Below are 72,089 nucleotides of genomic sequence, written 5' to 3' on the forward strand. Positions count from 1 at the left end.
AGTATTCATCATACAGGGATCGAGAACACCTAGTATTGGCAAGAAGGCTAAGGCCGAAGCCCCCGACAAGGAAGTTGCCACATGCACTGACAGCCAGGAGGTTGTGGCTGTCGAGAAGGCTAGGAAAGGTGATGGGCCGTATTGCAAGATTCATCGGACCAAGGGCCACGATCTCCAAGAATGTCAACAAGTTGAGCAGCTCGTCAAGAAGCAGAGGGATGAATATGAGAAGCGTGATAAGGAAAAAGGTCGGAATGGCGCTGGTGGGAAGGGCCAAGGTTGTGAAGCAAATCATCCCGGCAAGGCTCTTCGGAACCAAGGAAACCCCGCCAGGGGTCGAGAGAAGGAAGGTTGTGATGATGAGAGTGGTGGAGGGGATGAAGAGGAAACCAGCGAGCGGGAATTCCAAAAAGCCACTGACGCCATGTGCATTGACGGAGGTACATCTCTGCACTCCTCTCACCGCTAACTAAAATGGTGGGCACGTGAGGTTAATGACGTGGACCCAGCGGCAGAGTCTCAGAAGCCGCTCAAGTGGTCATGCACTCCCATCGTCTTTGACAAAGAGGACCATCCTGACCGCACCATCGCGGTACGATGCTTGCCGTTGTTGGTTTCACCAACCATCCGCAACCTCAAAGTCACAAACATGTTGGTTGACGGTGGGGCTAGGTTGAATCTGATTTCCCCAAAGGTTATTAGCAAACTTCAGATAGCAGAGGAAGAACTCAAAGTCACGGGCATGTTTCAAGGAATCAACCCCGGGAGGAGTCATCCTAAGGGAAAGATCACATTGCCAGTGATATTCGGAGGAGAGTTGAACTATCGGACTGAGAATGTTATGTTTGATATGGTCGACCTTCCCCTGTCATACAATGGAATCCTTGGACGCCCAGCTCTGGCAAAATTCATGATGGCATCCCACTGTTCCTACAACACTTTGAAGATGCCAGGGCCTGTGCAAATTATTTCCATTCCGCCAGATGAGAAGGACGCAATCATTTGCGTGGATAAGATGTACCGGGACACACTCGTGGCAGAGGTCGTGGAAGCCACAGTTCCCGCCAAGGAAATCAAAGGAAAGAAGAAAGCTAGCAGGGACACCAGCGAGGAATCCGGGAAGCGTACCTCTTTGGAGTGCGTTGCGCCTGTTGATGACTTGCCGGAGAGTTCCAATAGCAAGAGATCCAAGGTTGCTACACCTCATGTGAAAAAGGTCCCGGTAGGGCTGGCTAGCTGATGGTACCTTTACTATCAGTGCCACACTTGAAGACAAATAGGAAAGTGCGCTCGTTGCCTTCCTATGGACAAATATCGATGTGTTTGCTTGGCAACCATCTAATATCCACGGTGTTCCCAAGGAGCTAATTGAGCACCACCTTGCTGTCAGCCCACATGCCCGACCCGTCAAGCAGAAGGTCTGAAAGCAAGCTTTGGAGCAGCAGCAATCCATTGCAGAAGAGATCAAGAAACTTGAGGCAGTTGGTTTGGTCAGAGGAGTACTACATCCAACATGGTTAGAAAACCCAGTGGTCGTACGCAAGGCTAACAGAAAGTGGAGGCTTTGCATAGATTCACAGATCTTAACAAGGCCTGCCCGAAGGACCCATTTCCCTTGCCGCGCATCGACCAGATTGTGGATTCCACTTCAGGACGCGATTTTCTCTCTTTTTTAGATGCATACTCTGGATATCATCAGAATTTTATGTCCAAGGAAGACGAATAGAAGACCTCATTCATCACCCCATGTGGCACATATTGGTTCATGCGCATGCCTTTCGGGTTGAAGAGTGTCGGGTCCACTTTTGCAAGAGCAGTCCAGATTGGTTTTAAATCACAATTGCAAAGGAACATTCAAGCTTATATGGATGATATTGTGGTCAAGACCAAGGACAGATCAACCCTCATCCAGGATTTGGAAGAGACATTTGCTAATATGCACAAGATCAAGTTGAAGCTAAACCCAGAGAAGTGTGTGTTTGGCGTTCCCTCCGGCAAGCTACTTGGGTTCTTTGTATCCCATCGTGGGATAGAGGCCAACCCCGATAAGATCAGCGCTATTGAGCAGATTCAGGCACCCAAGACAATTAAGGATGTAAGGCATTTGACAGGGTGCATTGCCGCGCTTAGCAGATTCATCTCTAAGTCTGCCGGGCACACCTTACCATTCTTCAAGATCTTGAAGAAGGCAGGACCCATGAAGTGGACCCTAGAAGTAGATACAGCATTGCAAGATTTAAAGGCCTACTTGTCCTCTGTGCTCACTTTGGTTGCTCCCAAACCACAAGAGTCGTTGTTGTTATATCTGGCAGCAACTAATCAAGTGGTTAGTGCAGCACTAGTTGCGCAGCCAGAAGTGGAGGAAGCAGCAGCCTCAGCAAGTGTCCCTTCTGGAGGGAGAGTGAGAACAGCCCTGCAAGGAAAGATATAGATCAGGACAAAAAAGAGCACAGCAGCAGGTGTCGGTGTCAAAACCGGTAGATCTCGGGTAGGGGGTCCCGAACTGTGCGTCTAAGGATCGATGGTAACAGGAGACAAGGGACACGATGTTTACCCAGGTTCAGGCCCTCTTGATGGAGGTAACACCCTACGTCCTGCTTGATTGACTTTGATGAGTATAGGGGTTACAAGACTTGATCTACCACGAGATCATAATGGCTAAACCCTAGATGTCTAGCCTATATGATTATGGATGTCCTCTTTTCTACGGACTAAACCCTCAAGTCTATATAGACACCGAAGGGGACTAGTGTTTGTACAGAGTCGGTTTACAAAGAAAGGAATCTTCATATCTGCACGCTAAGGTTGCCTTCCACGCCAAGGAGAGTCCCATCCGGACATGGGGAAAGTCTTTCGTCTTGTATCTTCACGGCCCATCTGTCCGGCCCACGTCACGTAGCCCGGACGCCCGAGGACCCAATAATCCTGGACTCCCTCAGTAGCCCCTGAACCAGTCTTCAATGTCGATGTGTCCGGCGCGCAGATTGTCTTCGGCATTGCAAGGCGGGTTCCTCCTCCGAACACCTCAAAGCGGTTGATCGTCAGTACTATATCCGGCTTTGTACAATGGTCATACCTTTGAATTACAAGGGCAGAATATAGATAAATTCTGTCTTCTGAAGATTTCAATGGTGAGACGTTACGTCCGGCCATTCTATTATTTCAAACCGTTTTTCGGCCTCCCATTTCGTGTTTCGAGACGAAACCACCGATGACATGTCTTGTCAAAGCAGAGATCGTGCCCCCTTATTACGGGATTCTCATCAATACGGGTATGGGAAACCCAACCGTGCCGTTTCGCATGACCCCTTGGAAATAGGCGAGCTTTAAGGCTCGTGGGGGACGCATGGTATTCACTGCCTTTATAAGGAGATAAGATTCCTCCTTTTTTACCCCACGCCTTCCCCTTCCTCAATCCATCCACCCTCAAGCTCCAGCGCTCAAGATTCGATCCACTCCGTTCCCAGAAAGTATTCCAGCCATGTTCGGATCCGGAGCGCAGGGCAAGTGGATGGTCTCCTCTGTCACGAAGAAAAACATCAAGGAACTTCGGGAAGCAGGGTATCTGGCCAAAGAGATCGCTCACCGGCTCCCGGCCGAAAAATAGGTCATCCCCACTCCAAAGCCTAATGAGAGGGTAGTTTTCATCCCTCATTTCCTCCATGGACTGGGGTTTCCCCTTCATCCTTTCGTCTGCGGCCTCATGTTCTATTGCGGGTTAGATTTTCATGATCTAGCCCCGAATTCTTTCCTCAACATTTCGGCGTTCATCATCGTATGTGAGGCATTCCTCCGTGTTTCCTCCCACTTCGGCATATGGCTCAGGGTCTTCAATGTGAAGCCGAAAGTGGTGAACGGCCAGCACGCAGATTGTGGTGGCGCTATGGTGAGCAAACTACCCAATTTTACTTGGCCCAAGGGCACCTTCATGGAGACCATGAAGGAATGGCGGCAGGGGTGGTTCTATGTCACAGAGCCCTGTGACTCCACATGGGCTGCTCCTATGGAGTTCAAGTCCGGACCCCCAATGCGGCTGACATCCTGGCTCAACAAGCGCCTGGACTGGGCATTGTCTAACGAGGTAACGATGCTGGAGAAGCGCATCAAGAGCATGGTAGATAAAAATACCAGCCTTGCTAGCATGATTCAAGTGATGCTCTTCCGCCGAATAGTCCCCTGTCAGGCGCGTCAAGAGACCATGTGGAAGTTCGACCCGGCCGGTCCCCGGACCCTGCAGCAGTTCTTCGGCACAAAGCATGAAGACATGTGGAAGCTGCTCTTCAAGAACCAAAAGTCATGGCCGGAGACAACCGAAGACCTCGGCTACGACAGCACCCACGTTGCGACCCCCGTAAGTTCCTTGATAACATTACTTTGTGGGCCCAAGGAGCACACTAAACTCTCCATTTTCTTTTGCAGGGTTGGACAAAGAAAATGGAATGGATTCACTGTCTGGCTCCGCTGCCCAAAGACAAAGCTATTCCTCTGTTGACGAGGATGCTAATCCTGGCGCTGTACCAGGCGCCAGAAAAGAAGGCCAAGGAGAAGGGCAAGGAGGCCAAGAGTGACCTCCGCCGTAAAGGCGCCTCGGACGTAGTGTCCAAAGACACAAAAACTCTCTCCTCTCCTGACGAAGAGGAAGAGGAGCAGGAAGAGAGCGATCCCTCACCCAAGGGGGAGAAGAAGAAGAAGAAGAAGAAGAAGAAGAAGAAGAAGACGAAGAAGAAGAAGAAGAAGAGGGCAGTGATGACCCACCAGTATATGGGATCTATTGTAGTCCTTTCGATAAGTAAGACTGTCGAACCCAACAAGGAGCAGAAGGAAATGATAAGCGGTTTTCAGCAAGGTATTCTCTGCAAGTACTGAAATAAGTGGTAACAGATAGTTTTGTGATAAGACAAATTGTAACGAGCAACAAGTAACAAAAGTAAATAAAGTGAAGCAAGGTGGCCCAATCCTTTTTGTAGCAAAGGACAAGCCGGAACAAACTCTTATATAAGGAAAAGCGCTCCTGAGGACACATGGGAATATCGTCAAGCTAGTTTTCATCACGTTCATATGATTCGCGTTTGATACTTTGATAATTTGATATGTGGGTGGACCAGTGCTTGGGTGTTGTTCTTACTTGAACAAGCATCCCACTTATGATTAACCTCTATTGCAAGCATCCGCAACTACAACAAAAGTAGTAAGGTAAACCTAACCATAGCATGAAACATGTGGATCCAAATCAGCCTCTTACGAAGCAACACATAAACTAGGGTTTAAGCTTCTGTCACTCTAGCAACCCATCATCTACTTATTACTTCCCAATGCCTTCCTCTGGGCCCAAATAATGGTGAAGTTTTATGTAGTCGACGTTCACATAACACCACTAGAGGCTAGACAACATACATCTTATCAAAATATCAGACGAATACCAAATTCACATGACTACTAATAGCAAGACTTCTCCCTTGTCCTCAGGAACAAACATAATTACTCATAAAGCATATTCATGTTCATAATCAGAGGGGTAATAATATGCATATAGGATCTGAACATATGATCTTCCACCAAATAAACCAACTAGCATCAACTACAAGGAGTAATCAACACTACTAGCAACCTACTAGCACTAATCCCGGACTTTGAGACAAGAATTGGATATAAGAGATGAACTAGGGTTTGGAGATGAGATGGTGCTGGCGAAGATGTTGATGGAGATTGCCCTCTCCCGATGAGAGGAGCACTGGTGATGACGATGATGATGATTTCCCCCTCCCGGAGGGAAGTATCCCCGGCAAAACAGCTCTGCCGGAGCTCTAGATTGGTTCCGCCAAGGTTCCGCCTCGGGGCGGCGGGGTCTCGTCCCGAGAAGTTCCTTCTGATTGTTTTCTCATCGAAATACTTCATATAGGAGAAGATGGACGTCGGAGAGCCACCAGGGGGGCCACTAGGTAGGGGGGCGCGCCCTAGGGGGGCGCCCCCACCCTCGTGAGCAGGGTGTGGCCCCCCTGGCCTTCATCTTTGGCGAGGATTTTTCTTTATTTATTTTAAGATGTCCCATGGAGTTTCAGGACTTTTGGAGTTGCGCAGAATAGGTCTATAATATTTGCTCCTTTTCCAGCCCAGAATTCCAGCTGTCGGCATTCTCCCTCCTTATGTAAACCTTGTAAAATAAGAGAGAATAGCCATAAGTATTGTGACATAAAGTGAAATAACAGCCCATAATGCAATAAATATCTATATAAAATCATGATGCAAAATGGACGTATCAACTCCCCCAAGCTTAGACCTCGCTTGTCCTCAAGGGAAAAGCCGATAACAATAAATATGTCCTCATGTTTAGAGGTAGAGGCGTCGATAAAAATAAAATACAGACATGAAGGCATCATGATTATTCTCATAACAGCAACATATATAGATTTTGTCATATGATTACTTATGTTCAAGTGATGATCTATTCACAATGCAAAAGTATAAATCATAAACCTTATTGGGCACCGACAAACTATAATCTTAGTCATTGAAGCAATTGCAATTTATCATAACATCGGAAAGAGTCTATGTCAGAGCTAAAAAGCAAGTCCACATACTCAACTATCATTTAGTCCTCCATAATTGCTAACACTCACGCAATACTTGTGGTTACGGAGTTTTAATCGGACACAGAGAAAGATAGGGGCTTATAGTTTTGCCCCACAACCTTTTACCTCAAGGGTAATGTCAACAATAATGGTTCATGCTCCCCTACATCCAATTAGATATATATATCATGTTCTTTCCAACATGCTGAGCTTGCCAAAGGATAAAATGAAAAAGGAAAGGTGAAGATCACCATGACTCTTGCATAAGGTAGAAGATAATAATAAAAGATTGGCCCTTCGCAGAGGGAAGCAGAGGTTGCCATGCGCTTTTATGATTGGATGCACAAAATCTCAATGCGAAAGAACGTCCCTTTATATTGCCCCTTGTGATATGAACCTTTATTATGCAGTCTGTCGCTTTTATTACTTCCACATCACAAGATCGTATAAAGCTTATTTCTCCCACACCAATCAATCATACATATTTAGAGCAATTTTTATTGCTTTGCACCGATGACAACTTACTTGAAGGATCTTACTCAATCCATAGGTAGATATGGTGGATTCTCATGGCAAAACTGGTTTAAGGGTATTTGGAAGCACAAGTAGTATTTCTACTTGGTGCTGAGAATTTGGCTAGCGTGAGGGGGAAAGGCAAGCTCAACAAGTTAGGGGATCCATGACAACATACTTTATCTCAGATATAAGAAAGACATAACTCATTACGTTGTCTTCCTTGTCCAACATCAACTCTTTAGCATGTCATATTTTAATGAGTGCTCCCAATCATAAAAGATGTCAATGATAATATATCTATATGTGAAAACCTCTCTTTCCTTATTACTTCCTATTAATTGCAACAATGACCAAAGCTATGTCTGCCAACTCCCAACAACTTTTAATCATCATACTCTTTCTATGTGAAGTCATTACTCTCAATAAGATCAATATGAACTTTTTGTTTCTTTTTATTCTTTTTCTATTTTCTTTTATTCACCCAAGATCACGGCAAAATAATCAAGCCTTTGACTCAACACTAATCTTTATTATATATATAGCTCACGGACTCGATTACAAAGAGAGATCATAAAGCAAAACTCAAAACTAGATCATGCCATAAACTTTATTCCACTAGATCAAGATACTACTAATAGGATCGAACTAAGAAAAACGATAAAGATAGGAGTTGTGATGGTGATACAATACCGGGGCACCTCCCCCAAGCTTGGCAGCTGCCAAGGGGAGTGCCCATACCCATGTGATTATGTCTCCTTCTTTGTTGTCGGTGTAATATTCTTGGCGATGATTCCCCTCAGGATGCGGTTCTCCTCCTCAAGCTTATTGACTTGCTGTTTGAGGTCCATTATTTCCCTACGAAGCTTTCCTGTGACAGCTAAAGCTCCTTGCACCCAAGGGTGTTGCATAGCTGCGGGAGAACAAGTGACACTCCTCTTCATATTTTCATAAGAAAGAAATCTAACATTAGAAGGGATAACCGAGTTTGGAATAGCTGAGCTCTGTGGTTCCCCCATCGTGAACCCAGCTCAGAGGCGAGAGGTGACTTCTTGATCCTCCAAGGCATCTACTCTCATCAAGTCAGCCTCCATCCCTTCCTCCGTTGCTGGCCCAAAGTGGTCAGCATCGCTGTTTGCCCTTGGTTCCGGTGCCGGATTAGATAACCGGCTCTCCCCGGTTGACTCTTGAGAAGACATCTTGCTCTAATCTGCAGCAGCAACAGCTCAAAAACAAAAACAGAGGAAATTTGCGTGATACGGGAGTCAAAACCTTTGGGGGAATATATAATGAATTTTTACCGACCAAAATAAGTATCGTGCAAGAAAACGGAGTCCGGAAGGCACACGAGGTGCTCACGAGGTAGGGGGCGCGCCCAGGGGGGTAGGGCGCGCCCACCACCCTCGTGGGGCCCTCGTGTCATTCCCGGACTGCTACTTATTTTTCTATTTTTCTAAATATTCCAAAACAGAGAAATATTGCCTTAAAAAAATTAGGAGTCAGTTTACTTACCGTACCACATACCTATTCCTTTTCGGAGTCTGAAACGTTCCGGAAAGTGTCCCTTATGTATTCCTCTGGGGTTACGGTTTCAATAATATTGGTTTCAACATTTATGGGATTACCTGAGATATAATGTTTAATTCTTTGACCGTTTACCACCTTCGGATTTGTGCCCTCGAAGTTGTTGATTTTTATGGTGCCGGAACGATAGACCTCTTCGATAACATAGGGGCCTTCCCATTTAGAGAGAAGATTTCCTGCAAAAAATATTAAACGAGAGTTCTATAACAATACATAATCACCTACATTAAACTCACGCTTTTGTATCCTTTTTTCATGCCATCTTTTAACTTTTTCTTTAAACAACTTGGCATTTTCATAAGCTTGGGTTCTCCATTCATCAAGTGAGCTAATATCAAATAACCTCTTCTCACCAGCAAGTTTAAAATCATAGTTGAGCTCTTTAATAGCCCAATATGCCTTATGTTCAAGTTCGAGAGGTAAGTGACATGCTTTTCCATAAACCATTTTATACAGAGATATACCCATAGGATTTTTATATGCAGTTCTATAAGCCCATAATGCATCATCAAGTTTCTTAGACCAATTCTTTCTAGACCTATTAACAGTCTTTTGCAAAATTAATTTGAGCTCTCTATTGCTCAACTCTACCTGACCACTAGACTGTGGGTGATAAGGAGATGCAATTCTATGATCAACATCATATTTAGCAAGCATTTTACAGAAGGCACCATGAATAAAGTGTGAACCACCATCAGTCATTAAATATCTAGGGACTCCAAACCTCGGAAAAATAACTTCTTTAAGCATTTTAATAGAAGTGTTATGATCAACACTACTAGTTGGAATAGCTTCTACCCACTTAGTAACGTAATCAACAACAACTAAAATATGTGTACATCCATTAGAGGCAGGAAAAGGTCCCATATAATCAAAGCCCCAAACATCAAACGGTTCAATAACAAGTGAATAATTCATAGGCATTTCTTGACGTCTACTAATATTATCAATTCTTTGACATTCATCACAAGACAAGACAAACTTACGGGCATCTTTGAAGAGAGTAGGCCAATAAAAACCAGATTGCAATACCTTATGTGCAGTTCTGTCTCCAGCGTGGTGTCCTCCATAAGTCTCGGAATGACACTTGCGTAGGATCTGTTCCTGTTCATGCTCAGGTACACAACGTCTAATAACACCATATACTCCTTCTTTATAAAGATGTGGGTCATCCCAAAAGTAATGTCTCAAGTCATAGAAAAACTTTTTCTTTTGCTGGTATGTGAAGCTAGGTGGTATAAACTTAGAAACAATATAATTAGCATAATCAGCATACCATGGAGTACTACGAGAAGTACTTATAACATTTAATTGTTCATCAGGAAAGTCATCATTAATAGGTAGTGGGTCATCAAGAACATTCTCTAACCTAGACAAGTTGTCTGCAACGGGGTTCTCAACCCCCTTTCTATCAACAATATGCAAATCAAATTCTTGTAGCAAGAGAACCCATCTAATAAGTCTAGGTTTAGCATCTTTATTTTCCATAAGGTATTTAATAGCAGCATGATCAGTGTGAATAGTTACTTTAGAATCAACAATATAAGGTCTGAACTTATCACAAGCAAATACAACTGCTAAAAGCTCTTTTTCAGTAGTAGCATAATTTCTTTGAGCGTTGTCTAGAGTCTTACTAGCATAATGAATAACATTTAATTTCTTATCAACTCTCTGCCCTAGAACAGCACCTACAGCATAATCACTAGCATCACACATAATTTCAAAGGGTAAATTCCAATCAGGTGGCTAAACAACAGGTGCAGAGACTAATGCTTTCTTAAGTATTTCAAATGCTTCTACACAATCATCATCAAAGACAAATGGTATATCTTTTTGCAATAAATTAGTCAGAGGCCGAGAAAATTTTGAGAAGTCCTTAATGAACCTCCTATAAAATCCAGCATGACCAAGGAAACTTCTTATACCTTTGATGTCCTTGGGACATGGCATCTTTTCAATAGCATCAACCTTGGCTTTATCAACTTCAATACCTCTTTCAGAAACTTTGTGCCCCAAGACAATACCTTCATTAACCATAAAGTGGCACTTTTCCCAATTCAAGACAAGATTAGTTTCTTCACATCTCTGCAAAACTCGATCAAGATTGCTCAAGCAATCATCAAAAGAGGAACCATAGACGGAAAAATCGTCCATGAAAACCTCACAAATCTTTTCACAAAAGTCAGAGAATATAGCCATCATGCATCTTTGAAAGGTAGCAGGTGCATTACATAAACCAAAAGGCATATGTCTATAAGCAAAAGTACCAAAAGGGCATGTAAAAGTAGTATTTGATTGATCTCTAGCCGACACTGGTATTTGAGAGAAACCAGAATAACCATCTAGAAAGCAATAGTGTGTATGTTTACATAATCTTTCTAGCATTTGATCAATAAAAGGTAAGGGGTAATGATCTTTCTTAGTAGCTTCATTTAATTTGCGGAAATCAATTACCATCCTATAACCTGTGATAATTCTTAGTGGAATCAATTCATCTTTATCATTAGGAACAACAGTAATACCTCCCTTCTTAGGGACACAATGGACAGGACTTACCCACTGACTATCAGCAATGGGATAAATTATACCTGCCTCCAGAAGCTTGAGTATTTCTTTTCTTACCACTTCTTTCATTTTAGGATTCAGACGTCGTTGAGGATCACGAACTGGTTTGGCATCTGCTTCCAAATTTATTTTATGTTGACATAGAGTGGGACTAATGCCCTTAAGATCATCAAGAGTATATCCAATAGCAGCACGATGCTTCTTCAGAGTTTTCAATAATCTTTCTTCTTCATGCTCTGAAAGGTTAGCACTAATAATAACAGGATATATCTTCTTTTCATCAAGATAAGCATATTTAAGATTATCAGGCAAAGGTTTAAGCTCAAACACAGGATCACCCTTGGGTGGAGGAGGATCCCCTAAAATTTCAACAGGCAAGTTATGTTGCAGAATAGGTTCCTGTTTAAATAATACTTCATCTATTTCCCTTCTTTCATTCATGAACATATCATTTTCATGGTCTAATAAATAGTGTTCTAAAGGATCACTAGGAGGTGCGACAATAGAAGCAAGACCAATAATTTCATCCTTACTAGGTAATTCTTCCTCACGATGTTGTTTACTAAATTTAGAAAAATTAAACTCATGAACCATATCATCCAAGCCAATAGTAACAACATTCTTTTCGCAATCTATCCTAGCATTAACAGTGTTCAAGAAGGGTCTACCAAATATAATGGGACAAAAGCTATCTTGCGGAGAAGTAAGAACAAGAAAATCAGCAGGATATTTAGTTTTCCCACACAAGACCTCAATATCTCTAACAATTCCAATTGGTGAAATAGTATCTCTATTGGCAAGTTTAATTGTGACATCAATTTCTTCTAACTCAACAGGTGCAATGTCATGCATAATTTCTTTGTATAAGTCAATAGGTATTGCACTAGCACTAGCACCCATATCACATAAGCCATGATAAAAATGATCTCCTATTTTAACAGAAATAACAGGCACACCTACCACATGTCTATGTTTATCTTTAGCACAAGGTTTAGCAATTCTAGCAGTTTCACCTTCGAAGTGAATAACATGCCCATCAATATTATCAGACAAGAGATCTTTAACAATAGCAATATTAGGTTCTACTTTAACTTGCTCAGGGGGTGTGCAAGTTCTATTATTGCTTTTACGAACAACAGTTGAAGCTTTAGCATGATCCTTTACTCTAACAGGGAAAGGTGGTTTCTCAACATAAGAAGTAGGAACAATAGGATCATTATAAGTGACAGTCTTTTCTTCAACTTCAATAGGTGCAGCTACTTTTACTTCTATGGGAGGATGATATTTAAACCACTTCTCCTTAGGGAGATCAACATAAGTAGCAAAAGATTCACAGAAAGAAGCTACCATCTCAGAGTCAAGTCCATATTTAGTGCTAAACTTACGGAAAATATCGGTATCCATAAAAGATTTAACACAATCAAACTTAGGTGTCATACCTGACTCCTTACCTTCGTTGAGGTCCCAATATTCAGAGTTGCGTTTAATTCTATCCAATAAATTCCATCTGAATTCAATAGTCTTCATCATAAAAGAGCCAGCACAAGAAGTATCGAGCATGGTGCGATTGTTTTCATAAAGCCGAGCATAAAAATTTTGAATAATCATTTCTCTTGAGAGCTCATGATTGGGGCATGAATATAACATTGATTTAAGCCTCCCCAAGCTTGAGCGATGCTTTCTCCTTCGCGAGGCCAGAAATTATATATATAATTGCGATCACGATGAACAAGATGCATAGGGTAATACTTTTGATGAAATTCCAATTTCAATCTTTTATAGTCCCATGATCTCATATCATCACATAGCCTATACCATATCAATGTGTCTCCCTTCAAAGATAAAGGGAAGACCTTCTTCTTAGCAACATCATCGGGTATACCTGCAAGCTTAAATAATCCACAAACTTCATCCACATATATTAAGTGCTCATCAGGATGCTTTGTTCCATCTCCTATAAAAGGGTTAGCTAGCAGTCTTTCCATTATACCCGAACGAAATTCAAAAGGAGTTTCATTTTCAATAGGTTCAGTAGGTTGAGGAGCAACTCTTTGCTCTACTGGACGGGGTGAAGATACCCCGAACAAGCCCCTCAGAGAATTACTTTCCATAGTAACAAGTGACAGTAAATTTCAGCACACTATATAAATTTTTCCTTACCAAATTCCACCTACCAAAGGCGCTACACTCCCCGGCAACGGCGCCAGAAAAGAGTCTTGATGACCCACAAGTATAGGGGATCTATCGTAGTCCTTTCTATAAGTAAGAGTGTCGAACCCAACGAGGAGCAGAAGGAAATGATAAGCGGTTTTCAGCAAGGTATTCTCTGCAAGTACTGAAATAAGTGGTAACAGATAGTTTTGTGATAAGAAAAATTGTACCGAGCAACAAGTAACAAAAGTAAATAAACTGCAGCAAGGTGGCCCAATCCTTTTTGTAGCAAAGGACAAGCCGGAACAAACTCTTATATAAGGAAAAGCGCTCCCGAGGACACATGGGAATATCGTCAAGCTAGTTTTCATCACGTTCATATGATTCGCGTTCGATACTTTGATAATTTGATATGTGGGTGGACCGGCGCTTGGGTGCTGTTCTTACTTGAATAAGCATCCCACTTATGATTAACCTCTATTGCAAGCATCCGCAACTACAACAAAAGTAGTAAGGTAAACCTAACCATAGCATGAAACATGTGGATCCAAATCAGCCCCTTACGAAGCAACGCATAAACTAGGGTTTAAGCTTCTGTCACTCTAGCAACCATCATCTACTTATTACTTCCCAATGCCTTCCTCTAGGCCCAAATAATGGTGAAGTGTTATGTAGTCGACATTCACATAACACCACTAGAGGCTAGACAACATACATCTTATCAAAATATCAAACGAATACCAAATTCACATGACTACTAATAGCAAGATTTCTCCCTTGTCCTCAGGAACAAACGTAATTACTCACAAAGCATATTCATGTTCATAATCAGAGGGGTAATAATATGCATTTAGGATCTGAACATATGATCTTCCACCAAATAAACCAACTAGCATCAACTACAAGGAGTAATCAACACTACTAGCAACCTACTAGCACCAATCCCGGACTTTGAGACAAGAATTGGATACAAGAGATGAACTAGGGTTTGGAGATGAGATGGTGCTGGTGAAGATGTTGATGGAGATTGCCCTCTCCCGATGAGAGGAGCGCTGGTGATGACGATGGTGATGATTTCCCCCTCCCGGAGGGAAGTATCCCCGGCAGAACAGCTCGGCCGAAGCTCTAGATTGGTTCCACCAAGGTTCCACCTCGTGGCGGTGGAGTCTCGTCCCGAAAAGTTCCTTCTGATTTTTTTCTCATGGAAAGACTTCATATAGGAGAAGATGGACGTCGGAGAGCCACCAGGGGCCCACGAGGTAGGGGGCGCGCCCTAGGGGGGCGCGCCCCCCACCCTCGTGAGCAGGGTGTGGGCCCCCTGGCCTTCATCTTTGGCGAGGATTTTTCTTTATTTATTTTAAGATGTCCCGTGGAGTTTCAGGACTTTTGGAGTTGCGCAGAATAGGTCTCTAATATTTGCTCCTTTTCCAGCCCAGAATTCCAACTGCCGGCATTCTCCCTCCTTATGTAAACCTTGTAAAATAAGAGAGAATAGCCATAAGTATTGTGACATAAAGTGAAATAACAGCCCATAATGCAATAAATATCGATATAAAAGCATGATGCAAAATGGAAGTATCAGGTACCTTCCGCCGATAGAGGCGGAAGTGTCCAAGAAAGGGAGGACCTCCCTTACGGATGACTCCGAGTCGGACGCCGATGAGTGGCGCTCTTGGCCGGATCGTAAGTACTCAAAGGTATATATATATATATGTATGTATGTATGTATGTATATATATATATGTATATATATAGGAAAAACACTATTCTAATCCCAGGATTAGAATAACTATTTGGATCACAGCCGTCTATATAAGGGCAGAACAAGTGCTTCCCGAACTCCCGAAAAAACAAAAAACAAAATGGCCCACCACAGCCATCTTCCACCTTCCGTTCCCCAACCCCACCTGCGTTCCCGCACATCTCGCCGCACCTACGCGCCTCTAACCCGGACCACCAGCGTGCCACCGCCACAGCTTCCTGGCCGCTGCACGCCATCCCCACTCTTGAGAGGCCCCCGCCGGCCGGGATCTCTGCGCGCCGTCGATCGGGATCTCCGCGCGCCGCCGACTGGGATCTCCGCCGCGCCGACGACGAGACGTGGATCTCCGCGTGCTGCCGCAGACCACCACAACCAATGTGTCGTCCCTAACCTCCCGTTTCTTCCCATCTCTCTTCACCACCACCTTCATGCACTGCCGCCTACGCATCACCGCCGCCGTGGCCCGCACACACCAACCCCGGCGCTGAGGCAAAATGGGCTGCACCCCCACCTCCACGAACCACCCTCGCCGCTGGCGCCTTGTGGCCCGCAGCTGTCGCGACCCACCCACCACGCCGCTCAAGCTCCCACATCTGGTCCTCTCGATGCCCACCTTCTAGCTGCGTCTCCAGATCCCCACCTCAGAGTTGGAGTTGACTTTCTCCCCACGGCCAATCTGAACTTCATCATGTGCTGGCTTCTTCCTCCAGATCCGAGCCTTTCTTCCTCCATGCTGTAGAGTGTTTCAGAATTCTAAGGTCCATGCCGAGGTCAGGAGGTGCTCTCGTCAACCTTCCTGGAGTCCGGCGCTCTTTGTGATTTTGGTCGCTGTCATTTATGTCAATATTGAGAGAGAGAGAGGAGAGTAGAGTTTTTATTGTACGCTTTACTGTCCTCGGTGCTGATGCTACATGCTCTATGAAAAAAGCTCGCTTCCACTAGTATGCTGATGCTACATGCTCTGTGAAAAAGCTAGCTTCCACTAGTAGGTTGCTGTTGTTGGACTGGAGCAAAAGGGAATTAACAATTAGTAATATATAATAATTTGTGTTTGGTTGCACTGTCGCTACTGCTTGCGGCTTTGGCAAACAAAAGTTAAAATTTTGTTGAAATGTGTGCATCTTTTGCATTATACGGAATGAGAGATTGAGAAATAATGTGTATGTTGCTGTTGTGTTGTGTTTGCTCATTTTAAAACATCAGTGTAGCCATTCCTTTGTTTAATGAAAAATATGAATGTGTATTTGCTGACTCAAACATAAAAATTCACAAAAGTTCAATATAAAAGCCACTAGAAGTTCAAACAATAAAACTCCAACAAGAATCATAAATTGAAAGATGCTTATCAAAACAAAGAGGTTCAAAACAAGAGCACTTTGATTTTTGTTGCAACACATATTTTTCATGTTTCTAAAAAATCCAAGAAAGGTTAAATTAAATAACATAACATTTCAAAAAGTTTATAAAATATGAAGTTTCCCCAATTCTAAAAAAAATCACATTGAAGTTCATGTATAAAAAAGTTGAAGTTCGAAAATAGTAAAAAGGTGCGTTTCTAAAAAAGATATAAGAATAAATTTAAATATTTTCTACGAATAAAACCAAGTAGTCCAAATTACAAAAATAGAGAAGTTCACTATTTATAAAAAAACTCACATTTTCTTGGTACTAAAAGAAATAAAATCAAGAACTTCAAATTTTCACATTTATAAAATACACACACAAAAGTTCAAATGAAAAGGTTAGAGCGGTTGGATGTTTACAAGAACTCAGATTTTTTTCCCGCTACTAAAGTGAAACACAAGTGTATTCTCTGCATTTGCTATCTCACTAGCCGGCTAAAATTAATACAAGTGATGAGTAAAAAGACAACACTTTGTGTGCCTGTGCAGAACTATATGTTTGTCCCTTGCTGGCTGTGGGTACCGGAGCATGGGGCTTCCTTTGCGTTGTTGCTTCTCCTGAATATATGGTATGCAAGTTTATTTCTTTTCCTCCGCCTTGCAGGCCTTTTTCCTCTGAACTACTCCCTTTCCTCTCACATGTTTTTCCATCTTAACTATGTGAACCCAGAGCTTCCGTTATGATCTCACCAGGAAACAAAAAGAAAACTGGTAATAGAGAGAATAGTGTCCCGGTTTTGATAGGATAATGACGTGTGGTGGTGAGAGGATACAAAAAATACATACATATTACTATTAAAAAACAAGCATGTGGTGAAAATTCTTGTTTGCTTGTGTTCAAATTTTGCAATTGCTATGGTGTCCACCATTCTATATAGAAAAAGTAGGAAATACAAATAGTTTAATTTAAAAACTTCAGTAGTTCGCAAAAAATGCATTTCCCCAATACTGAAAGAATAAAACCAAGTAGTTCAAATTTTAAAAATGGAGTAGTTCAATCTTCATTAAAAAACTCATATTTTCCCTGTTACTAAATAATAAAACCAAGAAATCAAATTTTTAAAAACGGGGCAGTTCAATATTTATTACAAAAACTTGAAATGTTTCCCGTTACTAATGAATGAACCATGAAGTTCAGTTCGAAATAACGAAGAAGTTTTACGATATTACAAAACTAGGATTTTTCCCGTTACAAATGAATAACACCAAGAAGTCCAAATTGAAAAAACCAAGAAGTTCAATTTTAAAAAATACAATAGTTCAATGTATATGAAAAACTCATATTTTCCTCCATACTAAATAATAAACCAAGAAGTTCAATTTCAAAAAATGGAGCAGTTCAAAATTTATCACAAAAGTTTAAATTTTTCTTGTTGCTAACGAATAAACCAAGAAGTTCAGTTTGAAATAACGAAGAAGTTGAATAATGTTTATTAACAAACTAAGATTTTTTTTCCCAATAAAAATCGAATACAATTCTTTACTCAAAATATAAAAAGGAAAAGTTCAAATTAAAATAACAGAGAAGTTCAGAGTTTATTAAAACATAGGATTTACGTGTTTAAAAAATAAAAAACACAACACCATTTCTTGCACTTTTAAAAACAACTCATAAATGAAAAAAATGGTTGCTAGAAGTCCAAGTGCTCGGCGAGGAAAAGTTCAAAAAATTCTTGTGAGAGAGGTTCAGCGAGTATTTAGATGTCCAAAATACATAAAAAAATGTTGTTTTTGTGTTTTAAAATAATTCTTTCAAACCAGAGAGAGGTTCAAAGTGATAACAACCGGAAGTTCACGTGCTACATGGTGTGTATTTCATATAAGAAAAATACAATAAAGTGAAACAGAGTGAAGTTCAAACAGACATGCCCCAGAAGTTCAACTAGTTCCGCTAGTAGAAAACAGAGCTTTAAAACCGGTTTGTAAGGGCCTTTAGTGCCGGTTCTGCAACCGGCACTAAAGGGTGGAGACTAAAGACCCCCCCCCCCCCTTTAGTACCGGTTCGGCACGAACCGCTACTAAAGGCCCACCACGTGGCGTGAGCTCGCGTCATGGTATGGGGGACCTTTAGTACCAGTTGGTGTTTTTTCTTTATTTTTTGAAAAAAAATTGATTTTTTTTCAATTTTTGATTTTTTGAATTATTTCATGATTTAGTCTCTAATCACCCCTCTTAACTGCTCAAAGTGTGGATCACTCATTCCAAATCGTCTAACTTCCCGACCGGTCACCCATCCTCTCACTCCCCCAGCCTGAGCACGCTTAACTTCGGAGTTCTATTCCCCCTACTTTCCAAGTCTACACTTGTTGTTTTCCTGACAAATGTAAGCTGTCAATCCTATTAACCCTCAGCAGTTTAGCTTGAGCATTAGGTCACACGTTTCACCATTTGAGTTTGAAACTATTATTCTAAAAAACAGTAATTATTTAGTAACACTAATATTTCTTGAATAAGTTTGACCATAGTTTGACCACAGTTTGACCATAGTTGGACCAGATTTGACCAAAATTCAAAAAATTGAAATAATTATTTAGTAACACTAATATTCTTGACTAATTATGTAGTAACATTAATACTTCTTGAATAAGTAGTTTGACCATAGTTTGACCAGATTTAACCAAAATTAAAAAAACTGAAATTTGGGCATATCTTTTTTCCTTTTGGAATTTGAGGATTCTAAAAAATTGCAAACAGGCTGTAGGCTGTCAAAATCGGATGTGGATTTTTGTGCTGAATTTTTTGATATATTATACGTTTTTTTCTGACATCGTATGCAAAACAAGTCCAAATTTAAGTTTTCAAATTTTCCTAACTAGTAGATGTAGTAATATAACTACCTCTCGAAGGATTTTTTTTTGAAGTTTTTATCATTTTCTTTTGATTTTTTCAAAACTGAAATGGCGATACACGGGGGGTAGAGTTTCAAAATTGCCTTATAGTCCCGGTTTGTGTCTCCAACCGGGACTATAGGTCAGACCCCTTTAGTCCCGGTTCATGGCACGAACCGGTACTAAAGGTTAGCCCTTTAGTACCGGTTGGTGCCACGAACCGGTACTAAAGGTGATCGTTGGGCCCCGGCCTGACGCCAGCCTTCCACCACCCCTTTAGTACCGGTTCATGGCACGAACCGGTACTAAAGGTTCAACACGAACCGGCATTAATGCATAGCCATTCGAACCGGCATTAATGGTACCATTAGTACCGGATCAAAATCAAACCAGGGCTAATGTGTCTCACATTAGGTCCTTTGTCTACTAGTGTTCATGCAGTGCAAAAAGCAACACGTCAAAAAATAGCACATCAAAAACAGAGTGAAGTTCAAACAAACATGCCCAGAAGTTCAACTACTTCACACAGTGCATTTTCGTTCGCGATGAACGCATAAATCATGATATCGCCATTTTCTAATTTACCTCAAAACAACAGGAATATCATTTGTGTAAGTTCAAGTCCTCGGTCGGAGAAAATTAAAAAAATTATTGTGAGAACGTTTGTACAAAAGGAATATTATTTGTGTAACACTAACGAATGAATGAGAAAATTACAAACAAAATACGTCATAGAAGTTCAACGTGAAAACAGCAGGAAGTTCAACTACTACGCTGAATGAATTTTAGATGAAAAACTTTTAAAATCGTCGCGAGTATGAAAAGATGATCAACACGGGAAACTTGCGTGTTTACAGCAGCTTTCCATCGGTATATCACCTGCTCAATTCCGGTGAATGGATGGAGAGCTACTTGTAGTGGATGGAGATATACGAGAAAAAAAACATGTGAAAAACAAAGTGAAGTTCAAGCACGCACGCTAAGAAGTTCAAGTTCTTCACGTGGTGCATATTTGAAGAATCTGTTTCGCGATAAAGGTAGAATGCATGATCTCGCCGTTTTCAAAATTACTTGAAAACGGCCAGGATTCATAGAAAACCATCAACATGAAAAGGTTTCGAATTTTCCGTAGCTTTTCAGCGTTATATTATATGCTCCATTCCGATAAAGTTTGTAGAAATTACGGCAAAAATAAGTTTCTAGCCATTTTCAAAACTGACATAATACCATAATGAATTAGGAGAAACAATATATACAAAAAAGTTTCGCATTTCTTCAAGCTTTCCAATGCCATATCATTTGCTGCATTGGGACGTACGATTAAAAAATTAGCTCGAAAATACGAACTCGGTGGAACTTGTATCGTTTTCTAAATTACTTTTAAACCGTTCAAAATTAAAAAAAAGTTTAACACGAAAAAGTAGCGCATTTTCATAAGCTCTCCAACGCCATATTATTTGCCTCAATTGGATTAGCCGTTTAGAAATGGCATCGAAAATACAAACTCGGGTGTTTCGTTTGCGAAATTCTATGATTTTCCGAATTACTCTTTAACCGTAGGGAATTAGAAAAAACTTCCAACATGTGGAAGGAGCGGTTTTGCAGCAGCTTTCCAACGCCATATTATTTGCCTCATTCCGATAAATGATTTAAAAATGCGATCGAAAATACGATTCACGTTTTTTGTATGAAGAAAAACGGTTTTCAAAACTGCTCTTAAACCGCTTACATTTTGCCAAAAAATTTAACTTGGGTCATGATATTGATGTCCATAGCTTTCCAACGGTATATCGTAAGCCCATTTGGACACCTTTTAGCTGAAGTTCAACCTAGTACTCGGGGATGGTCAGGCGCGTTACTCGGGAAGTTCATGTTGTGATCAGAATATTATTCTGGTCCCGTGATCAGAATAGTGTTTATATATATACTAGTAAGTGTGCACGTGCAACGCATGTCTATTTGAACTAATAAGTGTGCATGTGCAATATGCGTCTATCTGGATTAACACACTATACTAAACTTAATACAAGACAATTTATTCATAAATTTGAATTTTCCTATAAAATACACAATCTCTTATTCCCTACTCGTACAAACAATTTGAAATATTGTTTCTCCTTAATCAACATGTCTCCTGTATTAAAAGACCATCAAGTGTTCCCAATGTATAAAACTCAAAATTATTTAGAAGATTCATCATGATTCTCCATATGCACACATTTATGCAAGTATAATCACACATGAAAATGTCACTTAGGACAAGCTAAGGAACCGTTTCAGTGCCAACAAACTCCAGTCAAGAATTATTATTACAATTGAGTGTCAACCACAATAGTGGGAAGAGACCTCTATGGTTTGTTGAAAAGAGGAAGCCATTGTCAGATAGAGAAGTGTAGAGATGTCTTGACTACATAGAATCAGTTGTGAAACAAGACAAAAAATGCTAGTTGGACCATCCGATAATTCTACTATTGCACACAAGTATCGTAATGTCTGGGGGCAAGAAAAGTGACTTACTTTATTATGAAAATAGAACATGTAAACCAAATAAAAATTACAGTGATAAATTGCATAATTACACTTGTTATTCACTTGACAAAAGCATTAATACGACAACTTGGAACAGTTACTTGAGTAGTGCACATTTCTTTAAGGGCTCAACATTCTAAAATTTTGACAATATAACAGATATCCTCTCAGTTTGTAGTAATAATGATACGAAGATAAATAATTTGAAAATGGTCTTCAACATGCATAGGCTACCACTTGTAAGAATAACAGTGGCAAAAAAGGCCAACAAATGCCGGTTTAGAAAGAAAAAAACTGCAGACATGCTTCCAATTTTAGCAACTCTAGTGGATAAAGCATACCTTACCTCTCAAGTTAGGAAATAGTCAAATGAAAAAAATGTATTTCTTATAAGTAGTAGAGATGAAGTCATAAGGATCATGATTCAAGATATTCGAAGAAACATGGTTGGTCTCTCTGTATGATGCGAACTCGTCACCTTTACCAAAGTGGTAGTGCGTAGTATGTAATGTAGAGTGCAATAATGAAATAAAATAAATGGTATGAGAATTTACCATGACCGCAAAATATCCTACATTCGTCATCATCATAATCAACATGCATTTTTTGCTTCTCTTGTATGTGGTCCAAGTATTCTATCAGGAAAACATGTTAACTCAACTGTAGATAAGGACGGTATGAAAATGCTCATGTAAAATTACAATTGCCATGTATCTGCTGGACAAACAAATACACTTATGCAAACTTCAGGGTTTTTTTAGTAAAACTTATGCAAACTTTATTTTTTTTTCACCAAAACTTATGCAAACTTCTGGGTTTTTTCACGTAATTTCATGACTGCAAGTAAGGTCTTGGTTCAGCGAATTTGTCTGTGAGTTCACTATGCAGTCGTGAGTTGGCCATGTAATAACCGGTAGTCAGTACTTAAAAAAAACAGGGATGTCTATTGCAGGTATGTGAAAATCAGTGAAAAAATAAAGAAAGAGAGAAGGCATTGGTTGCCTGAAACCCAACTATGCGTGCTCCAGCGCGCCTCTGTTTCTCATTGCCTCATCTCTAGTTCATGTACTTCTAGATGTGTCACCACCGGCGAGGTAGCGATAACAGTAAAAAATCAACACTCGGTGCTTACCTGATTAGTGCGTGCGTGTGGTGCGTTCGCGTGAAGGCGAGCGTCTCCATCGTTCAGGCCTGCGAGCGGTCGCGGCGACCATGTCCTCTCACCAGCTGGGCGGCGTTGTCGACGTAGGTGAATCAGTAGTCCAGTTTGAGGCGGCGCCCTCCATGCACCGAGTCGCCCCCCCCCCCCCACTTGATTTTTTTGGCCCGCTTATACTGGTCCAGGATACTCAGTGTTGCCCCCACTTGAAGGGCGTCGGCAGTGGCTGGTTGTCAGCGTGGGTATTGTGGACGGAGCTGAAGTCGACGCGGATGCCGGTGGTTCCCGGAGAGCATGTCAGGACGTGGACGAAGTTGTTGCAGTCAGTAGAAAAGTGACCTGGCCTCTAGACAGAAGACGAAAGCGGCGACGACACGTGTGTGTGTGTGTGTGTGTGTGTGTTCGGAGGAAGCCGCAGGTCCTCCTCGCGTGTCTCCCACTGTGGCTCGCGTGGGTGGTGGGCTGGTGACGGCAGGCGACTCGTGATCACGATTCCCGAGATGATAGGATGCGCTCGCGATTAGTTTCCTAATAATTAGATGCGTTCATGATTAGTTATCTAATAGGATGCGTCCATGATTAGTTTCCTAATAATTAGATGCGTCCATGATTAATTTCTTAATAGGATGTGCAAGATTATTTTCCTAATAATAGGATGCGTCCGTGATTAGTTTCCTAATAATAAGATGCATTTGTGATTAGTTTTCTAATAATTAGATGCGCCTGTGATTAGTTTCTTAATAGGAGTGTCTGTGATTATAATTTCCTAATTGATCAGACGTGGACTTCCATATTTTCCTCCGCGGTGGAGTACGGCCAGTCAATGTAAATTGTTAAGTGCACACAGAGAACAAATTAGGTTAAGGCTAACCGTTAGATTGAGTTTAGTGGGACTAATCATGCGGTGGTAATGTATCCGTGTATGTTTTGTGAGGTGCACTTAGAGAAGATAATGTTTGCTCTTTTATAAGTAGTATATATATATATATATACATAAACACTATTCTGATCACGGGATCAGAATAATATTCTGATCACAACCTGACCTGCCCCACTAGTAGTACGTTGAACTTCCCAAATGGGGCTTGCGATATACCATTGGAAAGCTATGGACACCAATATCATGACCCAACATAAATTTTTGGCAAAATATAAGCGGTTTAAGAGCAGTTTTGAAAATCGTTTTTTCTTCACACAAAAAACGTGAATCGTATTTTCGATCGCATTTCTAAACCGTTTATTGGAATGAGGCATATAACATGGCGTTGGAAAGCTGCTGCAAAACCGCTCCTTCCACATGTTGAAAGTTTTCTCTAATTCCTTATGGTTAAAGAGTAATTTGAAAAAACGTAAAATTTCGTAAACCGAACAGCTGAGTTCGTTTTTTCGATGTCATTTCTAAACGGCTAATCCAATGGAGGCATATGATATGGCATTGGAAAGCTTATGAAAATGCGCTACTTTTTTATCTTGACAGTTTTTTTCTAATTTTGAATGGTTTAAGAGTAATTTAGAAAATGGTCCAAGTCCTACCGAGTTCGTATTTTCGAGCTAATTTTTTAACCGTGCGTCCAAATGTAGCAAATGATATGGCGTTGGAAAGCTTGAACAAATGCGAAACTTTTTGGTATGTATTGTTTCTCCCAATTCTTTACGGTTTTAAGTCAGTTTTGAAAATGGCGAATAACGTATTTTCGCCGTAATTTCTACAAACTTTATCGGAATGGGGCAAATAATATACCGCTGAAAAGCTACGGAAAATGCGAAACTTTTCTATGTTGATGGTTTTCTCTGATTCCTAGCCATTTTCAAGTAATTTCGAAAATGGCGGGATCATGCGTTCTGCCTTTATCGCGAAACAGATTCTTCAAAAATGCACCGCGTGAAGAACCTGAACTTCTCGGCACGTGTACCTGAACTTCACTCTGTTTTTCACGTGATTTTTTTGCTCGTAGGTCTCCATCCACTGCTCGTAACTCTCCATCCATTCACCGGAATTGAGCAGGTGATATACCGATGGAAAGCTGCTGTAAGCACGCAAGTTTCCCGTGTTGATCGTTTTTTCATACTCACGACGATTTTAAAAGTTTTTCATCTAAAATTCATTCAGCGTAGTAGTTGAACTTCCTGCTGTTTTCATGTTGAACTTTTGTGACGTATTTTTGTTTGTAATTTTCTCATCCATTCGTTAGTGTTACACAAATGATATTTCTTTTGTATAAACCTATCTCACATTAATATTTTTAACTTTCTCCGACCGAGGACTTGAACATACACAAATGATATTCCTACCCTTTTGAAGTAAATTAGAAAATGATCATATCATGATTTCTACCTTCATCGTGAATGGAAATGCACTGCGTGAAGTAGTTGAACTTCTCGGACATGTCTATTTGAACTTCACACTGTTTTTGACATGTTGTTTTTTGTTCGTAACTCCCAAACCACTTTCCGGAATTGAGCAAATGATATACTGACGGAAAGCTGTTGAAAACACGCAACTTTCCCATATTAATTAGTTTTGATGCTCGCGATGGTTCAAAAAATATTTTTGAATGTGGTAAAATGTGTTTCTAATGGTATACGTCGAACTTTCAAACCATTTATCAGAATGTACCATATAACATACCGTTGGAAAGCTTATGAATAGGAGCAACTTTTTCATCTAGACAATCGTTACAAAATTCATTTGTTTTTTAGACCAGTCTTAACAAAGGCAAAAACAACATTGTTTTTTGCTTGTTTTTAACATGTAATTAAAGGTCATACGTCTCGTACTAGAGATCTTGAACTGCACCTTGAGGAGGACATGAACCTCTTGCAACAAACCTTTTAGGCTTTTAGTTTTTTATTCATTTTATTCTCATCTGAAATGCCTTCCGTGTAGTAGTTGAACTTCCCACTGTTTTCACTTTGAACTTCTACCACGTATTTTTTGTTCGTAATTTGTCTGCATTTCATCGGGAGTTTCACAAATGATACATCGTGCCGATTACCTCTCTCAGAAAAAGGTCTGAACTTTCTCGTGCCGAGCACCTCAACTTCTTGCAACTAATTTTTATACTTTAATTTTTTATTCCAATTCTCATATGAAAACACACACCATGTAGTACGTGAACTTCTGGCACTTATGAATTTGAACTTCTTTCTGTTTTGCTTTAGTAACAAAAAAATATGAGTTTTTTATAGACATCGAACCGCTCTAACTTTTTTATTTGAACTAATTCGTGTGTTTTTTAGAAATGTGAAAATTGGAGTTTTTTTAGAAACATCAAACTTGTTCGTCCTTTAGTAAGTGGAAAATTTTGATTCGTTCAAATAAATATCAAACTGCTCTACTTTTTCCAATTGAACTTGTTGGTTTTATTCATTACTAACGAGAAACTTGAGTTTTTTATATACGTTAAATCGATCCGTTTTTTAATATTGAACTTCTTGGTTGTAATCTTTAGTATTGGTGGAAATCTGAGATTTTTATAAGCATGAAACAACTTCAATTTTTAATTAGGACTGCTCCGCTTCATTAGTTTAGTTTGAACTCTCTTCTTTTTAAAACAAGACATTTCTATTTAAACATTTTTAGTTGTTCCTTTTATTTTATTTTGAACTTCTTCATTTTATTCTTTAGTAACAAGATTTTCTTTATTTTTTTATAAACTTTGAATTTCTCTGTTATTTTAATTTGAACTTCTAAGTTTTCTTATTGGAAAAAATGTTTTTTAAATAAGCATCCAACATCTTTTAAAAATTGAACTTCATACTTTTATTAACTTTAATTTGAACGTCACGATTTTATTTCTTTGTTAACAAGGAAATCTAAGTTTTTAATAAATGTCGAGGTACTCTATTTTTTGTATTTTGGACTTCTTGGATTATTTCTTTTAGTAACGGAAAAATTCTAGTTTTCTAATATATATTGAATCAGTCTCTTATTTAAATTTGAACTTCTAGTCTTTTTTATTTACAAACAGTGAAGATCCTTTTTTATAAATTTTAATTTGCTCTATTTTTTCTTTGAACTTCTCACTTTTCGTTATTTAGTAATGAAAAAAATCTACGATGTTTTAAACGTCGAACTACACCATTAATTTAATGTGAACTTCTCAACATTTTTATTTTGAATTTCTGTGTATTTAATTTATAGATGTGGAAAATAAAACCGATGTGTTTGTCGCTATAAGGAATTTCACGAGTTTATTTTTAAGTTTAACACTTCAGTTTTTATTTCTTTTTCAAGCATATCCAGGTCTTTTCATATAAGTTTGTGTGTGAAATTCCTTAGTTTTTTTGTTTTAAGAGTGAGGTTCTATATTTTTATATCGCGAGAAAAGAGGTGGGAGGCGAGTACTAGAAAATTTTGGATTTATTTTAACAATTTTGAGCTTCCATATTTGAACAATTTAAACTTCTCAGGATTTTTACTACAAAAATATTTGGGTTTGTCTCTTTTTGTTTCTTTATTGTTTTTGTTTTTCTGAACACAATTTTTTTTGAGACACACGCCACACTAACTGCAGATAAGTTCAACATCCATGGCCCTCGGTCAACTGCATTTTTTTGTGCTCCCCTGAGTGCACAAAACAATCATCAACTACCATATACATGAACTTCAATGGTTGACAAACATGAACTTGTTACTTGTTTGTCGTTGTAAATATCAACGACGGAAGTGTGAGCTTTTTATTTCTTCTTTTTCTTTTTTGATCCTCCTGAACTTCCATTTTTATAGATGTTTTTCACTCGGTTTCTCAATGCACTCCTACAACCAGTTGGAGCATCTCAATAATACAGTTTAAACTAACATACTTGAACTTCTCGGACTCAACATTTTGACATTCACAAAAACAAATAAAAAATTACACAGTTGTACAAGCACAACACAATTTTCTCATTCACTAAATTTCATAACAAGCCATCACCTGTCCCAACACCGATCTCCATGGCAGTAACACCGTCCAATTCAGACAACGTGAAGCTCTTGTGCAACACAAAGTCAGGTTAGCAGCATGGCTGCCTTCCAAACCTGTAAACCAACAACAGCAAACAGTGGACCACAAATGAAAGAAGGACAATACACATTAGGAAACCCGACACTGAATGCTCTCTAGCAAGAATCCCGACGCTTCGGAGCGAAGAGGTGACGCCGTGTTGCACGGTGAGCACATGATCCTCGTCCCCTCTCCCTGCAAACCACGGAACATCAATCAAATTCATAACACACCAACAACGGAAAGACAGCCACAAAACAAATGCCTTACTGTGTCTCTTCATTCTCCTATCGAGAACGAGATCATCGTCATCCACGGCAACAGCATCTGACGAGCCACCTTCTCAATAAAACCAAGAGTCAAGTCCTGAAAGCGAACATTAGAAATTACACTATTCTAATCCTACGCGGAGGCAATGGTAGAAAAATAGTCTGCCACATTTAAATAGTGGACAAACAACATTAATGCAACGACATCACGATCATACCAATGGAACTAAACAAACCCTGAGACAAGACATTGCTGAATTTGGGCGAGATTCAACACACCAAACCAATACTGTTAACTAGCACGGTGAACCCATCAGACTGTAAAATTCAGCGTAGACGAATTTGTACACCAACTATTATATTTAGCATTTAGCAACTATTAGATGTTGCCTCCTGATTATAACTTCCTGAAAATGTGTACATCAACCAATGACCAAGCAGTAAAACACCGAATAGCATGAATGGTTCTTATTCTGAACATATGTCATACTCGCAACTGTTAGTTGATTTTCAACATATTTGTCTGCCAAACATGAAACATGAGAAATCACACTGTTGTAATTCTACATAGAGGCAATGATAGAAGAATAGTTTGCCACACTTACACAATGGACCAAAAGCATTAATACAACGACATCATGCCAACGGCGAATAATTCACGCTAAGCAAACCCTAAGACAGAACATCACTGAATTTGAGCAAGCTTCTACACACCAAACCAGTATTGTTAACTTGCACAGTGAACCCATTGGATTGTAAAATATGGAGCAGAATTCATGGCAACCAAGATGCGAATCATCATTGGATCAATCGTAGTCTCTAAAAGCGAAACAACCATCTCAATCTCCTACGGGTTTCGACACCAGAGCAGCAGACGGGGCCAAATGTGAGACGAATAATTTACAGGATGCGAGAGCGCAAACACCTCCCAATCTCGCAACGAACGACACATGAATCACGCTAGGAGGAGACACAGGGAGAGGGGGAGGCTGGGAAGTGACGTACTCTTTGCAGTCGTTCATGTCGAAGGAAACCATCACGTCCGTCCACCGCCACACGCGTGCGGCATGAGTAGCGACTGCCTACAACATCAACGAAACATGGAGCCATGTCAGGATCGAGGCGGGGGAGGGAAGAAGGTCACGGTGGAGGGTGGAAGAAGTTCACGGTGGCAGGTGGAGGAAGGTCGCACGGTGGGAGGATCCCGGTGGTTGTCACGCGGCAGCAGGATCCCGACGACGGGAGGTGGGGCGATGCGGTTGCAGTGGCGCGATCCCCATCGTGGGACGGTGCCTGCGGCTCGATCCCCATCGTGGGACGGTGCCTGTGGCGCGATCCCCATCATGGGCAGTGGCGACGGTGCGATCCAGGGCGAGGGACGGTTCCGACGCTGGTTGGTAGCGGTGGGAGGCCCACCGGAGCAAGGGGTGGCGGGGGAAGGAAGTCAGGTGGCATGCGGGAGGTTGGGTCAGCGGCGCCTCGGGGCAGGGGAAGCGGGAGGGCGGCAGCGCCTGGATGCAGGTGAAGCGGGGGGGGCGGCGGTGCCGTGTGGCAGGGTAAGCGGGGGGCGGCGGCGCCGGGAGGCAGGGGAAGCGGGGGGCGGTAGTGAGATCGGGGGAGGTTGGGCATCGGGTGGAAGTGGTGGAAGAGTGGGTGTGTCTTTTTTTCTCCTGCACAGGTTCGGAGAGTTCGGGAACAAGTGCATCGGGCCCTATATAGGGTTGATCATGATCCAAATAACTATTCTGATCCTGGGATCAGAATAGTGCTACTCTATGTATATAGTTACATGCCTGAACTTCCCTCTGTAGGAACCCGACCTTCGGGCTATCTTCTCAACCATGTCTCTCCATGGGAATTTTTCTGATTAGTCGTGTTCTATATGATGTTAGTGTAATCTAGAAACATTTTTAGCAACTAAATACATGTTTTAAATAGGAATCTCGCTCGTTGGTGGATTTTGCGCTCGGGTCGTGATGAACTCACGTTTTTTACAATTTTACTGCCTGAGTTGTTTGACCAGAATTTCCCCGTGTGCTAGGTTGAACTTCCGCCAACATTTCCCAAATGGGGCTTGCTATATACTGTTGGAAGCTATGGACACCAGTATCATGACCCAATTTCAATTTTTGGCAAAATGTAAGCGGTTTAAGAGTAGTTTTGAAAACCGTTTTTTCTTCATACAAAAAACGTGAATCGTATTTTCGTTCGCATTTTTAAACCGTCTATCGGAATGAGACAAATAATATGGCGTTGGAAAGCTGCTGCAAAACCGCTCCATTCACACGTTGAAAGTTTTCTCTAATTCCCTACGGTTATAAAGTAATTAGGAAATCATAGAATTTTGCAAATGGAACACCCGAGTTCGTATTTTCGATGCCATTTCTAAACGGCTAATCCAATTGAGGCAAATAATATGGCGTTGGAAAGCTTATAAAAATGCGCTACTTTTTCATGTTAAAAGTGTTTTCTAATTTTGAACAGTTTAAAAGTAATTTAAACGATACAAGTTCCACCGAGTTCGTATTTTCGAGCTAATTTTTTAACCGTACGTCCAAATGCAGCAAATGATATGGTGTTGAAAGCTTGAAGAAATGCGAAACTTTTTTGTATATATTGTTTCTCCTAATTCATTACGGTTTTATGTCAGTTTTGAAAATGGCTAAAAACGTATTTTTGCCGTAATTTCTACAAACTTTATCGGAATGGGGCAAATAATATACCACCGAAAAGCTATGGAAAATTTGGAACTTTTTCATGTTGATGATTTTCTCTGAATCCTCGCCGTTTTCAAGTAATTTCGAAAACAGTGAGATCATGCGTTCTGCACTTATCGCGAAACAGATTCTTCAAAAATGCACCACGTGAAGAACTTGAACTTCCTAGCGTGTGTGCTTGAACATCACTCTGTTTTTCACGGGATTTTTTTGCTCTCAGCTCACCATCCACTCACCGGAACACTCACCGGAATTGAGCAGGTGATATACCAATGGAAAACTGCTGTAAACATGCAACTTTCGTGTGTTTATCATTTTTTCATACTCGCAACGATTTTAAAAGTTTTTCATCTAAAATGCATTCAGCGTGGTAGTTGAACTTCCTGCTGTTTTCATGTTGAACTTCTGTGACGTATTTTTGTTTGTAATTTTCTCATCCATTCGTCAGTGTTACACAAATAATATTTTTTTTGTACAAACGTCTCTCACAATAAATTTTTTAACTTTATCCGACCGAGGACCTGAACTTACACAAATGATATTCCTGTCGTTTTGAGGTAAATTAGAAAATGTCGAGATCATGATTTCTGCGTTCATCGCGAACGGAAATGCACTGCGTGAAGTAGTTGAACTTCTGGGGCATGCCTGTTTGAACTTCACTTTGTTTTTGACGTGTTGTTTTTTGACGTGCTGTTTTTTGCACTGCATGGAGTAGTTGAACTTCTGGGGCATGTTTGTTTGAACTTCACTCTGTTTTTGACGTGTTGTTTTTTGACGTGCTGTTTTTTGCACTGCGTGAAGTAGTTGAACTTCTGGGGCATGTCTGTTTGAACTTCACCCTGTTTCACTTTAATGTATTTTTCTTATACGAAACAGACACCATGCAGTACGTGAACTTCCGGTTGTTATAACTTTGAACTTCTCTCTGGTTTGAGAGAAATATTTTAAAACACAAAAAATAACATTTTCTATGTATTTTGGACATCTAAGTAAACGGTGAACCTCTCTCACAAGAATTTTCGAAATTTTCCTTGCCGATTTTGAATTTTTGAATTTTTTAACTTCGAGCAACCATTTTTTCACTAAAATAAGCTCTTTTTAGGTGTACCATTTTTTTTGTTTGAGAACCTTGGGGTTTATAAACATCGATCCACTTAATTATTTTAGTTTGAACTTCTAGTTTTTTAAGCAGGAAAATTTCGTTTGAAGTTTTTTTAGGTTTACCATTTATTTTAATTTGAACTTCTTCATTTTATTCTTTAGTAACAAGAAAATTTTGAGTTTTTTTATAAACTTCAAACTTCTCTGTTATTTTAATTTGAACTACTCGGTTTTATTCTTAGAAAAAATATGTTTTCAAGTAAGCATCAAACGTTCTTTTACAAATTTAACTTCATACTTTTATTTTTCCTAGAAACAAAAAGAATTTTGGGTTTCCATATACATCGAACTACTTCCCTTTTAATTTGAACTTGTTGATTTTATTTCCTTGGTAGCAAGGAAAATCTAAGTTTTTTATAAATATCAAACTTATCTATTTTTGTAATTTGGACTTCTTAGTTTATTTCTTTTAGTAATGGAAATATCAGAGTTTTGTAATAAATATTGGACCTTCTGCTTTTTAAACTTGAACTTCTAGATTTTTTTAACTTTAGAAACAATGGAAGTACTTTTTATGATTTTTTAACTTATTTATTTTTCAAAATCGGACTTCTTGTTTTTTTTGAACTCCTTGTTTCCATTCTTTAATAACAAGAAAATCTGACTTTTGCATAATCATCGAACCGATCCTGTTTTTTTAATTTGGACCTCTTCATTTTACTTTTTAGTAACGAAAAAAATCCTTTTATAATAAACATCGAGCCACTTGATTTTTAAAATTTGAAGCTCTAGTTTTTTTGAAACCTTTTTTAGGTACATTTCTTGAATGGCGTGTTTGATTTTTTCAAACCTCCCAAATTCGGCTTATTATATGCATGAACTTTTCTGAAGGACAATACTTGAAAAATAAATTTAATTATCATTGTGTCACATGTAAGCTCTGCATTTTTGCTCCTCGGGGACGCTGCGTTTATACTCCTTGGGGACGACCATATAAGCATCAGGAACCAAAGAACATGTACTTTTCAATACATCCTTTTCAGAAATGCACCTTTTTTCTCTATGCGAACTTCAACTTTTTTTCTATATTTACTTCATTGTGAATAGTGTTACTCGTGGGATGGGTGTTTGAAGTTTTTGTTTTTTAAACGGGGAAATCGTTTTTTTATAAAAAAAATTAGATGTTTTCATTATTTTAATTTGAACTTCTTTGTTTTATTTTTTAGTAACAACAAACATTTGAGTTTTTTATAAACCTTGAACCTCTCTATTATTTTATTTGAACTTCGTAATTTTATTTGTAGAAAATTAAAAAATCAATTTTTAATAAACATCAAACATAAAAAAACAGTTGTCTAGAGCTACGGCGACATGAGCAATGACTATTGCAACACTCTGCATGGGTCATCTCTACAACACTCACCCTTACTAGCATTAACACAAACTGGAAAAGCATGTACAAGTGAGCAGAGAGTTCGAGCAGTTGAGCAGAGATGACACGAGTTCATTGCAGCAGTGGGACTGGAAGGCCAGGAGGGCCACAAGTAGCACGGGGAGAAGATGGAGTGTGCGGGTCGCAGTGGGGCTAGGCTGCCGGCGTCGCCTTGCAGTAGTGCAGGAACGTCGAAGGCAAAGAAGACCGAAATGCCGGTGAGTTGATGCAGCGCAACAGTGGGTAAGAAGACACCTGTGAAGCTGTAGTTGTTAGCGCAAAGCATGCCGGCGCACCTCCATTTTGCTCCTGTAGCTTCTTATTCCTTCTCTACCATGATGCCTATTAGAAATCTAAAAAAGTTCAAGTCTTGCAGGCATAAGAACAAATAAATATGAGCGACCACTTCCAAAGCACATGCACCATTTCAGGATCTTTTGTCGAGGCCTTCTCTCCATCTAAGTAGAATCTCACACGAGATGAAATTTGGTTCAAGCGAAAAGACAGATGTGCTTCCAGGGAGCTACATGGAATTCTTTTTGCAACATAGAATTCTCCTGCTCTTGCCGACACACTACTTAGAAGCAGTTTGGTCAGGCAACAAGATTTTGTTTAGGCAGAACTGCATAGTTCACCTACTCAAGAAGAAACAAAAAACATTCAGTACGTCCATGAAACAACAACAACAGCATAGTCCACGAACGTACATCACCTGCTCTTCGTTTCTTCCTCTAGCAATATAGTCGAACGTCTGTGTTCCATCCTTCGGCACCACCATCATTGTCCCCGTTTTGTGCCACAAGCCTACCAACAAGCAGCACGATGACGCTCAAGGAGAAACAAGGAAGCGGTGGCACACACATGAACAGGCGTGTTTGTCAAGGGGATCACCAGAGCCCAAAGATGAACGATCTAGCTGGAGGAGGGTAGAAGAGGTGGTCTCCACAGGCTACCCAGGCAAGCAGCACGGAGGAGGATCCCGACCCTGAATCCACTGACTGTAGGCCGTCGCAGCAGCTGGGCCAATCCTCGACATCACTGATAGCTCGGGCAGAGGAGACAAGGCTGGAGGGATCAACGGTGGGGTGCGGGAGAGGTCTTTCGCGGGGACCAACTTCATGTCGTTACCTCCTCCATCTGAAGGTCAACGGCTCCTCCACGTGTGTAATGGTGGTCGCCGGCGAGTGAAGGATCCTCGCGCGAATCTGGTGACCCTCGAGGTGCTCCGGGAGGTGGTGCCGTGGTGTGGCGGCGTCTCCACCGGATCCGCTGGGAGCAGGGGTGCGGCCGGGGGCGGGGCGGCCGCGGCGGTGCCGGCCAGGGGCGAGGTGGCCGCGGTGTCGCCTGCTGGGGGTAGGTGCTGCGATTGGATCGGGGAGGTGGGTGGTGCGGTAGTGGGGGTCTTTAGTTCAGGAACATCCCGTCAGGCCATATATAGGGCGCTGTGATCCAAATAACTATTCTAATCCCAGAATTAGAATAGTGTTGTCATATATATATATATAGCCAGTCTGTTCTGATAATATTATCAGAATAACTATTCTGATAACACTTCCGCACTGCACGCTCAATGCAAGTGCACATCATTGTTTGAACCAAGTGTGCTGCAGTACTGAGGCGAGTGAACTTCCCGTGGCAAAAAACTGCACGCAGTGTTTTTTCTGGTACTGTTTTCGCTCTAGTTTTTTTAACCGTTTGTCGGAACGAGGCGTGTAATATATCGTTGAAAAGCTATGGATTAGACGCAACTTCACCATGTTGAACACTTTTCGAGATTCCTCACGGTTTAAGAGCAGTTTTGAAAATGGTGCGGCCCACAACGAGTGGCAGCGAGCATTTTTCGTATTTTTTTCTAAACCGCTCTTCGAAATGAAGAAAATGATACACCGTTGGATAGATATCATCGAGGCGCATCTTTTTCATATCTATTTCTTTCTCGAATTCATTACGGTTTAAGAGCAGTTTCAAATTTACTAAATCGCGGAATTCTGTTTTTCAAAAAAAATTCAAATTTTCGTTACTGTTTTTGCTCTAGTTTTTTAACCGTTTGTTAAAACGAGGCGTGTAATATGTCGTAGGAAAGCTATGGACAAGGCGCAACTTTCACATGTAGGAATGGTTTTGAGATTCCTTACGGTTTTAAGTTAATTTTGAAAATTGTGTGGCAGACGACAAATGGCAGCGGCCGTTTTTCGCGAAATTTTTACAAACCGGTCATTGAAATGATTCAAATGATATGACGTTGGAAAGATATCGACGAGACGCAACTTTTTCATATAGAACACTCTCTCTAATTCTTTACGGTTTAAGAGCAGTTTTAAATTTACCGAAATGCGGATACTCTGTTTTTCGCGACACCCAAATCGATGTGGGTACTTCAACCGACTGAAAACCGCACTGCATCGGATGAAAAACCACACTGCATCGGACGGGTAAGAGAACTGTATGGTTTCTTTTATTCAAACGTAATTTTTTTCAAGGACGAGAAAGTAGAGTGCACTTCACATCGGGTGTAAATGAACCACAACACTATCAAGAAGTGAACCGCATTACTTTTTTCGCTTTCTTAACAATTTTTTTGCACTTACGGGGTGAACAACATCATATGGCCGACCGCACTGCTTCAGAATGAAAACCGCACTGCATCGGACGGGCAAGCGAGCTGCATAATTTCTTTTGTCAGACATAAATTTTCTCAAGCGAGGAAGTGGAAGCAACACTATCGGCATCAGGCAAAAGAACGCACTGCTTAAGACTGAAAACCGCACTGCATCGGACGGCCAACCAAATTGCATGTTTCTTTTTGTCAAGCATAATTATTCTCAAGCGAGGAAGTGGAAGCAACACTATTGAGTAGTGAACCACATTACTTTTTATTTGTCATTTCCGTAAGATTTTCTTTGCACTACACATTAGGAACAAGTAAACCGCGACACTACCCAAAACGAACCGCGACACTACCGAAAATGAAACACAAGAGTTTTTATTGTCCTTTCGCATACTTATTTTTCTTTATGCGCGTAGAACCGGCAAGTGGGCTACAAGTACTGAGCGAGTGAACTTCATCTAATATAGAAGGGAGCTTCCTTCTTTCAGATGTTTTTATTTTCTGTTTACCAAGTGGACAACAGAGGAGTTTTTATACCAAAGTGCGCGAGAGATCAAAGTGAGGTTCAAAGATACACACGCACAAACCACTACTGAACTGCATGATCACGCATGCTACATTGCACAAACAGAACATAGAATTACACGGACTGCACATAACGGACTTGCTGTACTGCATGGCTGCGCCGGCAGACTACACGGAGGGGGCTTCGCCGTGCAAACTGAATGACCAGGGAACCTGCAAAAAGATGCAATGCGGCATCCAACTGAAGTGCACCACGTTCTTCCTGCAAAATCAGTTAAGTGAACCTCAAGAGCTAACAACAGCGAGCTGCAATTTGCACTTAGATTTATTTACAGAAAAACGCAAAAATAGTGTGCATGGGGGTGAGCCACCATGGTGGATGCGGCATGGAATGCTGCTGGAACTGCTCATTAGGTGGGAATGAGCTGCACCACGTCAGCCATCCTTTCCCGACCTCCTCCTCCAGCGAGCCAGGCGGCCAACGACGGGATCCCTTTTTGCCTCCCCCGCGGAGCACCGGGCCGCCTGGATCCAGCCTCGAGCATCCCCAAGAAAAGGTCACCGCCGACAAAAGGGCTTCTAGCGCACTGCACTATCTCAACATAGTGGACCGCATCACTTGCGCCCATGAACAGCAGGGAGATGAAGAGACAAGCTCGGGTCACTGCTCATTGGAGGACGACATCGGTGATGCGGGGCCCCATCGCTGGGTGAGGCGCACATCAAAGAAGGTCACCCGCGTCGAAGTTAGTGGATCTGCATAGTTGGGAGTCAGGGTGGAGGCTCACCGGACCTATCCATGTAGGAGGGAGGCGGATCCTCGAAGCGGAGCTCAGGACATGGAGGCTCGCCGGACGGATCTAGGGAGAGGCAGATCCTCGACGTGGTCCGTGCCGCGGCTCATGGGCTGTGCCCGTTGGACGGCTATGGGGGTGGGTGGCATTGCAGGGCCGGGGCCGCCGAGGCCAGCCGTCGCGTGGCGGGCCGTAGCCGCGGCAGGGATGGGGCGGCGCTGCAGGGCCGGGGCCGCCGAGGCCGACCGCCGCAGGGCGGGGTCGTAGCCGTGGCCAGGGGTGGGGCGGTGTTGTGAGGGCGGACGGGACCACCCAGGCCAACCGTCGCGGGGCCAGAGCCATGGCCATGGGCGGGATCGGGCGGCGTCGCGGGACGAGGCCGTGGGAGGCCGGCGAGGAAGGTGGAGGTGAGGGGACGGGTGAGGCTCCGATCGGGGTGGATGCTGCTGTGCGGGAGGTTGGGTGGGTGGGAGGAAGTGGAGCAGGTGGGGGACAGGGGCTTTTTTTCTCGCATCGTGCAGTTTTCGGAGTCGCGTGAAGTTGGTTGTTTTGTTATCAGAATAAGGATAGGTGTTATTAGAATAAGGTCTTAAGGGTGTTATTAGAATAGATCCGCTCTATATATATATATGTCCGGCTTTTCTGGCTTATAGTTATAACATGCTTAAATTGAATGTTGCAGTCCGGTTCATGTCCTCTCCCAGCGATCTTCCTCTACTGGGAATTCGCTGGGTCCGAACATGATGGACAGCGATTCACCTCCACGAGCTTCCTCCCCCTGCAGCAGACAACACTGAGGTGTCGTCCCAAAGGACCCTTCCGGAATAGGGAGAGGTGCCGGAGGCTGGTGAGACGGTGCCGAAGGGTGACACCTTGGCTGCCGAGAACATGGGGGAACCAACCCTATGGAGACTGGAGACGAGGGCCATGTCCAGTTTGGCCCCCAACCAAATGTCGCTCCGGAAACCCACACATTTCCAGAAACAGATGAGCAACCCTCTTTGCGAGAAGGGGGTGCGCCTACAACACCGGGCGTCCTCTGTCAATGCGGAGGTGCTGGACACTCTGGTGGGAGCGCTTCAGAGCGCCACCATTGTGGAAGAACATCGTACCCTTATGGGTATGGTGATTGGAAAGGTTCAGTCCGCGAAAAGTGGACTGAGCGAAGCCTACACTAGCCTTTTAAGAGGCTTTGAGGTATGTGCCTTATAGTATCTTTTAACTATATAGAAAGAACGCCTGTGTATAGATAGTAGCCCTTGAGACTCTGTTCGATGTTCGGAAAGAAAACCGAATAGAGGATCTAATAACTCATGCAGGAGACTAATGCACCTATATGTTTGAACAAGCAGGCTGCGAAGCAGGCGTCAGCTGCCCATGCCATCGAAGCATCCAAGCTAAGGCAAAAGCTAGAAGAAAATCAAGGTATGTAATACCGAAGCATGTTTGAAACGATGCCAGCTATGATGTAGTATCTCAATGAGTTTCATAATTATGTTTGCAGCTGACACGTCTGAGGTCGAGACCCTCAAGAGTGCGCTGGACGAGGCCAAGAAGGAGGCAGAGGAGGAGCGCGCCTCCCACCTTAAACATGAATCACGAGTGGAGGAAGTCCAGCAAGAGCTCAAGGATGCCATAGGCAAATGTGAGTCCTTAGAGCGCAAGAGTTCAGAGCAAAATTCCGAACTTGCCAAGGCGCTCCAAAGTGCACAGGAAGCCTAGGCCGAAGCCTAAAGCGCTAGGCAAGGCAAATTGCGGCGGGTAAGGCCTTTAACATGAAGAGCAAATTTGTGAATAAAAGGTATATCTTTCTAACCCGGATTTGTAGTTCTCCAGGAGTGTTTGCGGACCTGCCCCGGAGTGTTGCTAATGCCGCTGAGTTCTTCCGGGCCGAAGAGGGGAGCTCAATGGAGAAGTTGTTCTGGTCACAGTACCTTGCGCCAGAGCATCCTATGCCCCTCAGCGATCAGCTGAAGCAATGGACCAAATTGCACAGGGTGGCTGAATTGGCCATGAGGGATTTGATAACCCGTTTTTGTCCCGTCGAACCCATGCCTAGTAGCTACTTCGGTCTCGTCAAGCGGTTGGTCAGCGCCTGCCCTCGGCTTGATGTCGTGAAGCGGTCGGCCTGTATTGAAGGTGCGCGGATGGCCTTCGCCCATGTCAAGGTGCAATGGGCGAAGATGGATGCCGTCAAGCTTGCAACCGATGGGCTGCCAGCTGGAAAAGAGCATCGCACGCCGGAGCAGTACTTTGATGATGTCCTGAAAGGATCCGCATTCTAGAGGGCCAATGTTCGAAGGACATCATTTTTGAATGAATGTATTTATGTTGTCCAATCCTGTATCATGAGACAAGGCTTATATATGATATATTGCTTATTTTACTTTAAAACATCTCCTCTTGTGCGGCTGTTTATGGTATCTGGGAGTTGGCCAGTCGTTGGCTTTAGCCCCCACGTAGGTAGTACGAGGGTGTTCGGGATAAACACTTAAACACACTTGACCCAACGTACTGGTCTGTGAAGGAGGTGTTAGTGCGGCGAACCAGGCAATCGAACTATGTGGCTTTATCGCCCTCACTTAGCCATAGGAGTTTTATAATGGGAGAGCAGGCGCAGCCCCTAGTATTGTTCGATTATCGGAAATCGGGTGCTGTGAATGCCCGGCTGGGTGGAGGCCGGCCTATCGCATAATGCGGAAAAATCGCTAGAGATTTATACTTAGTCACTGAATAGCTGACCAGCTCTCGCCGCATCATGACAGTTAGTTTTTGGCTTTCTCTACTGAGGTGTTTGTCCAAGTAAACCAGAAACACAATCGCAGTAGTTCTCCCTTGACTACCCTAGCCAATCAGACGGAACATAAGGTAGTAAGCACAGGAGCCGGGCAACCCAACTATTGACCAAAGACATGATCCGGAGCCAATGCATATAATGCTATATTCGGGATGCCGAATTGCACTTGTGAAAGTGTTTGGACTTTGTTTTAATATTTAGAAGATGTACGCAGCTTAATAAAGCCCCTGGCAATTTAGGCCATACCGAGGTGTACATGATAATCAGACAAAACGGGGAAACATATGTTAAGAGATAAGCCAACGCCGTGTAGGTTTGGGCTAAAAACTATTTCCATTGTAGTCTCATTGATACGTCAAAACCTGTTGATACAAATAGTGCAATAAGCAACAAGGCTATTTTACATGCCAAACACAAGGGGAAGCCGTGCGTGCATCCTGAACGTGGACGGGGTGATCTTTAAGGATCCTTTAGGTACTCTGGTACGCGTCTATGCGGCTTTTCTCCTTGGTGTATTGTCCTTCGAGAGAATCATCGACCGGTGTTTTCATAATAGGCCACGGAAAGAGGCCTTGGTACCGTTGAAAGGGTGATGTGGTTTGAGGGAACCTTAAAGAAAAATAAAATAAAAGAAGAAGAGGAGGAATGTGAGTTTCCTGGTAGGGTCTGGCCGTATTGCAGGCATTGTCCTTATTGTGCCTCCATCCTTTCCCATGGTATTTATAGTGCGTAGTTATGTACGTGTGGCACATATGCCACAATTTGGTAGGGGATGAGATGGAGGCTGAATTGCTAATCGAGCTCCTGACGAGCTGGACTGTCGTACAATGGGGTAGTCCGGACTCGTTTGAAAGTGTCCGAGGACTTGGCCGCCGATGTAATAGCTGGCTTGATTAGACCACCCTCTACTTCCACTGCCAGGGCTACGATGTGCTCCTCAGTGCGGAGGGAGCGTTCCATGTTTCCATTCACTGTTATAACACCGCGTGGTCCGGGCATCTTGAGTTTGAGATAGGCGTAGTGCGGGACTACATTGAAACGAGCAAACGCGGTTCGTCCGAGCAATGCATGGTAGCCACTTCGAAACGGGGCGATATCGAAGATCAAGTCCTCGCTGTGGAAGTTGTCCAGTGATCCGAAGACTACTTCCAATGTGATTGAGCCCGTGCAGCGGGCCTCTACACCGGGTATCACTCCTTGAAAGGTAGTTTTTGTGGGCTTGATTCTTGATGGATCAATACCCATCTTGCAGACTGTGTCCTGATAGAGCAGGTTAAGGCTGCTGCCGCCGTCCATGAGGACTCGCGTAAGGTTGAATCCATCGATGATTGGATCAAGGACTAATGTGGCCGAACCTCCGTGACGGATACTGGTCGGATGGTCCCTGCAATCGAAGGTGATCGGACAGGCCGACCATGGGTTGAATTTTGGGGCGACTGGCTCTATCGCATAGACGATTGTATCTCTGGTTCGTCTCTACAAAGTACCTTAGTGGAGAAAGCCAAAAACTAACTACAAATCGCTAGCGATTCACCCCATGTTATACGAGGGGCTAGTCTTCGTCCAGCCGCGTGGGAAAGGCGTCGTAGTCCGGATAGCCGCACACGCACAAGGGGCTAGTAATAGCTCCACAGTCAAACTCCTATGGCTAAGTGAAAGTAATAAAGCCGATAGTCTGATTGCCTGGTTCACTTCGAGGACACCTCCTTTACGGACCAAGACGTTGGATAAAGTGTGGTAACGCGTTACGCCGAACACCCCTGTAGGATCTACATGGGGGCTGAAGCCGACGACTGGCAACTTTCAGAAATAAAACAATAAATGGCCGCACATGAGGAAACATCGCTTGAAACAAAAAGTACAAACTTAGATATATCAACAACTTGGGTTCACCACATAGTTTGTACAACCCGAACACACTCACTCAAATGTTACATCCTTAGAGCATTGACCCTCTATCATCCGGGCTTCTTCTAGGACGTCGTCAAAGTACCTCTCCGACTTCCGATGATCTTTGCCTTCGGGCGGGGCTGCGGTTGCCACTTCGGTGGCCTTCATTTTTCCCATTGCATCTTGACGTGGGCGAAGGCCATCCAAGCACCCTCTATGCAGGCCAAGCGCTTCATAGCATCAATCCGAGGCCATGCGTCGACAAGCCGCTTCACCAAACCGGAGAAGCTGCTAGGAATCGGCTCGGCCGGCCATAGTTGGACTATTAGGTCCTTCATGGCCAAGCCTGCCACCCTATGCAGCTCCGTCAGCTGCTTCAGCTGGGCGTTCAGAGGCGTCGGGTGCTCCGGCGCGAGAAATTGCGACCAGAACAGCTTCTTGGTCGAGTTCCCCTCCTGGGCTCGAAAGAATTGTGCGGCATCGGCTGCACTCTTTGGAAGATCCGCAAATGCGCCTGGAAAACTCCACACTCGAGGTCAATGATCACGGACATGACGAGGAGTCTCGAAATGGTCGAGACATAAAGATCGATATATTGGACGATTATATTTGGATTACGGAATGGTTCTGGGTGAGATCGGGAATATACCGGAGCATCGGGAGGTTATCGGAACCCCCCGGGAGGTATATGGGCCTTATTGGGCTTTAGTAGAAAGGAGGGGAAAGGAGCAAGGGAGCTGCCCCCCCCAAGCTCAATCTGAATTGGGAGGGCCCCCCCCCCCTTTCCTTCCTCCCTCCTTCATCTTCCTTCCCTCTCCTACTCCAAGTTGGAAAGGGGGGAATCCTACTCCCGGTGGGAGTAGGACTCCCCTTGGCGCGCCTCTCCCTGGCCGGACGCCTCCTCCCCCTTGCTCCTTTATATGCGGGGGCAGGGGGCACCCCAAAGACACACAATTGATCATTGATCCCCTAGACATGTGCGGTGCCCCCCTCCACCATAATCCACCTCGATCATATCATAGCGGTGCTTAGGCGAAGCCCTGCGTTGGTAGCATCATCATCACTGAGGGAGTCCTGGATTAGGGGGTGTCCGGATGGCCGGACTATACCTCCAGCTGGACTCCTAGACTATGAAGATACAAGATTGAAGACTTCGTCCCGTGTCCAGAAGGGACTTTCCTTGGCGTGGAAGGCAAGCTTGGCGGTACGGATATGTAGATCTCCTACCATTGTAACCGACTTTGTGTAACCCTAACCCTCTCCGGTGTCTATATAAACCGGAGGGTTTTAGTCCGTAGGACAACATATAGAACAACAATCATACCATATGCTAGCTTCTAGGGTTTAGCCTCTCCGATCTCGTGGTAGATCTACTCTTGTACTACCCATATCATCAATATTAATCAAGCAGGACATAGGGTTCTACCTCCATCAAGAGGGCCCGAACCTGGGTAAAACTTCGTGTCCCTTGCCTCCTATTACCATCCGGCCTAGACGCACAGTTCGGGACCCCCTACCCGAGATCCGCCGGTTTTGACACCGACATTGGTGCTTTCATTGAGAGTTCCTCTGTGTCGTCGCCGTTAGGCTTGATGGCTCCTATGATCATCAATAGCGATGCAGTCTAGGGTGAGACCTTCCTCCCCGGATAGATCTTCGTCTTCGGCGGCTTCGCACTGCGGGCCAATTCACTTGGCCATCTGGAGCAGATCGAAAGTTATGCCCCTGGCCGTCAGGTCAGATTTGGAAGTTTAAACTACACGGCGGACATCCGCGGCGACTTGATCTTCGACGGATTCGAGCCACTGCCGAGCGCACCGCACTGTCACGACGAGCATGATCTAGCTCTGCCGCCGAACAGTTCCCTGGAGGCCGCACTCGCATCGGCTTCGACCCTTAATTCGGAGCCAACTGCGCCGATCGAGGATGGGTGGTTGGACGCCGCCTCGGGGGCTGCGATCTCAACGGCGATCGAGCCGAACACCAGCCCCGCACTCCGCGAGACTCGTGACTCCAAGGAGCCGGACTCCTCTCCGAACTCCGAACCCTCCACGCCCCTGCCAATCGAATCCGATTGGGCGCCGATCATGGAGTTTACTGTCGCGGACATCTTTCAGCACTCGCCTTTCGGCGATATTCTGAAGTCACTAAAGTCTCTCTGTTTATCAGGAGAGCCCTGGCCGGACTACGGTCAGCAAGGTTGGGATACGGATGATGAAGAAATTCAAAGCCCACCCACCACCCACTTTGTAGCCAATGTCGACGATTTAACCGACATGCTCGATTTTGACTCCGAAGACATCGACGGTATGGACGCCGATGCAGGAGACGATGAAGAACCAGCACCTATTGGGCCCTGGAAAGCCACCTCGTCATATGACGTATACATGGTGGACGCACCAAAAGATGACGAGAAGGAGCGGAAGGACGCATCGAAGGCTTGTTCCCTCGAGAAGCAGTCAAAGCAGCGACGCAAGCGCTGCCCCAAATCCCGCCTCGACAGAAATAACGATCACACAGACTCGGCGCTGGAGTAGGGCGAACCGCTGCTAGACAACGGCAATCCGGATAATCAAACCGAACAAACAAATTCTATCAAGGATAATGGTCCGGACGACATAACGCCGGACAGGCACCCGGAGCAGCAGAATGCCCGTAAAAGGCTTGTTGCCACCGCGAGGAGTCTTAAAAAGCAGAAGAAGAGGCTCAAGGCTGCGCAAGACACACTCCAAATTAGATGGAGTAAAATACTCAACACAGCAGCGAGGTACGGTGACAATCGCCCCTCCAAGAGCTACCCAAAGCGGAAGCTGCTACCTGAATTCGATGAGGAGGCCTCAGACCCCCCACAACCACATATCAAAGTAGCCACCTGGCCGGATAGACGACCCCTCTACCAACACAGAGCGGCATACAACGCCACTCACAATACAACACGCGACCCATGCGAGGGCTCGCACCCAAAGGACGGTGCAACAAGATCCATCTATGGACCACGCAAGCGCGCCCCAGCATACAATGCAACACAACAAACATCCGAACAAAGCGGTACACCCAGCTACAGGGGTGCTGCACACCCCGTATGTTTCACCGATGAGGTGCTGGACCATGAATTTCTAGAGGGATTCAAACCCATAAACATAGAGACATACGACGGAACAACAGACCCTAGGGTCTGGATTGAGGACTACATCCTTCATATCCATATGGCTCGAGGAGATGATCTCCACGCCATCAAGTACTTACCCCTCAAGCTCAAAGGGCCAGCTCGTCACTGGCTTAAAGGCCTCCCCGAAAGCTCCATTGGAAGTTGGGAAGAGCTCGAAGACGCCTTTCGGGCAAATTTTCAAGGGACTTATGTCCGACCTCCGGATGCGGACGATTTGAGTCATATAACTCAACAGCCCGGAGAGTCAGCCCGAAAGCTTTGGAATAGGTTTCTTACTAAAAAGAACCAGATTGTCGACTGTCCGGACGCCGAAGCCTTGGCAGCTTTTAAGCATAGCATCCGTGTCGAATGGCTCGCCAGACACCTCGGCCAAAATAAGCCGAGAACGATGGCCGCATTAACAAGCCTCATGACCCGCTTTTGCGCGGGTGAGGACAGCTGGCTAGCCAGATGCAGCACCAGCAACCCCAGTACATCTGAAGTTAGAGATGGAAACGGGAAATCACGGTGCAATAGCAATAACAAACGCTGGAATAAATAAGACAGCACGAAGGGCACGGCAGTAAACGCTGGATTCAAAAGCTCTCGGCCAGGTCAAAAGCCGCCCTTTAAAGGCACCAGGGATGAACTGTCCAACCTCAACAAAATTCTGGACCAAGTATGTCAGATCCATAGTACCCCCGGTAAACCTGCTAATCATACCCACAGAGAATGTTGGGTCTTCAAGCAGTCCGGCAAGCTCAACGCCATACACAAGGAGGATACACCAAGTGAAGACGAGGACGAGCCTCCCAAGCAAGACACTGGGGAACAAAAGAAATTTCCACCAGAAGTCAAAACAGTAAACGTGTTACACGTGATCAAGGGAAAACACAACGCGGCACTCCCAGGAAAATATACCCAAGTGCCTGTCACCGCGAAGTCCTGCCACTGGTCGTCTCAACCGATCACTTTCAACCATCGCGATTACTCAGCAAGTATCCAACGCGTAGGATGGGCTGCCCTGGTATTAGACCCAGTAATTGGCGGATATCACTTCACACGAGTCTTGATGGACGGTGGCAGCAATATAAACCTAATATATCAGGATACAATCCGCGAGATGGGGTTAGACCCAACAAAAATTCGCCATAGCAATACTACCTTTAAAGGAGTAACGCCAGGCCCAGGGGCTCGTTGTACGGGCTCCCTCCTACTACAAGTTATATTCGGCTCCCCCGATAACTTCCGTCGCGAGCATTTAACCTTCCACATCGCTCCATTCCAAAGTGGCTATCAAGCACTACTCGGACGTGAAGCTTTCGCTCGCTTTAATGCAATACCACACTACGCCTCCCTCACACTCAAGATGCCCGGACCATGTGGCATCATTTCAATGAACGGAAATATCAAGCGATCTCTGCGCGCCGAAGAGAGTGCAGCTGCCCTGGCAGCCGCACACTAAAGGCGCTCGGACCAGCGAAAGCATCCAATAGGTCGTCAAGACCCCAGACACAACTAATCAAGTCCGGCGCTGCTATTTATACCGAATAAGTGGTCACACCCCTATTTGTCAATACAAGGGGCTCAACGCGCGCAGACAAGTGGCAATTTTTTCTCATCTTGAATTATACATGGTTTCTTTAAAAACTATCTTTTTGCACGACAACTTTTTTCACCTAAATTCCTCTCTTTTACAGACGATCATCGTGCTACACCCGTCCAGGATATGGCACAACGGAGATACAGGCGCAGACGTGCAGCAGGGACCCGCTCCAAGGATTCTTTTTAGATTAAGACCCTGCGTAAACCTTTTTACTGTCTCTTGTTGATACATATCCACTGTTGAGAAGGATGCTGACGTCTTGGCATGTGGCCACGCCAGAACAATGCACGTACCTGGACACAAGGGCCTTCTTACAAAGGCCATTGTTTAGGCCCGGATTATACCACAAAGACCGAGTACCTTAGGGAGTGTTCGGCGTCGCGAGTTTGGCCCTATATGCATCAGCTCCGAATCATTGTCTTTGGTCAAATGTTGGGTTTGCCCGGCTCCTGTGTTTTGGTGCCTTACGTTCCGCTTTACCAGCTAAGGTAGCACCAGGAGAACTACTGCGATTGTGCCCTGGTTCATCTGGATGAGCACCTCAATAGAGAAAGCCGAAAACTGACTGTCATGATATAGCGTGAGACTGGTCAACCACTCGATGACCTGTTGGAATGTTAGAATTCCTCCGCCTTAACGAAGGGCCGTTTTCCGGCCAAGCATGTACGCACCCCGGGATCGGGAGAGTGCGGAGCCACCAGGGGCTATCTAGTAGCCCCACTGTCAAACTCCTATGGCTAAGTGAAAGTGCTAAAGCATTATAGTCCGGTTGCCTCACTCGCTCCGCTATCACCTCCTTAATAGGACCAAGACGTTGGGTTAAGTGTGAACGCGTGTTTTTTGCGAGCACCTCCGCATTATATGCGTGGGGGTTGAAGCCGACGGCTGCAATATTTCAGGTTATACACATGTATACATAAACGGCCGCCCAGGAGGCATCATATTACTTTCAGGCAAAAGTATAAAAATAGCCTTATCAAAATTTATAAAAGCATTTCGCTTACAATGAGATTACATATCACTCAAACATAATATTTTTTGAGCACTGGGTCTCTATCAAATGAGCACCCTCAAGAACTTCTTCAAAGTAGTGCTCAGCAGCCATTCGACCTATAGCCGAATCCCGCGCTGCAACAGTGGTAGCATCCATCTCCGCCCAGTATGCTTTAACACGGGCAAAGGCCATCCGTGAGCCCTCTATGCACGCCGACCTCTTCATTGCATTAATGCGCAGCACCACGTCAAGGACCTGCTGCACCAAGCTGAAATAGCTATTCGGTTTTGGCCTTTCCGGCCATAGCTGATCCACAACAGACCTCATGGCGAGTCCGGACAACCTATTCAGTTCGGCCCATTCGGCTAATTGGTCAGTCAATGAAAGCGGACGCTCGGGAGAATGGAATTGTGTCCAAAATAGCTGGTCCACTTCACGGTCCATCTGACCCTGGAAGTACTTGGCCGCATTAGCAGCGCTCACCGCCAAATCCATATACACATCCTCCGAACTCTACAGCCGATCCAGAGAGGCATACCGTGGATCTCCGAACTTCCTCCACAACATAAAGGATTTCCCAGCTACAATATCCTCGGCTTCCCGCAGCTCCTCCTTCTTCGCCCTCATAGCAGAGCGGATGTCTTTTCTCGTCGCAGCAGCCTTCTCAAGGTCTGATGCCTTCGCTAGGTTTTCCTTTTCAAGAACCCAGCAACAGTCGGCAGCGGCTTTTAATTCTATGGCCATCTTGGCCACCTTATCTTGGCTCTCGCCATGCGCGGCCTTCTCGGCTTTCAACTCTTCGGCCGCCTTCAAAGTAGCCGCATTACCAAACCTCGCTTGTTCCTTGGCTCGGGCAAGTTCTGCCCACAAGGCTTCAACAGTGGCAGCTCCATCTGCAGTCACAACATATTAAAGATACTGGCGTCGTGCTGCTCTTACTATGTGGCGTTTACCAGATAATGACACTTACCCTGTGCCTCGTCAAGCCTTTTGTTAACAAGCTCGATGTCGGCGTCTGCCGCATCCAACTGCCATTTTAAATGGGCAAACTCGCTAGTCCGGCTAGCCACCGGAGCTTCCATCACCTGCACATCGAGGCAGTATGGTTATTACCTGGGAATATGATCCTCTGTTCGTCGTCATTTCCGACGACAACCAGAGTCTCAGGGGCTACTATCTACACAGGGCACACCTAGCATGTGCAGGACTATCATACACTATTTTACGTACCTCAAAGCCTGTCAGTAGACTCATAAAAGCTTCATGCAATCCGCTTTCGGCGGACGAGATTCTATCCATCACCGTATTCATTAGCACACGGTGTTCATCTGAGATGGCCGCTCGCCCCACCAACTCCCTCAGAACATCCGATCGCACACCATACGGTGCCGGACTCTTTTTTCCACTCTCTTCGGGAGCCGGACACTGGGAGCTTCGGGGGTCAATGGGATTATCTTCTGGCCTCACCGGACTCAAAGAGGCCCTCCGCGACGACACTTTGGGGTCGCCCGCTTTCGGAGCGGAGGAGTCCGGAGGAGGCGTTTCGCTCTCCATCATCTCTGGAAGAAGATCCCCCGAAGACGAGCTCATTTGAGAGGGGCTAAGGCCCGAACTGCAAAGATATATGCGGTGGTTATTTTCTTAGAAGAAAAAGATGGCATACCTGTACTATTAAAGTATTTCGGGTCACTTACGACTCGCTGGATAATTGATCCCCCCGCGGACTTTGTGCGGCAAAAGCACCCCCCCAAGGTAGGACCCTCTGTGGGAGACTTCTTCTCCCGTTTGGAAGCTTCGGCTTCCGAATCCCCAGGCGCAGTCCTTTTCCTCCTCCGGTCGTCTTCCTTCATGGAGACGCTCGCTCCCTCGGTTAGAATGGGCAGCGTTGGGGGCCCGCGTCCGCCTGTATTGTCCTTCCCAGTATCTTCCTTCAAGGGCTCCGGGTAGGGTGCGACCTAGAGCATCTTTCCCAATACCGGATTGTCCAAACCCTCAGGGAGGGGGGCCGAACACTGAGTCAACTTCGCCTTTGTTAGCCAGTCCTGGTCAAAAAGCGAATTCTTAGAAATAACTTCGTAACAAATGAGAGATAGTATGTTCGGCCGGAAGATTCCTTACCTATTCGATGGCGCGGTTACTGCTCAGGCCCACGTCCTCGGTGATTTCAGGACACTCTACCTGAGGTCCGAAGAATGACTTGTACATCTCCTCGTGCGTCAGGCCGAGGAAATTTTGGATGACACGCGGTCCCTCGGGATTGAACTCCCACAAGCGAAGGGGCCGGCGTTTGCAAGGCTGGACTTGACGAACCAGCATAACTTGTATTACCGCAACCAAACTAAAATATCCATTGAAGAGATCTCGAATGCGGCTTTGCAGTATAGGCACGTCCTTGGCTGGACCCCAGCTCAGACCTCTGCTGATCCATGACATCAGCTGGACTCCTAGACTATGAAGATACAAGATTGAAGACTTCGTCCCGTGTCCAGAAGGGACTTTCCTTGGCGTGGAAGGCAAGCTTGGCGGTACGGATATGTAGATCTCCTACCATTGTAACCGACTTTGTGTAACCCTAACCCTCTCCGGTGTCTATATAAACCGGAGGGTTTTAGTCCGTAGGACAACATATAGAACAACAATCATACCATAGGCTAGCTTCTAGGGTTTAGCCTCTCCGATCTCGTGGTAGATCTACTCTTGTACTACCCATATCATCAATATTAATCAAGCAGGACGTAGGGTTTTACCTCCATCAAGAGGGCCCGAACCTGGGTAAAACTTCGTGTCCCTTGCCTCCTATTACCATCCGGCCTAGACGCACAGTTCGGGACCCCCTACCCAAGATCCGCCGGTTTTGACACCGACAATCACCGTCACCACACCGTCGTGCTGACGAAACTCTCCTGTGAAGCTTTGCTGGATCGGAGCTCGCGGGACGTCATCGAGTTGAACGTGTGCAGAACTTGGAGGTGCCGTGCGTTCGGTACTTGGATCGGTCGGATCGTGAAGACGTACGACTACATCAACTGCGTTGTACTAATGCTTCCGCTTTCGGTCTACGAGGGTACGTGGACACACTCTCCCCCGTTTTTGCTATGCATCACCATGATCCAGCGTGTGCGTAGGAATTTTTTTGAAATTACTACGTTCCCCAATAGTGGTATCAGAGCCTGGTTTTATGCGTAGATGTTATATGCATGAGTAGAACACAAGTGAGTTGTGGGCGATACAAGTCATACTGCTTACCAGCATGTCATACTTTGGTTCGGCGGTATTGTTGGATGAAGTGGCCCGGACCGACATTACGCGTACGCTTACGCGAGACTGGTTCTACCGACGTGCTTTGCACACAGGTGGCTGGCGGGTGTCAGTTTCTCCAACTTTAGTTGAACCAAGTGTGGCTACGCCCGGTCCTTGCGAAGGTTAAAACAACACTAACTTGACGAACTATCGTTGTGGTTTTGATGCGTAGGTAAGAATGGTTCTTGCTCAGCCCATAGCAGCCACGTAAAACTTGCAACAACAAAGTAGAGGACATCTAACTTGTTTTTGCAGGGCATGTTGTGATGTGATATGGTCAAGACATGATGCTATATTTTGTTGTATGAGATGATCATGTTTTGTAACTGGGTTATCGACAACTAGCAGGAGCCATATAGTTGTCGCTTTATTGTATGCAATGCAATCGCCCTATAATTGCTTTACTTTATCACTAAACTGTAGCGATAGTCGTAGAAGCAATAGTTGGCGAGACGACAACGATGCTACAATGGAGATCAAGGTGTCGCGCCGGTGACGATGGTGATCATGACCGTGCTTCGGAGATGGAGATCACAAGCACAAGATGATGATGGCCATATCATATCACTTATATTGATTGCATGTGATGTTTATCCTTTATGCATCTTATTTTGCTTTGTTTGACGGTAGCATTATAAGATGATCTCTCACTAAATTTCAAGGTAAAAGTGTTCTCTCTGAGTATGCACCGTTGCCAAAGTTCGTCGTGTCGAGACACCACGTGATGATCGGGTGTGATAAGCTCTACATTCATCTACAACAGGTGCAAGCCAGTTTTGCACACGCAGAATACTCAGGTTAAACTTGACGAGCCTAGCATATGCAGATATGGCATCGAAACACTAAGACCGAAAGGTCGAGCGTGAATCATATAGTAGATATGATCAACATAGTGATGTTCACCATTGAAAACTACTCCCTCTTACGTGATGATCGGACATGGTTTAGTTTATTTGGATCACGTGATCACTTAGATGATCAGAGCGATGTCTATCTAAGTGGGAGTTCGTAAGTAATATGATTAATTGAACTTAAATTTATCATGAACTTAGTACCTGATAGTATTTTGCTTGTCTATGTTGATTGTAGATAGATGGCCCGTGCTGTTGTTCCGTTGAATTTTAATGTGTTCCTTGAGAAAGCAAAGTTGAAAGATGATGGTAGCAATTACACAGACTGGGTCCGTAACTTGAGGATTATCCTCATTGCTGCACAGAAGGATTACGTCCTGGAAGCACCGCTAGGTGCCAGGCCTGCTGCAGATGCTGTTGATGACGTTAAGAACGTCTGGCAGAGTAAAGCTGATGACTACTTGATAGTTCAGTGTGCCATGCTTTACGGCTTAGAACCGGGACTTCAACGACGTTTTGAACGTCATGGAGCACATGAGATGTTCCAGGAGTTGAAGTTGATATTTCAAGCAAATGCCCGGATTGAGAGATATGAAGTCTCTAATAAGTTCTATAACTGCAAGATGGAGGAGAATAGTTCTGTCAGTGAACATATACTCAAAATGTCTGGGTATCATAATCACTTGACTCAACTGGGAGTTAATCTTCCTGTTGATAGTGTCATTGACAGAGTTCTTCAATCACTGCCACCAAGCTACAAAAGCTTCGTGATGAACTATAATATGCAAGGGATGAACAAGACAATTCCCGAGCTCTTCGCAATGCTAAAGGCAGCAGAGGTGGAAATCAAGAAGGAGCATCAAGTGTTGATGGTCAACAAGACCACCAGTTTCAAGAAAAGGGGCAAAAGGAAGAAGAAGGGGAACTTCAAGAAGAACAGCAAACAAGTTGCTGCTCAGGAGAAGAAACCCAAGTCTGGACCTAAGCCTGAGACTGAGTGCTTCTACTACAAATAGACTGGTCACTAGAAGCGGAACTGCCCCAAGTATTTGGCGAATAAGAAGGATGGCAAGGTGAACAAAGGTATATGTGATATACATGTTATTGATGTGTACCTTACCAGAGCTCGCAGTAGCACCTGGGTATTTGATACTGGTTCTGTTGCTGATATTTGCAACTCGAAGCAGGGATTACGGATTAAGCGAAGACTGGCTAAGGACGAGGTGACGATGCGCGTGGGAAATGGTTCCAAAGTCGATGTGATCGTCATCGGCACGCTACCTCTACATCTACCTTCAGGATTAGTTTTAAACCTAAATAATAATTATTTGGTGCCAGCGTTAAGCATGAACATTATATCTGGATCTTGTTTGATGCGAGACGGTTATTCATTTAAATCTGAGAATAATGGTTGTTCTATTTATATGAGTAATATCTTTTAGGGTCATGCACCCTTGAAAAGTGGTCTATTTTTGTTGAATCTCGATAGTAGTGATACACATATTCATAATGTTGAAGCCAAAAGATGCAGAGTTAATAATGATAGTGCAAATTATTTGTGGCACTGCTGTTCGGGTCATATTGGTATAAAGCGCATGATGAAACACCATACTGATGGACTTTTGGAATCACTTGATTATGAATCGCTTGGTACTTGCGAACCATGCCTTATTGGCAAGATGACTAAAATGCCGTTCTACGGAACTATGCAGCGAGCAACAGATTTGTTGGAAATCATACATACTGATGTATGTGGTCTGATGAATATTGAGGCTCACGGCGGGTATCGTTATTTTCTCACCTTCACAGATGATTTGAGCAGATATGGGTATATCTACTTAATAAAACATAACTCTGAAACATTTGAAAAGTTCAAAGAATTTCAGAGTGAAGTGGAAAATCATCGTAACAAGAAAATAAAGTTTCTACGATCTGACCGTGGAGGAGAGTATTTGAGTTATGAGTTTGGTCTACATTTGAAACAATGCGGAATAGTTTCGCAACTCACGCCACCCGGAACACCACAGTTTAATGGTGTGTCCGAACGTCATAATCGTACTTTACTAGATATGGTGCGATCTATGATGTCTCTTACTGATTTAACGCTATCGTTTTGGGGTTATGCTTTAGAGACGGCTGCATTCACGTTAAATAGGGTACCATCAAAATCCGTTGAGACGACGCCTTATGAACTATGGTTTGGCAAGAAACCAAAGTTGTCGTTTCTTAAAGTTTGGGGCTGCGATGCTTATGTGAAAAAGCTTCAACCTGATAAGCTCGAACCCAAATCGGAGAAATGTGTCTTCATAGGATACCCAAAGGAAACTGTTGGGTACACCTTCTATCACAGATCCGAAGGCAAGACATTCATTGCTAAGAATGGATCCTTTCTAGAGAAGGAGTTTCTCTCGAAAGAAGTGAGTCGGAGGAAAGTAGAACTTGATGAGGTAATTGTACCCGCTCCCTTATTGGAAAGTAGTTCATCACAGAAACCGGTTCCTGTGACACCTACACCAATTAGTGAGGAAACCAATGATGATGATCATGGAACTTCAGCTCAAGTTACTACCGAACCTCATAGGTCAACCAGAGCAAGATCTGCACCAGAGTGGTACGGTAATCCTGTTCTGGAGGTCATGTTACTTGACCATGACGAACCTACAAACTATGAGGAAGCGATGATGAGCCCATATTCCGCAAAATGGCTTGAGGCCATGAAATCTGAGATGAGATCCATGTATGAGAACAAAGTGTAGACTTTGGTTGACTTTCCCGATGATCGGCAGGCCATCGAAAATAAATGGATCTTCAAGAAGAAGACATACGTTGATGGTAATGTTACTGTCTACAAAGCTCGACTTGTTGCGAAAGGTTTTTGACAAGTTCAAGGAGTTGACTACGATGAGACCTTCTCACCACTAGCGATGCTTAAGTCCGTCTGAATCATGTTAGCTATTGCCGCATTTTATGATTATGAAATGTGGCAAATGGATGTAAACACTGCATTCCTGAATGGATTTCTGGAAGAAGTGTTGTATATGATGCAACCTGAAGGTTTTATCGATCCAAAAGGTGCTAACAAAGTGTGCAAGATCCAGCGATCCATTTATGGACTGGTGCAAGCCTCTCGGAGTTGGAATAAATGTTTTGATAGTGTGATCAAAGCATACGGTTTTATACAGACTTTTGGAGAAGCCTGTATTTACAAGAAAGTGAGTGGGAGCTCTGTATCATTTCTAATATTATATGTGGATGACATATTGTTGATTGGGAATGATATAGAATTTCTAGATAGCATAAAAGGATACTTGAATAAGAGTTTTTCAATGAAATACCTCGGTAAAGTTGCTTACATATTGGGCATCAAGATTTATAGAGATAGATCAAGACGCTTAATTGGACTTTCACAAAGCACATACCTTGACAAAGTTTTGTAGAAGTTCAAAACGGGTCAGGCAAAGAAAGGGTTCTCGCCTGTGTTACAAGGTGTGAAGTTGACTAAGACTCAATGCCCGACCACTGCAGAAGATAGAGAGAAAATGAAAAATGTTCCCTATGCTTCAGCCGTAGGCTCTATCATGTATGCAATGCTATGTACCAGGCCTGATGTGTGCCTTGCTATTAGTTTAGCAGGGAGGTACCAAAGTAATCCAGGAGTGGATCACTGGATAGCGGTCAAGAACATCCTGAAATACCTGAAAAGGACTAAGGATATGTTTCTCTTTATGGAGGTGACAAAGAGCTCATCGTAAATGGTTACGTTGATGCAAGCTTTGACACTGATCCCGACGATTCTAAATCGCAAACCGGTACGTGTTTATATTGAACGGTGGAGCTGTCAGTTGGAGCAGTTCTAAACAGAGCGCCGTGGAGGGATCTACATGTGAAGCGGAGTACATTGCTGCTTCGGAAGCAGCGAATAAAGGAGTCTGGATGAAGGAGTTCATATCCGATCTAGGTGTCATACCTAGTGCATTGGGTCCAATGAAAATCTTTTGTGACAATACTGGTGCAATTGCCTTGGCAAAGGAATCCATATGTTACAAGAGAACCAAGCACATCAAGAGACGCTTCAACTCCATCTAGGATCAATTCCAGGTGGGAGACATAGAGATTTGCAAGATTCATACGGATCTAAATGTTGCAGACCCGTTGACTAAGCCTCTTCCACGAGCAAAACATGATCAGCACCAAGGCTCCATGGGTGTTAGAATCATTACTGTGTAATCTAGATTATTGACTCTAGTGCAAGTGGGAGACTGAAGGAAATGTGCCCTAGAGGCAATAATAAAGTTATTATTTATTTCCTTATCTCATGATAAATGTTTATTATTCATGCTAGAATTGTATTAATCGGAAACATGATACATGTGTGAATACATAGACAAACAGAGTGTCACTAGTATGCCTCTACTTGACTAGCTCGTTTATCAAATATGGTTATGTTTCCTAACCATAGACATGAGTTGTCATTTGATTAACGGGATCATATCATTAGAGAATGGTGTGATTGACTTGACCCATTACGTTAGCTTAGCACTTAATCGTTTAGTATGTTGCTATTGCATTCTTCATGACTTATACATGTTCCTATGACTATGAGATTATGCAACTCCCGTTTACCGGAGGAACACTTTGTGTGCTACCAAACGTCACAACGTAACTGGGTGATTATAAAGGTGCTCTACAGGTGTCTCCGAAGGTACTTGTTGAGTTAGCGTATTTTGAGATTAGGATTTGTCACTCCGATTGTCGGAGAGGTATCTATGGGCCCACTCGGTAATACACATCAATATAAGCCTTGCAAGCATTGTAACTAATGAGTTAGTTGCGGGATGATGTATTACAGAACAAGTAAAGAGACTTGCCGGTAACGAGATTGAACTAGGTATTGAGATACCGATGATCGAATCTTGGGCTAGTAACATACCGATGACAAAGGGAACAACATATGTTGTTATGCGGCTTGACCAATAAAGATCTTCGTAGAATATGTGGGAGCCAATATGAGCATCCAGGTTCCGCTATTGGTTATTGACCGGAGACGTGTCTCGGTCATGTCTACATAGTTCTCGAACCCGTAGGGTCCGCACGCTTAAAGTTCGGTGACGATCGGTATTATGAGTTTTGTGTTTTGATGTACCGAAGGTAGTTCGAGTCCCGGATATGATCACGGACATGACGAGGATCTCGAAATGTTCGAGACATAAAGATCGATATCTTGGACGACTACATTTGGATACCGAAATGGTTCCAGGTGAGATCGGGAATATACCGGAGCACCGGGAGGTTATCGGAACCCCCGGGAGGTATATGGGCCTTACTGGGCTTTAGTGGAAAGGAGGGGAAAGGAGCAAGGGAGGTGGCGCGCCCCCCAAGCCCAATCCGAATTGGGAGGGGGTCGCCCCCCTTTCCTTCCTCCCTCCTTCCTCTTCCTTCCCTCTCCTACTCCAAGTTGTAAAGGGGGGAATCCTACTCCCGGTAGGACTAGGACTCCCCTTGGCGCGCCTCTCCCTGGCCGGCCGCCTCCTCCCCCTTGCTCCTTTATATACGGGAGCAGGGGGTACCCCAAAGACACACAATTGATCATTGATCCCTTAGCCGTGTGCGGTGCCCCCTCCACCATAATCCACCTCGATCATATCGTAGCGGTGCTTAGGCGAAGCCCTGCGTCGATAGCATCATCATCACCGTCACCACGCTGTCGTGCTGACGAAACTCTCCTGTGAAGCTTTGCTGGATTGGAGCTCGCGGGACGTCATCGAGTTGAACGTGTGCAGAACTCGGAGGTGTCGTGCGTTCGGTACTTGGATCGATCGGATCGTGAAGACGTACGACTACATCAACCGCATTATGCTAACGCTTCCGCTTTCGGTCTACGAGGGTACGTGGACACACTCTCCCCTCTTGCTTCTATGCATCACCATGATCCTGCGTGTGCGTAGGAATTTTTTTGAAATTACTACGTTCCCCAACACAAGGTTGATAGAAAGTCCACTTCGGGTACTTGTGAATTCTTGGTAGATCCCTTGTGTCTTGGTCCTCCAAGAAACAAAACTCGGTATCCTTGTCCACCACTGAAGCGAAATACATTGCCGTCGGATCATGTTGTGCTCAATTACTTTGGATGACCCAAACTCTTATGGATTATGGGATACATGTGAAACATGTCCCATTGCTTTGTGACAATGAAAGTGCTATTAAGATTGCTCACAATCCCGTGCAACATTCTCGAACTAAGCATATTGAAGTTCTTCATCATTTCATTCGAGATCATGTTGCTAAAGGTGACGTCAATCTTAAGCATGTCACCGATAAGCAATTGGCGGATATATTCACCAAACCGCTTGATGAGAAAGTATTTTGCCATTTGAGAGGCGAGTTGAACATCATTGATGCCTCAAACTTGGAGTAGAAACTCCATTTGGATACATGCAAGGCATGCGCCTTTTATGACTAATGCTTGATATTTCTGTTATGATGATAATCCTATGTCTTGGATCCATACTTGTACCCTTGCATGTTATATAATCCTTTGTAGGTACTTGGGTGAACCCAAATCGAAGAGATTGCAAGTCACTCACATTTTGAGTAATCTCTACTTCACCAAGTTCCTACTATGTGGTTATTGAATACAAGGAAGCATGAACCCACTCAACATATCATTTGACAATTTCAATATATCAATTTTCATTTGGTATCAAGTTTAATGATTGTCATTTTGGATACACAAGTTCTCTTCCTTGCAAGTCTAACCCATGCAGGAAGATGAACTCAAACTCCAAGTGGTGCTCCCAACTCTTGATGAACTATATCAACCTTGAGCATCCAACACAAGTTCGACTACATGATCAAGATCAACATCACAACCCAAGGTATGTCACTCCATCTTAGAGAAGCTTTGACCCAAGTCATGAGTCAAAGCAACTGAACAAGATGTGAACACGTCAAAATGCCTAAACGAGAAATGGTAACCCCATTTTGAGCTTAAACGATGAGTATGACCTACGATCAAGTGCTATCCTTGACTCCTCGGTCAATATACTCTAACATAGGTGACTTCATCGCCGACCCCCTCTAGATTAAGTTCTCTAGCGTTTCCTTGCTCATTTACTTTGTTTCCTTGCATATATTTCTTGCTATTGTGTCTCCCTTTATGAAAAAGGCTTCATCTAGATCTCTTTTATCTTTTTAATCTTTCAGTTAATTCATTGCAAATCTTTCAGTTAATTCCTTGCAAATCCTTGTGAGATTTCATTTACCAAGTGAGCTGAGATGACAAAATCTTCACTCTGTGTTGAACTCGGTCCCTCCGATCCCAACCCATCGGCTCGACCGAAACACAAGATCTCCTTATGAATAGTTCATCGGTCCAACCAACATGGACTGATTCGGTCTCACCAATCTGGACTTTCTGTGACTCTGTCATTTCAGCGTCACCAAAAGAAAACAATCGGCGTCACCGATTTCAACTCTGAGAAAATATTTTGCCATTTCTTATTGCCTATTTTCTTCAGCTCCACTCAATGATTATGTCCTCTACTCACATCTTAAGCTACATGTTGCTTTGTAGTGTATATCAAGGACCAAACCTACTTGACTCATGCTCCAGAAGTGCCCTTCTTGGAAATTGATGTCAAAGGGGGAGAGAGAGCACATCAAATCTTATCATATGAGCACATAAGCTCTTTCACAGATGCTTGTTGACAAAGGAGAGAAGTCACATGTCTTTAAGAGGGGAAAGACATGTCAATATATGTTTGATCTTAGCTATTGCTAACATTCTTACTGCTCTGAACTTTGGTTGATTGTACAACTTCCTGCTCTGATTTTTCTTGCTCTGATTTTCTCTCACCCGACCTTCTCCCATTATCCAATATCAAATTCAGGGGGAGAAAGAGTCCATGTTTAGGGGAAGAAAATCTTTGGAATTCATTGCACATCTTTAAATCTTTGGGGACATGTCTATATCAAAATGAAGTACTGAGTACTCACCCATTACATGTCATCCCAGTCTTGGTACTCTTGTGGTTTCCTAAGATTGCGTTAATTAGAGTGCTCTTGTGTTATCTAACCCTATTTTGTCATGTCCACCTCTTCAAAAGCCAGCTCAAGACCACAAGGTAAGTATATGCATCACACTCATGTGCATGATGATCTCTTGCTGATGAACATATTATTTGTAAGAAGGATTCATGAACATGAAGGTACACTTCCTTTTATCCACATAATTTGCTCTGATGCATATAGCCAAGATACATGTAACTCATTGCTTGCTCTATCATGCTTATGCATTCACATGCTCTTACACTCTATCTTCACATGATTGCATACATGTAGGGAGAGCCATGCATGTTACATGTCTTTCCAAAGCTTTACTTGTTTCTCTGCGTATCTATAATCTAAAGCTTTGATGTATGTTGTCATCAATTACCAAAAAGGGGGGATTGAAAGCACAAGTGCTCCCTGGGTGATTTTTGTAATTAATGACAACATATCTCTTATTGGACTAATACTTCTATCTAGTGTATTTCAGACAATTTCAACAATGGCATGGCAAGGACAAGAGGATGTGGAACCCTTTCAAAATGCTAAGGACATATATTGGCAAAAACTCAAGACTCTTCATTTATATTTTAGTGATTCAAGATCACATTGACTCCGTAGGAAAGCCAATACTATTAAAAGGGGATGAGGTGTTGCTTAATGGTCTACTTGCTCAAAGTGCTTAGTGATATTGCTCCAAAGACCTCAACCACTTTCTCATTTCCAAATATGTCCAAAACTCAAAGTCAAACTCAGCCCCACTGATTTGATCTATACGGCGCCAGCGAGTTCACTTGACATAGCCACTGCCAGAAACCTTAACTCCTTGGTCACACCAATATGTATCCTGGTCTTACCAAGATAGGCCTGCAAACTCTCTGTTGCCTATTGCAATTATTTTGGTCTCACCGAAATGTGCAATCGGTCCCACCGAGTTTGCTTGACCAACTCTCTGTTTGCTCTTTGTTGAAATCGATCTCACCGAGTTCAAGCAATCGGCTTCACCGAGATGAGGTTTTGCCCTAACCCTAGCACATCGGTCCCATCGAGTTGTTCCAGTCGGTCCCACCGAGATTCCTAACATTCACATTTTGAACTAAATCGGTCTCACCGAGTTCTTCTATTCGATCTGACCGAGTTGGGTCAAATGTGTGTAACGGTTGGATTTTGTGCGGAGGCTATATATACCCCTCCACCCCTTCTCCATTTGTGAGGGATCCATCAGAATGTGCCTACACTTCCAGCCTACATTTTCCGAGAAAGAACCACCAACTCATGTGTTGAGATCAAGAAATTCCAATACAACCACCTTCCCCAAGTTGCTTTCCACTCAAATCGTCTTTCCACCATATCCAAATCTGTCAGAGAGAGTTGAGTGTTGGGTGAAGGAAATATGCCCTAAAGACAATAATAAAGTTGTTATTTTATATTTCCTTATTCATGAAAAATGTTTATTATTCATGCTAGAATTGTACTGATTGGAAACCTTAATACATGTGTGAATACATAGACAAATACTGTGACCCTAGTGAGCCTCTACGTCACACCCTCGATGCGACTATATCTCCCACGTGTCGAGGCACGACTTAGAGGCATAATCGCATTGAAGGCATATGTCGCAAGTCAGGTAATCATCACAAACATCCCATGTAATATAAATAATGAAAAGGGATAACATAGTTGGCTTACACTCGCCACATCAATCAAGTACATAAATAACATACATCATCCAAACACTCATGGCCCGACTACGGCGCCAAAATAGAAGAAAACCCAACATGCGACACGGTCCCAATCACCCCCAACAGGGCACCACTACTGATCATCAGGAAAGGAAACATAGTAACACTGAGAGTCCTCGTCGAACTCCCACTTGAGCTCGAACGCGTCATCTGGAGCGGAATCACCTGGACCTGCATCTGGTGTAATAGTAATCTGTGAGCCACAGGGACTCAGCAATCTCGCACCCTCGTGATCAAGACTATTTAAGCTTATAGGTAGGGGTAAGGCAAATATATGTGGAGCTGCAGCAAGCGACTAGCATATATGGTGGCTATCTTATTCGCAAAAGAGAGCGAGAAGAGGAGGCAAAGCGCGAGCGAGAAACTAGAGAGCAACCTGCGCAAACATTACTCCAACACCGTGTCCACTTCCCGGACTCCGCCGAGAAGAGGCCATCATGGTTAAACACACGGTTGATTCATTTTAATTAAATTAAGGTTCAAGTTATCTACAACCGGACATTAACAAATTCCCATCTGCCCATAACCGCGGGCACGGCTTTCGAAAGTTCAATCCCTGCAGGGGAGTCCCAACTTAGCCCATGACAAGTTCTCACGGTCAACGAAGGAATAGACCTCCTCCCAAGATGTTCCGATCAGACTCGGCATCTCGGTAATTCAAGACACTTCGACAGGTTAAAACAAGACCAGCAACACCGCCCGAATGTGCCGACAAATCCCGATAGGAGCTGCACATATCTCGTTCTCAGGGCACACTCAGATTGTCTAAACTTCCGGTAGGCCAGCCCAGAGTTGCCCCTGGTAGCCACCGGCGGCTGACGGTTTGGACCAACACTCAGAGGAGCACTGGCCCGGGGGGGTTAAAATAAAGATGACCCTTGAGTCTGCAGAACCCAAGGGAAGGAAAAGGCTAGGTGGAAAATGGTAAAACCAAGGTTGGGCATTGCTGGAAAAGCTTTAATCAAGGCGAACTATCAAGGGGTTCCCATTATAACCCAACCGCGTAAGGAACGCAAACTCCGGGAACATGACACCGATATGACGGAAACTAGGGCGGCAAGAGTGGAACAAAACACTAGGCGAGAGGCCGAGCCTTCCACCCTTTACCAAGTATATAGATGCATTAAGATAACAAGATAATATGATGATATCCCAACAAGTAAATAAATGTTCCAACAAGGAACGGTCTTCAATCTTCACCTGCAACTAGCAACGCTATAAGAGGGGCTGAGCAAAGCGGTAACATAGCCAATCAACGGTTTGCTAGGACATGGTGGGTTAGAGGTTTAACATGGCAATTTGGGAGGCTGACAAGCAAGTGGTAGGCATCGTAGCATTGGCATAGCAAAATAGCGAGCAAACTAGCATAGCAAAGATAGTAGTGATTTCGAGGGTATGATCATCTTGCCTGCAAAGCTGTCAGAATTGACTGGATCCTCGAAAGAAAACTCAACGGGCTCCTTGTTAGCAAACTCATCTCCCGGCTCTACCCAAACAAGATAAACAAGCAACAAGGATACAATCAACCACGTGCAAACTCAAACAACACAATGCAAAGATGATATGCTATGCGGGATGCGATGCGGGATGCAAAATGCAAGATATGACAGGAAATGCATGAACCTGGCCTCAACTTGGAAAACCAAGTGTGCCACTGGAAAGATGAGATGAAATCGCTTGAAAACGATATAAAGAATGCCGGAATCGGAGTTACGGTTTGGAAATGGCAAGCGATTCAAAAATGACTCCGGTCTGCGATTTACAGCAAGTAGGCATCTAAGTGCAATGAGATGAACATGCTACAGCACTCAAACAAGACAAAAAAATACATGGCAGGGAAGCATTCAAGATTCTTAACAAAAGTCTAGCACTGAGCTACGGCCAATTCATCCATTAACAGGTTCAAACAAGCATGGCAAAAACGCAAATGGTAAAGAGATCTCAGGCTTAGTGAAATTAACACTTGTCTGAAATTTCAGATCATATAGCCCTCTTCGGAGCAACAAAACAACATGCTACAGGACCTGAACATGACAAAGTAAAACATGGCATGGAGCTACTCAAATAGCTTAACAAAAGTCCCTTAGTGACCTTGATCCAAAAGGGATCCGAAAATATACTAACACGCACACGAACATAGCAAAAATATAATCAGTTTTTAGACTTAGTGAAAACTGACACATGCTGAAACATAACTCAAGTAGGCATGTTTACGAGCTCGATGCACTCACTACGGTGCAATTCATGGAAAGGAAAGCATACATCCATTAAGAAGGCACAAAATTCAAGCTAGACATGGCAAGAACGATAGCATAGCATGCACGGATCAACTACAACATCACCGGCAAAATTGCAAACGAGCTGACAATCTGCCCAGATTCACAACGAAGCAAAAGTAGAGCTCGATTAACTCAAGCTAGGGTGCTCCATAATTGCAAACAAAGACATGGATGGATAGAGCATCACAATATTAACAAAATTCCTTTACTGATCATCCTCAAAAGAGGCACATATCACTAGGAAACAACACGAACATATGGCATCATGAGATAAACAATCCCAGGACTTAGTGAAATTACTAAGTCCCTGAAAACATAGTTACCGGGTGCCTCACTTTGCAAGCTTGCACTAGGCACCACACACATCACAAAAATACATGGGTTGCACCTCTGGAAACATGACAAAACCCTTAACAAAACATATGTAGAACTCATGGGCATATCATGCACACATTAATCATGGCAAAAATGACAAAAGTCTAAGATGAAGTAGCAGATCTGACAATTAACTCAAGTAGCGCTCTTCTAACAGCATTTCGGGCATCAAGATGATCTCAAATGAAAATGATTCAATGGGATGAAATGATGTACTCTCTAAGACGAACATTTTGATATGCTATATGCATGATTCGGAGCTACGGATGCAAAGTTACGGGGCCTCGAACAGGAGCATATGGACTGAAAATTATCAGGGACATAGAAAAAAAACAACCCTCAGATCCAGGGTTTGACCGGCGCGTGAACCGAGGCGGCGGCGCGCACTGTAGCTGGCCGAATCCGAAGCTCGCCTGAGTAGGGCGCAGGGCGGCGCCGGAGTAGGAGGGAGAGCTCGCCGGCGTGGCGGCGCTCGCCGGAGTGCTCCGCGGGGCCGGAGCGAGCGGCTGCGGCGGACGGCGGCGTCGGGGCGGCCCGGGCGGCGCGCACCGGAGCGAGGCGGCGCGGCAGGCGACGGCGCGCTAGCGGGGAGGCGGTGGAGGGCGGCAGGCGACGGGGCGCGGCGCCGTGGAGCGAGGAGGCGGGCGGCGGGATGCGCGGGAAGGCGCGGGCGGCGATGGGCCGGGCGGGCCCGCTGCGGGCTCGTCGGGCCGCGACGGCGGCTGGCGGCGGAGATGCCATGTGGCGCCTTCGGAGTGGTTGCGGGCGGCGGGGCGGACGCGTCCGGTCCGTCCGGACGTGTCCGGCGGCGGCGGAGGAGATGATTTAGGGTTTCGGGGGAAGGAGGAGATCCGAAAATCGGGGGGGTGTTTAAATAGGCATAGGAGGAGCTAGGAGAGTCCAAATGAGGTGCGGTTTTCGGCCACGCGATCATGATCGAACGCTCTAGATGACTGAGCAGGGTTAGGTGGGTTTTTGGCCAAATTGGAGGGGTGTTGGGCTGCAACACACACGAGACCTTTTCGGTCCCTCGGTTAACCGTTGGAGTATCAAACGAAGTCCAAATGATACGAAACTTGACAAGCGGTCTACCGGTAGTAAACCAAGGCCGCTTGGCAAGTCTCGGTCCAATCCGGAAATGTTTAATCCCCACACACGAAAGAAAGCTAGAAATGACCACCGGAGAAGAACGAAGCACCGGAATGCAAAACGGACAACGGGGAAAATGCTCGAATGCATGAGACAAACACGTATGCAAATGCAATGCACATGATGACATGATATGAGATGCATGATAACGATAACAACACATGGAGACGAAAACCCGAACCCGAGAAAAATAAAATAACTTAGCGCCGGAAACGGCAAGAGTTGGAGTACAAATTGGGAAAGTTACATCTGGGGCATTACAACACTCCACCACTACGAAAGGATCTCGTCCCGAGATCTAGGACTGCAAGAAAGCCGGGTACTCAGAACGGAGGTGATCCTCGTGTTCCCAGGTAGTTTCACGGTCGGAATGGTGTGACCACTTGACTTTGAGAAATTTGACTGACTTGTTGCCAGTCTTGCGTTCAGTTTCTTCGAGAATAGCAACTGGGTGCTCACGATAAGAGAGATCTTCTTGGAGCTCAATGTCCTCGAAGTTGACGGTGCGGTCAGGAGTCTTGAAGCACTTTCGAAGCTGAGAGACATGGAACACATCATGAACATTTGCAAAGTTTGAAGGAAGCTCGAGTTGATAGGCGAGGTCGCCTCTCTTGCTGACAATCTTGAAAGGTCCCACGTATCTAGGGGCAAGCTTCCCTTTGATACCGAAGCGACGAGTACCTTTCATAGGAGAGACGCGGAGGTAAACATGATCTCCGATCTCGAAAGCCAAATCACGGTGCTTACTATCATAGTAGCTCTTCTGGCGCGATTGGGCTGCTTTGAGGTTATCACGAATGACTTTGCACATTTCTTCTGCCTCTGTGATTAAGTCATTACCCAGCAGCTGACGTTCACCGGTTTCAGACCAGTTGAGAGGGGTACGGCACTTCCTGCCATACAGAATTTTAAATGGGGCCTTACCCGAACTTGCTTGAAAACTGTTGTTGTAGGAGAATTCAGCATAAGGAAGAAAATCCTCCCACTTCATGCCGAAGGAGATCACACAAGCCCTGAGCATATCTTCAAGAATCTGGTTGACACGCTCAACTTGACCGCTTGTTGGAGGATGGAAAGCAGTGTTGAAGCGAATGTTCATGCCCATGGCCTTCTTAAAAGAATCCCGAAACTTGGAGGTAAAGATGCTGCCATGGTCTGAAGATATCACTTGAGGGATACCGTGCAGAGAGACAATTCGAGAGGTATAGAGTTCCGCCAATTGAGCTGCAGTGATCGACTCTTTGATAGGCAGAAAGTGAGCCACTTTGGTGAGTTTGTCGATGACAACGAATATAGCATCATTGCCACGCCTGGACTTTGGAAACCCAGTCACGAAGTCCATTTCAATGTGGTCAAACTTCCATTCTGGAATGGCAAGAGGTTGGAGGAGACCAGCTGGCCTTTGGTGTTCTGCCTTCACCCTTCTGCAGACATCACATTCATTCACGAATTGAGCGATCTCGCGCTTCATTCGAGTCCACCAATAAGCTTGCTTGAGGTCCTGATACATCTTCGTGCTCCCAGGGTGGATGGAGAGGAGAGAATTATGAGCCTCGTTCGTGATCTCTTTACGGAGATCACCTTTGGGCACAACAATTCGATCCTCGAAGAAGAGAGTATCCTTGTCTTCAAGGCGGTAGCACTTGTACTTGGGTTGACTCTTGGCAATCCCAATCTTCACCTTTTTCACCATAGCATCAAGAAGCTGGGCTTGGCGAATCTGGTCTTCCAAGGTAGGAGAGACTTGAAGGTTGGCGAGGAAACCTTGAGGAACAATTTGCAGATTAAGTTTGCGGAAAGCTTCACAAAGCTCGGGTTGATAAGGCTTAAGAATCAGACTGTTGCAATAAGCTTTCCTGCTCAAAGCGTCAGCAATCACATTGGCCTTGCCTGGAGTATACTCAATACTCTAATTATACTCTTCAATCATTTCGACCCATCGGGTTTGCCTGAGGTTGAGCTTAGGCTGAGTGAAGATGTACTTGAGACTCTTGTGATCAGTGAAAATGTCCACTTTTCTTCCCAATAGAAGATGTCTCCAAGTCAAAAGAGCATGCACAACTGCCGCCAACTCGAGATCATGAGTGGGGTAGTTCCTTTCATTAGGCTTCAACTGGCGAGAGGTATAAGCAACAACTTTCTTCTCTTGCATCAACACTGCGCCAAGACCTTGGAGAGAGGCATCACAAAAGACCTCGTACGGTTTGGATTCATCAGGCGGAGTCAGAACTGGAGCAGTGATCAATTTCTCTTTCAAAGTGTTGAAAGCAATATCACACTCCGGAGTCCAAGCGTACTTGACGTGCTTCTGGAGAAGATTTGAGAGAGGCTTCGCGATCTTAGAAAAGTTTTCAACGAATCTTCGGCAAGAGCTTGCGAGACCGAGGAAACTACGGAGTTGCTTCACGTTCTGAGGAGGTTCCCAATTCACAATTGCAGACACCTTCTCAGGATTCACGGCAATGCCCTTGGCGGAGATGATATGACCAAGATAAAGAACCTCATCTAGCCAAAATTCACACTTGGAGAACTTGGCATAGAACTGATGTTCTCTGAGTTTATCAAGTACCAAACGCAAGTGCTTGGCATGATCTTCCTTGTTCTTCGAGAAAACCAGAATGTCGTCGAGATAGACCAAAACGAAGTCATTGGTGTAGGCGTTGAAGATGAAGTTCATCATACGAGAGAAACTCGGAGGAGCATTGACGAGGCCAAAAGACATGACAGTGTATTCATATGAACCAAAGCTTGTCCTGAAAGCCGTCTTGGGAATATCTTGCTCAAGAATTCGAATCTGATGATAACCCATACGGAGATCAAGCTTGGAGAATACTTGAGCACCTTTGAGTTTTTCGAACAGCTCATTGATGTTGGGAAGTGGGTATTTGTTCTTTATGGTCTTCTTGTTCAATGGACGGTAATCAACACAAAGTCGGTCCAATCCATCCTTCTTCTTCACAAAAAGAACACCACAACCCCACGGAGAAGAACTAGGCCGGATGAGACCCATTCTCTCTTGCTCATCGAGTTGCTTCTTCAGCTCCTTCAACTCTTCAGGTCCGAGCTTATAAGGACGCTTGCACACAGGTTCCGTACCAGGCTCAAGATCAATAATGAATTCAACTGGCCGGTGCGGAGGCATTCCTTGGAGCTCTTCTGGAAAGACGTCTTGATATTCGCAAACGACTGGAATTTGCGAGATAGCATCCAGTTCACCCTTCTCATTGAGAGAAAACAGACGGATGGTATTATCCCGAGCGGCAAAGACAATAACATCCTCAGACGAATGAGTCAATTGAATCTACCTGGCTGCACAATCAAGCTGAGCCTTGTGCTTAGAAAGCCAATCCATCCCGAGAATAAGATCAATATCCGAGTTACCAAGGATCATTGGAGAAGCCAGAAACTTGAAATCCCCCATCATGATAGAAATATCCGGAACTTCATAGTTAGCAAGCAAGCATCTACCTGGAGAGACAACTGTTAACGGCTTATGCATAACTTGAGAAAACCACCCATGCTTAGATGCAAAAGGTCTCGAGATAAAACAATGCGATGCACCAGTGTCAAAAAGAACTTTTGTAGGAACATCGTTAACAGGAAGGTTACCCATGATGACATCTGATGAATCCTCTGCCTGAGCTGCATTCACCATATTGACCTTGGTGTACTTGGGGTTATGCTTGATCACAGTTGTACTTGCCGATCTGACAGGAGGAGGAGGGGGAAGACGCCTCTGGTTGAGACACTTGTTGGCATAGTGACCCGTTTCTTGGCACTTGTTGCACGTGACCTCTGAAAGCGGACGGTGGTACGGAGCACTCGATCTTGGAGGTTGAGACGAAGACTTGTTCTGAAAGCCAGGGTTGGGTGGGTGGGAAGAACCATTGCCACCTTTGCTCTTCTGCTGATACGGCTGACGGAACGGAGGAGGAGGAAGCCAATACTTCTGCTGCTTGGCCACTTGAGTAGAGGAAGACGAAGTAACATCTCTGACTCGCTTCTTGGAAGCATCACACCTCAACTGAGCGGCCTCTTGCTTCAGTGCCATGTTGTAGAACTCATCGTACCTCAAGGGCTCAAAGAGAACAAGAGCGAGCTGAATTTCTTCTCTGAGACCACCCCTTCACTGGTATATCATGCTCTTCTCATCAGGGACGTCCTGCTTGGCAAAGCGGGCGAGCTTCTGGAACAACTTGTTGTAGTCATAAACAGACAAAGAACCTTGCTTCAAGTTGCGGAATTTCTCACACTTACTTTCAACCACGCTCTGAGGGATGTGATGAGCTCGGAAATCTCGACGGAAATCATCCCAAGTGATCACACGTCCACCTCTGGAATCCTTGTACTGCTGGAACCATTCTGCAGCTTGATCTTTGAGTTGGAAAGAAGCGAACTTGACGAAATCTTCAGGCCTGACGTTGCTGCACTCAAAATGCTTACACAGATCCACAAGCCAATCGTCAGCATCGGATGCCTCAACACAATTGCTGAACGTCTTTGGCCCATTAGCAAGGAACTGGTTCAGTGTAGAAAAATGATTCTGATTGCTGCCTTGATTCCCTTGACTGCCTTGATTGCGCTCTTGGAGGATTTGCATGATCAACTGTGCGTTTGCATTTGTTGTGGCCATCACAGCTTGCCATGCCTCCAGAGGAGGTGGAGGTGGTGGCGGATCTTGATTTTGATTCTGACTGGTGCTCTTAGCGGGAGCCATCCTGAAGAGGTTGACCACCATTAGCACATGGACGGATAAATGAAGTTGAAACCAACGGAATGAAAATTGCAACATAAAGTCTTCACATCCGAACAAAATGAACGAATGTATTCCTCTTGAAATGGTCACATGTCCATAAATTGCGAAGCCACGTAGAATGAAGGTAGAGAACTAAATCAACAAGGTACGGCTCAAGAACAAATAATTGGTAAGAAATCCCAATCTCAAACCAATATCCGTGGAAGAAGAACTAGAGCTACAAGAATTCCCACCTATGAAACTCCCGAACCCTTCCGGTTATGCAATCAGGTATTGGGGATACAGGGGAAGCATAATATCTCACCCAAACTAGCAAATCCTACACCCAGCTGTATCCATCCTTCAACACATAACCAAGAAACCTTCGGAAACCATCTACCTCAACCTTCGAAAAGCATCCGTTATACAAGTTATGGCGATACTCCCGAACTCCCGCCCCAGTACAGGGTGGCGTCGAGGTTATCTCACCAACGAACTACATAAAAGAGATTTTCGATGTCGGCGTGCTAAACTCAAGTATTCCAGAATTGTAACGATAAAATTATGATGACAACACCTCAGAGCTCAACTCCCCGGGACACTTCCACTAAACCCCTGACAGGAGGCACCAAGACAATGTTCTCATCATAAAACCATCGGAACGATTCCAAGATACCCACGTGATCCTAAGAAATTTTTTTAGTGAAATTCGAGAAGAGAAGAGTCAAAACTCTACGTCAGGATGCCTTACCAGAGCGATGAGGAGACTGGGAAGTAAAAAGAATTCCTAAACTCTCCGATATATAATTCCTAAATGACTCAAAACATTTTTCTAGACACAACTCGGCTGCTAAAAACGATCAAACAATGGGGCTCCTAAGGTCGGGGAAGGCTCTGATTACCAACTTGTCACACCCTCGATGCGACTATATCTCCCACGTGTCGAGGCACGACTTAGAGGCATAATCGCATTGAAGGCATATGTCGCAAGTCAGGTAATCATCACAAACATCCCATGTAATATAAATAATGAAAAGGGAAAACATAGTTGGCTTACACTCGCCACGTCAATCAAGTACATAAATAACATGCATCATCCAAACACTCATGGCCCGACTACGGCGCCAAAATAGAAGAAAACCCAACATGCGACACGGTCCCAATCACCCCCAATAGGGCACCACTACTGATCATCAGGAAAGGAAACATAGTAATGCTGAGAGTCCTCGTCGAACTCCCACTTGAGCTCGAACGCGTCACCTGGAGCGGAATCACCTGGACCTGCATCTGGTGTAATAGTAATCTGCGAGCCACAGGGACTCAGCAATCTCGCACCCTCGCGATCAAGACTATTTAAGCTTATAGGTAGGGGTAAGGCAAATATATGTGGAGCTGCAGCAAGCGACTAGCATATATGGTGGCTATCTTATTCGCAAAAGAGAGCGAGAAGAGGAGGCAAAGCGCGAGCGAGAAACTAGAGAGCAACCTGCGCAAACATTACTCCAACACCGTGTCCACTTCCTGGACTCCGCCGAGAAGAGGCCATCACGGTTACACACACGGTTGATTCATTTTAATTAAATTAAGGTTCAAGTTATCTACAACCGGACATTAACAAATTCCCATCTGCCCATAACCGCGGGCACGGCTTTCGAAAGTTCAATCCCTGCAGGGGAGTCC

At 44.1% G+C, this 72,089-nt stretch overlaps 2 long non-coding RNA genes across 2 annotated transcripts; both read right to left on the reverse strand.

The window, feature by feature from the left end:
• Positions 1 to 33,949: 33,949 nt before the first annotated feature.
• LOC147979484 (uncharacterized) lies at positions 33,950 to 34,690 on the reverse strand. The gene is made up of 2 exons (XR_015599713.1): positions 34,283 to 34,690; positions 33,950 to 34,205 (listed from the first exon to the last, which is right to left on the reverse strand). It is a non-coding gene; the product is annotated as an uncharacterized LOC147979484 (long non-coding RNA).
• A 1,928-nt stretch (positions 34,691 to 36,618) lies between these two features.
• On the reverse strand, positions 36,619 to 37,881 carry LOC125543951 (uncharacterized). The gene is made up of 2 exons (XR_007299157.2): positions 37,492 to 37,881; positions 36,619 to 36,965 (listed from the first exon to the last, which is right to left on the reverse strand). It is a non-coding gene; the product is annotated as an uncharacterized LOC125543951 (long non-coding RNA).
• Positions 37,882 to 72,089: the final 34,208 nt, after the last annotated feature.

Source organism: Triticum urartu, chromosome 3A, assembly GCF_056163025.1.
Source record: "Triticum urartu cultivar PI428250 chromosome 3A, HENAU_Tu73, whole genome shotgun sequence".
In the NCBI taxonomy this organism is placed as follows: domain Eukaryota; kingdom Viridiplantae; phylum Streptophyta; class Magnoliopsida; order Poales; family Poaceae; genus Triticum; species Triticum urartu.